The following is a 55,800-nucleotide window of genomic DNA, read 5'->3' as shown; positions in this document are numbered from 1 at the left end:
CCGTTAACAAAGATCTGATGTGGCACGTTAAGTTAATAGAGTGTATATGGTACCCAACTTGTTAGAATGGATGCGTGATGAATGAATAATATGGCAAAAATTAAATGAACTTAATTTGCAACTCTCTTTTTTCAATATGTTCGAGATTTTGCTAGAGAAATTGAATTCATTCAATTTTTGCCACGTCATTCATTCATCACACATCCATTCTGACAAGTTAGGTGACACGTAGATACACATTTTATTAAACAATTAATGAGATAACAAAAATATTATTTATATATTAAAATTAATTATTATATATTTTTATATAAATATATGTATATTTTAATTTATTTTTAATAATTAATTTTACTATTAATCTAGCATAATTGATGACACAAAATATGACTTTCATTGCAACTAGCATAATTTTACTATAATTTTATTATTAATGTAGCGTGGACTTGCATAGTTTTCATATGTGTATAGCTCAATACTAGCTGCTATATAAAGTCAGCGTTTGAATAATCTATACCATAGATATAATGAACATTGAATTGGGGGAAAATTGATATACAACATTTTTTTTTAAAAAAAATATCTTTTATTATACATTTAAATATCTTTAATTAATTAATTAATAATTATATATTATTTAAATAAAGGAATATTTTGTTAATTTAAATAATTAAACTCATAAACTTTTATGATAATATAACATCATTACTATTTTATCTAATCCTAAAATTGTTATTCTTATTCATATTTATAAAAAAAAAGTTGAAGTAATAAGTATATTAGTGCATATTAACACACTAATAATATATAAAGCGTAATGTAATGTACAAGATCATTCTTATTATTGTTTTTGTACTTTTATTTTTAGCATTAAAAATAGTTGATAAAGAGTGAAAAAAATAAAAATTAATTTTTATATCATAAAAATATAAAAAAAATACAAATATTGTTTCTCATGAATAAAATGCAGTAATATTTTAATTTTGTCTTGTTGGAGTGTAGAAAGAAACTATATTTGACTTCATCTTCATAAATTGTGGGACAGGTCTACTCGTGGCATTTGACATCAACTATACCAAAAAAAAATATTATTAAATTAATTATTTATATAAAATATATATTAAAAATTAGTCAAATAGTATATATATTTATACACGAATATATAATAATTAATTTTGTGTGTACATACATAACATTTTATTTGTCAATTTGGATTGGTGTTTGCTTCTAAAGTTAAGTTTATAATCTTTTATTATTATAAAAAAAAGTATATGTATATAAAAAATAATAATTAAATTAATAATTATATATTTATATATAATATATTATTTTATATCTTTTAAATATTTAGTTTATACTTTAATATATATTATATGCAAATAATTAGTTGAATAGTTAAGAGCAGTATAAATTAACTTTAAAATTTGTCTTGTATTTAAAATTCAATAAAATCTCAAATTTTAAACTATTTAAGACGTGATATTGATGGTTTTATTGATGGTTTGATGAATTAAAAGATAGAGAAGTAGAATAAAGGTTGAGAAAGAAAGAAAGTGGGCTCTTTTCATTTTTTGAATATTTTTAAGGTTTTTTTTTTGGTGACCGAATATTTTTAAGGTTTAATTACTCTGTTAGTCTCTCTAATTTCGCGAAATTTTTAATTAGGTCTCTATACTTTTTTTTTTAATTGGGTCCCTACACTAATTTTTTTTTTTAATTAGGTCCCTATTAACAGTAATTGTTTTAATTATATAGGAATCCAATTAAAAAAAATTGGTACAGGGACCAAAATAAAAGGAAAAAAAGTATAAGGACCCAATTAAAAATAAAATTTGGTGCAAGAACTCAATTAAAAGGAAAAAAAGTATAAGGACCTAATTAAAAATTTCGCAAAACTATAAGGACCAACAGAGTAATTAAACCTATCTTTAAAATAAAAACCTAAAAAAGTATTTGTTAGGTGATTAACCTTATGTACTCTTATTACAAAATTAATTATAACTATATATTAAATAACTAACAAACAAAATTCATTTATAAGATATGCTAAATTGACTAATTAATTACAATTGAGTTTATATGTTTATTAATAAAAAATAATCTAAATAACAGAAAATTAAAAAAAAATATTTGTTAAATGGTTAACCTCATGCATGTACGCTTTATAAAATCTATTTAGAAAACTTAAATTGTTTTTTTTAACAAAATTCTATATGAAATTATTTGTGGAAACGTTCATATGTTTTTCTATCACGTAGGAAAGTTGGCAAAGATTCGGCGGTCACCCCTAGGGGGTCACTCCTAGGGGTGTCCATGGATCGGATCGTATCCGCAAATTCGCAGTAAATATCCGCATCCGATCCGAAAATTGTGGATACAATCCGATCCGCAAATTGATCGGATCGGATCGCGGGCATCTGCTCTACATCCGCGTATCCGATTCGCGGATCCGCAGATCCGCACTATAATAATTAAAATATATATATATATATATGTTTGGTATTATATTTACTTGCTTGTATGTTTTAGTTAGTAATTATTATTCATATATTGTATTATTTTATTTTTGTTATTTAGAGAGAGTTTGATTAAAAATATTTTAGGAATAAATAAATTTAAAAGTATGAAAGAAATATTTTTATCGAATTCTTTTACATAGAAATATGATTAAAAAGAGAAGGTTTAATTATGCGGATATACTCGATATCCGATCCGATCCGCACATTTGCGGATCGGATCGGATCGGATCGGATCCGGCACTAAAAAGTGCGGATATCATATCCGATCCGATCCGATGAAAATTGTGCGGATCGGATCAAATTTTCGGCCATATCCGATCCTATCCGATCCGCGGACACCCCTAGCGGTCACATAACTTTTGGACTATTAAATGGTCCTAATAATGAAATATATTTTTAAAATTTTTTAATAATTATCAAATAGTCTTTACAAATTAATTTGTCAAATAGTCTTCATTATTCCTCTATCATGTTCATCAACAATTTAAAATAAAAGCAATAATGAAATAAATCTTCCATTAATCATGACCTCCATAAATATTTTGGCAATGCCAATCAATAAATTTTTTATTCCTTATCTGTTACATCCATAAAAGTTAAGAAAATCATATTTTGTTGGTAATTCAAACGATTGGAACAATCAATCGAGTGAATTTCGCACGGCAATATGAGTTTTTTTCAAAATTCAATCTATTGGAAGTGTTACACAATTGATTGAATTACGCAATACAATGAATTTTTTTATCAATGGATTGAATTTTGCACGCTAATATGAATTTTTTTCAAAATTCAATCGATTGAATTTGGCAGTGTTACACAATTGATTGAATTTTACACTACGCTGTATGTTACGCCATTATAAATTTACTAGCATCCAGCAAAAGAAAATCATAGTTTTTTATCTATACTGAATATAAAAGAAAATTATTTTTACACAAACAAAATGCGGAGAAATTCATTCATAAAACATAAAATAATTCGTTAGAAAAAAATCAATTGCAATTTTTTTTATTAAGTAACCAAAATATTTTTCAAAAATTTAATTTGTATATCTCTTAATATTGATCATTTTAAGGTTGGTAAAAATTATACTCAACCAAAATGCTCTTTCTATATAATCAAATTTTTTGTCCCTTCTATATAACTAAATTTTTTTGCTCATTTTAACTGACATTTATTCCAGTGCTATAGAGTACTCAGTACACACCTTAGCATTCAATCACTTTGGTGCATTAATTTCTGCAATTTGAAGTCATGGCTGGTGTCTGGTAATTAGATTGACACAGTTCAACAGTAAAAAAAATCTTTTCTTTAGAGCTTGCACTTCTTGTTCACACATTTTGCTATTTTTAAATCAAAAGGAAAAGAGAAAAATCCACCAAATAGTACAAATGAATCTAACTATAAAGCAATAAAACATATGTGAGATCAAATAAAAATGAAAATAAAAATTCATCTATAGAACTAGTTATTACTGATTCGGTCTAGTCTACTAAAAAGTCGGGTCCGGTTACGATCTACTGACCTGATGGGTCCGCCGACCCAATACAGGGTAACTCGCACATCACCTCCCATTCCACAAGAAATCTGGACAATTAGCAGAAACTTCTAGAAGGATAGACCTGATCACTAGGGGCCCACCCGGGTATATATTATAGATGGGGAGGGACCTACCCCTCCCAAAGGTACATCACCTTTCTAACCTTAATTAGCCACCTCTCTGTATAGACCCTGACTTTAGTGCCGGAGTGTCTTTACAAGTGGCCACACCCGCCGACACGCCGACGCCTCGGCCGAATGCACCACTCCAACAATTCACCCCCAGGTCCAGATCTCTTCATTCCATTGCTCCGTCTTCTGCCTTGTAGATCTACCAAGCATCCGAGCAATCGAACCATTACTTATGAGCTTATCATACCTATGAGTTTTCTATAGTAATGTTTTGCTCATCCTTAAACCCAGAGTTATCAGAAAAATAATTAGGATAGTGTGTTTGAATAGTAATTGCATAAACCTGTTTCATTAAGTTAAAGGACTGAAAAACACTTAATCCAAATTATCAAAAGACTCATCTATGAAAATTCTTAATAAAAGAATTGGAAAAATAAAATAAAAAACCATAACCAAAACTACTTGAAACATTTTTATATTGTATAGCGCAATTGAATTGATTGTGTAACACTTTCAATCGATTGTGTTACACTTCTAATCAATTGAATTTTGGAAAAATTTATATTGTGGTGCGAAATTCACTCGATTGGTTGTACTTCCAATCATTTGAATTATCAGCAAACACGATTTTTATAATTTTTATGGATATAACGGATCAGATATAAAAAAAATCATTGATTTGTATTGCCAAAATATTTATGAAGGTCATGATTAATGGAATATTTATTTCATTGTTGTTTTTATTTCTAATTGTTAATGAATATGATAAATTAATAATAAAATAATAATTTATAAACTAGAGAGTAAATTTTATAATTAAATAATATATAAAAGATTTATTTATAATTAAAATTAAATAAAGACTATTTGGCAATTATTAAAAAACTTAAAAAATATGTTTAGTTATTAAAACTATTTAATAGTCCAAATGTTATGGGAGCGTCGAATCTTTTGCCAGAAAAGTTATCCTACTTTAATGCTGCATATAACAATTTGCTTAATGCAAATGCTTATAATAAACATGGAGATTCTCCATGTGAATTAGTATGCAAATGCTATGGTAAACCCTATCTTAGACTACATGTTGAAGTATTTTGAAAATTCAGTTGGAGATCCAACTAAACCCGTATAAAGATGTTTGTCCTTCCGAGTTTTTAAGATTTAGGCCAAACATAAAGGGCCGTGTTTTAAACATTAGCAAGACACTAATGGAAGAGTTGGAAAATTTTTTGCCAAATTTTTTTAAAAGACTTCGTGAATGATTATTTTTCATTTTATTTTTCTCCATCCATAAAAAAATTAGCGTAAAATCTAATAGAGGTTACTGTCACACTTTTTTGACACTCCATGCTTCACAAAACACATATCCTAAATAAGACATAATGATTTTTTGGAGAACTTCATAAGGCTTAGACCAAATAACATGATTGAGATTATTTCTAACTCCGTAAATAGCCATCCATCCGTAGTTTTATTTGCTTCTCTACATATCCAATCAAATCACATACCAGGGTCTTGATAACAACTCCTAAATCTTGTTAACTAAATTAACAACTTCAGATTTACACTCACCAAGAGAATCATGCAAAAGATGAAGAATGTCCAGAAAATCTATTTCACACACTATGTCTCTCAATCCACAATTTCAAGCTAAAATAAGGCCTCTCCAAACTGCAAAAAGCTCATATCGGATGATGGAGCAAGGAGGAGAGCTACCATAACAACCCACAATCCAACCCCCATTAGAATTTCTAATAAGACAACCAAATCCAGCCAAGCTCAAATTAGTAAACAAACTAGTATCACAATTAACTTTAAAACTATTACTTACATGAGATTCTCAGGATAAACGGTTCCTGAAGGTACTAAAAGAAGTACACATGTTCATATATAACCTTAGATCCATGATCATGCTTCTGATGAGAGCAACCACCTTGTGATCTGTCCAATGATTTTTAGTATTGAAAATGTCATTGCACATATACCTCCACAACTACCATATTCCGGCCCCTAAAAGAGCTTTCTTACCAGATATGACCTTCTGAAACTAGGCTTTCATAGAGAAGCCTTCAACCGAATCAATAATCTGAGGATCTAGCATCTGCCAAATAACTCTGGAATATACATAATCTCTAAGGCAATGTTCTATTGTCTCTGGAGCCGCATTGCATCTCTGGTACATAACTGAACTACCTGGATGCCGCCTGAAGTGGAAAACCTCCGTTAGGAGAGCGTTATGAACCCCAAACCACACAGTTAATTTGATCTTTTCTAGAAGATTCAAGTGCCAAAGCCAGTTTTAGTTACTATTTTCATTCCAATTCAATTTATTCTTTTACAACCAATGATAATCCCCTTTTATACTATACCCTTTTATCCTTGTAGGCCACTAACTCCACCCCGGTTCTATGTCAGCCAAAGTCAAATAGTGCAGACAATGAATGAAATACTTGACTTCAAGAGGAATTGTCGATGCAAGTCTCTCCACCTCCTAAAATCTATCATGTCATAAATCTGCCACTACAAAATCAAACTCAGATATGTGAACATAGGAAACAAGATCATAAAGCCTTCCAAAAAGAGTCCACTCTTCATGCCATACAGATTGTTGTACATCCCAACATTCATCTGATCCATCCTTGAGAGCATGAAATGCTTTGAGAATATTTTTCCAAATGGCTGAAGCGTTTTGATTGTTGTTGTTGCCAAAAAAAGTTGAATTCTGGAAATATCTATGCATCATAAACTGAACCCATAACTTGTCTCTATTATTGAAGCAATTCCAAACTAATTTGTCAAGAAGTGCCATGTTAGTTGAGTAGGTATTCCTAACACCCAAACCACCCGTCTTTTTAGGAGTTATTGCAACATCCCGTTTAACCAATGACAATCCTTTTTCATTAGTTTGGCCTCTCTATAAAAACTGTCTCATAAAAGAATCTATCTTTTTACAAGCATACTTCGAAAGAAGAACAATCTGCATGTTGTAAACTAGAATAGAAGTCATTACCAATTTAACCAAATAAAGTCTTCCTACCTTATTCAACAAATACCCCTTCCAACTAATAAGCTTCTTCTGAATCTTTTCAATAACATCTTGAGTCGTCTTTTTAGAAGATCTTCATACCCAATATTCACCCCTAGATATCATCCCAAGTCCTGACAAAAGCGAATAGTAGAAACTCCTGAGAGCACGTCTTTCCTTCTCTCATAAATATTCTTTGAGCATTGAGCCTTAGATTTATTAAGGTTCACCTTCAATCATGCTGCTTTAGAAAATAACTTCATAGTCAGCATAACCTCCCCTATCTGAACTTTTGTAGCTTTACAAAAAAATAGGAGATCGTTAGCAAACATCAAATGAGAGATTTTAGGGCCATGCCCGGAGACCAACACAGGTATCCACAACCCTTTAGAAATCCGATGAGTAATAAAACAAGCAAGAGTCCCCATACAAAGCACATAAAGATATGGGGACATGAGATCCCCTTAACTCAAATCCCTCTTCGGGTTAAAATTCTGAAGTCTCTCACTATTCCACAAGATAGCCAAAAAAGATGACATCACATAGGCCATAATAAGATTAAATAGTAGCTCTCGAAAAACCAAATCTGACCAACGAAGCTTTAAGGAATCTTCAATCCACTCTGTCATAAGTTTTCTCTAAATTGATCTTGAAAGCCGTAGTCCCCTTTCTAGACTTAGTGTGTAACACCCTACCACACTGAGCTTTACGCTTAAGCCGTAAAATAAAGGTGGTGTGGTATTACAACCTATACAATATAATGTATACATATAATAGCAGAAAGATTATAACATTCTAGGAGCCTTGAAGAATAGATGAAATAAAAATCGCGAAATAAAAGCGCAACGCTCGAAAAACGAATTAACTTGCGTACTAAGAAAACTATAACTATCAAACATAAGTTAATAAAAGTAGGAATAGAGTGCCAAAGATACAAAATAACAAGCTCCTAATTCAGCCCGTGAAGTCAAGGCTGGCCGAAGAATATTTACACACACACACACACACACACACACACACACATATATATATATATACATATCCAAAATTCAAATGTACGTAAACAAAATCCTGTCTCTCCATAAGCCTCTAAGAGGATCAAAAGGAACAAGTTATGCGGAGAGAAAGCTAAGTACATATATATACATCACTATACAACAAAATAACCCGATACCCACTTCGCTTCAGAAGTCCAAATGCCTAACGAGGTGCCTCTCGACCTGCATCTGAAAAGCGACAACATAGTATGGGGTGAGAACTAGAGGTTCTCAATATGGTAAAGGTGCCACACACATAAGATATAAGGTCCTGAGAATACCAGAGGCAATCCTAGAACGCCGACACTCAGATTATAGAGCTTAAAGTATTAAACAGAAGCCGTAAAAGGTAGTTTTCTGAGAGTATCTAAGCCTAATTTAACTTAATCTTAAATCTAAGTCCTATACTGTCATCCCTCCATACCTCCATCTCTGTCAGCGTTTCATAGACAAATAAACAGATAAAGGCAAGCACAAGAATGTTACAAATACTGCAGGTAACAAATATACATTTAACATGGCAAGTACACTTAGGCACACCCAGTTAATGCACAAACAAGTAATTCAAGTAGTATGCACATGATGCATGCCTGTCCTATGGCTGATGAGTCTCATCTGTCAGTTATCAAGCCAACCTGACAAGTTCGGTTTGCTAAACCATTGGACTGTCCCCCGATGTGCATCCCATGAGTCTATGCATAGCTTTTACTCATATATATATATCAAATCACTCAATGGGGTACCATTCCCAGGAATTTATAAGTGCTCGGTTATCCTTACGTCGTAGGGTCAACAGAGTATCAAGTTTTTAACCTGGTACACGTGGTGGCAAGTCACGGTACTTTACCCAGGGAATCTCGTATCATTCAAGCTAAGTTTCATACATGATCATTCATTTAATTATCAATCCAAGTATCATACATGATCATTCGTAACATTTCACAATCAATTCATCATTTTTCAATTTTACTTCACCTCCAAGTTATCCCCATTTCATAGCTTCATCTGATTATTAGGTTTAATACTACTATTTATGACTAAAGGAATGTAAATAAAGGTTTGGAAGTTTGAAATAGAGTTTAAAACTCAAAAAATCATGTTTGCTAGAACAGAGGGCCACGCGTACGCGTGGACGTACACTCTTTTAAAAAAAATAGATTCAGTAGCAAAGCTGCAGAATTGTAAAAAAAGATAGTTTTTAGGTACAATCTTCCAACAACCATAACTTCTTCGATTTAAAATATTTTTCTCCCGTTCTTCGAATGGCATAAACTTCACGAACCCAATTTTTACTTTAAAATAAGTTGGGAGCAAATTGAGGGTCCGAAAGCTAAGTTATGCCTCACCGAAGTTTGGCCAAAAACCAACTTTTGTAAACTTACAAAACTTTTTTCTTATTCAAAACAATTCCCATGTTACCAACACAATAACCTGCACATGCTAGAACAAAAATGTCCTTCTTCCTAAACACAACAACCACCATGAAAATCACACTTCACACCAACAATAATTACATATACACATGCCAAATCCACCAACAATAATTACATATGCACATGCCAAATCCCACAACCAAACCATAGCTCATAAATTACATACTTGTATCCTCAAATCAATGATTAACAATTTACTAATTCTTTAACTAATCAGTACCATATCAATCCATATTTAACAATAAGATACTAAACCACAATATACACATACGTTCTAACTTATCCTATGGTCATCTAGTCTAAGTTTTCACAAAAAATTATATATTAAATGCAAGAAACCTAAATCATACATTGGTCATTTTCCTCGTAGCGATCAAGGCAGCCTATTAATACAAGCACAGCCCCAAAAACCTCAATAAAACACTAGTATTTAGCTTCCTCCAAGTTCCAATATCCACAATTTCAAGCTCTAATTATTTATTCACAACCTAATACACATTCATAACACATATATACCCAATTTAAAACTTAAAACATAAATTTAGTAAAATTAAAATGGAATTATAGTATCCTCACCTTACCCAAGTTTCACATAAGCAAGAGTAAACGTTTTTCTTAAGTTAATTTGATCCTAAAACATCAAAGAGTAAAGAAATTCAATATCTCTATCCAATTTTTGAAAATTTGGGGGAAGAGAAGGCTGAGAGTGAATAAGCAAGTTACCAATGAAATTGTTTCAGTAGAAATGTAAAGCTCGACGCGGTGGTCGCGTGGGCGCAAACGGTGTGACGATCGGAGCTCGGATGGAGGAGTTACGGCGTTTTGAAATCACCGTAAGGGTTGGAAGTGTTTTTTCATTCTTCCCCCTTCCTCTGCTTGCTGCTACGTGAATAATGGAAGAAAGGGAAAAAGTTTGGGTTCACTTAATGTCCTTTTGGGCTGGTTTGGGTCCACGGATCCGGTTCGACCGGTTTGGCCCGTTCAGTCCAATCTTGAGCCGAATTCTTTAAAATTAGTGTCCAAATTCTCGTTTCGATGAGATCTATCATAATTTGATATAATATTCACATTTCTAATTTTTTTATTAAAAATTAATTTACTAATTTAACAGGATTTACATAGTGTTCCTCATGACATGCATAATTTCCTGTGCAACAATGATGTTCTCCGTAGTTTCTCTTCTCGGGATAAAACTACCCTGGAGTGGGCCGATGATCTCCAAAGGAAACGGTTTGACTCTGTTTACTAGCACTTTTGAAGGTTGTGGTAGGCTTAGAGAAGGGAGGTTGAATCTATGCATTCCTTTTAGTTGCTGTTGTTACCCTTTTAAAACAGATTTGCAATTCTAATTCTGTTATAACTTAGCAGCGGAAATTTATGAGACAATTTATTTTTGTCTCATGAAAATCAGAAAACAGAACACAGCAGAGAAGAGAAAAGCTAACACCAGCATGTATCCTGGTTCGGTTGCCTTGTGCTATGCAACCTACATAAAGTCTCCTCCACAACAATGGAAGAATTTTACTATAGTTAACAGTATTACATACACCAATAACACAGGATTGACCCAATCCTTTCACACTCAAGTTCTATCCTAACTTGACATTGGCTATGCTAATACCTAACTATTCACTCTTAGTGCTAACCCAACTAAGAAAGGGATACCTCACAGCTACAAGATACAAGACATAAACATACCTAAAGAAATCTGAAAATAACTCTAGGCTTTTCTCTCAAGTGTTTCACTCAGCCTTTTTTCACTCATGGCTTTTACTTGAGCTCTCTCAATATGCCTTTTCTCACAAGAAATTACAGAAAGATAAACATAGAAAAGTACATTACAATCTGTAAAACATGAAGGAGATTGACTTCATCAGCAGCCTCTTTGCTATGTGCAAAACCAGATTCGCAAACCTCAGATGCAGTTCTTCAGTATTGGCCAAATGCTTCTTTGAAAGAAAGCATTATCCAAGTAGAGGAATTTCCTAACAGAACACTGTTCTCACACTCTGGTTTTCTCTCCTTACTTTCTGAGTGAACATCAAGCTTCTTTTATCTCCTTGCATGTGGCTGAGTTCTTCTTCCAAGGTCAACACCTTGAGCCTTGAGCTTCACTAACCCACAGATTTACTTTTTCACCTTAATCCTCAGAGAAGAAACTTTCCCTCTGACTTCCTCATTTTGACCGAAAGCCACAAAACAGTAACCATGAAAATCTTCTCATGGTCAACCAAATCTGAACTATAGAAATGCAACTTGGTCCCCAAGAATCTCTTGTGACCGTGGATTTGTAGCAGTGAAGAACAGAGATCAACTTTCCCTTGAATGCCATTTTCGGATAGTGCAGAGAGTTGGGAAGAAGGGATGAAGATCTGATGCATGCAAGATGAGATGGATTACCTTTAACCTAAGCTTGATTTGGATTAGATTTTCTGCTTTAGCTTCTGCGCTTCAAGCTTAAATTTTCTCTTTCTTGCTTCTTTGGTTACTGGCTTATGGAGGAAGCTTTTCTTCTCTTTCTTACTTTTTGTGAAGTTGATTTGACTTGGTCAGAAAGTAGAAGAACGTTGCACTTCAAGAGGGAGAAGACTTCAATCTTACAAAAGAAGTCTTGCGAGTTGGATACGGGTTTGGATTGAATTTCCATAAAGCAACCCGATTGGCCCATCAGATCCTTTGGCTTTGTTTCTTTTGGGCTGAGCTTGATTATTTTCCCATCAGCCTTGCTATAATTTTATTATACCATTTGGGCTGCTTAAAAATGAATTTGGCCTGCAACTCAAAATAAATAATTAGCAATATATACTTATTAATTTAAACAACTCTAATTATTTATTTTGCCAAAAATAATGTTTGTCATCACTAATTAATTTAGTTAATTTCTTAACTCAACAATCTCCCCCTTGATGACAAACATGATTTAAGCAATAATCAAAAAGGAAGTAAATAAGTTTGAGTAAGGTTTAGAAACTCCCTTTGAATGATGTTGCTTGCTAATGTGTTGCTCCCCCTTTCCTTTTCAACAATAGCTCCCCCTGAATCTATGCTCTTTCCTTTTTGTTCCTATTTATATTAAGCTTAAAAAGGAGCTATTCAAGATGTAACTTGACTAAGGGATTCTATATAACCAGCAACACATATTCAGCCCATTATTTCTTATCATGACAACAGCCAAAGCATATTGTAAAACAAAAACAATTTGCAAAAACAAAGTTCAGTTCTAATCCGAAACAAAGTTCAGAAAAGAATTAGCAGCATCAATAAATTATCAGCATCAATCAACTGACTAATCAAAAAATCAGCAGCATCATTCAACTGAATCAATCAACTGAATCAAAATGCAAAAACAACTTTTAATAGCTATTACTCCCCCTTTTGTCATCAAGGGGCGGATAACATGCAAGATCAACAAAAACAGCACTATAAACCCTGCAAGAAAGATTAGTGCACAGCCAAGATAACTAACGAAAGAACCAAAAGTGTATCAGTGTTCAAAGTTATTGCATTTATCCAAGACAACAAGAGTATACCAAACAGTAGCAAAATAAAACAGAGTTTATGAGACAAAAAAATGAGCAGCATCAACATATTTTATGAGACAAATCCTAGGCATCAGAACCATTCCCCTCCGAGGCAGCTTCCTCTTCAGCATCAGTGGTAATGTCTTCATCATTTTGAAGGTTATCAATGAAGGTAATGAGCACAGCCACTCTATCTCTTGATTTCTTCAGGAAGTTCTCATGTTTGCTCGCCAGCTTCCTTCGCTCTTTGCTCAATTCAATCAAGTGATTCGATTGGGAGACAAACTCTTGAGCAACATCCTTGACCACATTCAGCAAAGTGGATTTCTTCCCAGTGGAAATGGAAGTACCCTCGGTAGAAGGAGCAGGAGAATCCTCAGGGACAAAGTCCTCATCTTCATCATCTAGGACGACTCTTTCAGATCTAGTGGGTCCTTTGTTCTGTTTCACTGAACCACCCCCCTTTAGGTATGAATGTCTATTTTCATATTTCTCATTGGTCAAGTCAACACCAAAATGTTCAAATATGCAAGTTAGAAACATGCCATAAGGGAGTGCTTTGTCCTTTTCACTCCTAACAGAGTCAAACATATATCTAACCATCAAGTATGCAAATAAAATTTCAGTTTTGGTAAGAAGGGTATATAAAACAAGAGTATCAGTGTAGGAAACCCTTTGATATGAGCCGCTTTGAGGCAGAATAACATGATTGACCATTCGGTGCAATTGAGCACGCTCATATCCTAGGGCTTTGTGAGTGGGTGTAATACCATCAATTAGAGAAACATGTTCACAGATGTGAGCCAATGCATCATGATAGGAATTCCAACACCTTCATCCCACTTAACCGAAGTGTAGGCACAAGGCCCAACATCAGTATACTTCAAGGCATCATTGATAGTTTCATTATTTAGAAATATGTCTCAGCCCTTAACATACGAATGCACACTTCCTTCATGGTAAGTCATGTTTGCATAAAATTCTTTGACCAACTGAGGATATACAGGTTTTTTGATTTTGAAAAGGTGATTCTAGTCTAAAAATTCCAAATTTTCAACAAAAGAAAAACCTTTCTTTTTCAAATCAGGTAAATCAGCCAGAAAAGATGGACATAGAGTACGATACTGAATGACTCCCTCATAGAAATTGTGGTTCATGGCAGATTTGAAACGATGGGGGTTAAAGTCTGAGTGAGATGTCATATAGTGTGATTTGTGAGCAAAAGGATCAATGTCTGGTTCTCTAACAGATGTGAGAGGAACTCGAGTTTTACCTCTTTGAGAACGTGATGGAACAGACCTAGACTTTGGTTGTGTGGACTCGGGTGGAGGTTCTGGTGCTGCAGGACGCTTCCCTTTGGATGAACTCGGTTTCGATGAACCTGGTTTGGATGGTGTGACTTTCGGTGGTGGCGTTGGCTTGGCAGAGGCAGGGAACCTTGGAGTGTTCTTGGTCCAAGCCATGGGGTCACAGCGAGGAGGAGAGGTAGGAGGAGAAGGAGAAGGGGTAAAGGTCCGGTCTTGAGAACGAGTGGAAGGCTTTGTGGGTAGCTTGTAAATCTTTTCACAAGGAGGCCTTTTAGGAATGGTTTTCTTCCTCATTTGGTTAGTTTCAGTCTTTTGAGGGAAGAGAAGCAGTAAAGTGAGTGGGAAGAAACCAAAGAGTGTGTGGAGAAGTTATGGAGGGAAGAGAGGGAGTGTTGGTAACCGTACCCAAAAAGTGGATTTCCAAAACCATGCAACTGCATCACCATTTGAAAAGACTTGAAAAGACATAACCTCATTCAAGAAAGATTTTATTTGATTTTTTAAAAAAATAAAAGGGAAGTTAATTTTAAAATTTGAGAAAAATAACAAAATTAACCTGAAACACCTTTTTTGGGCCAAAATTAAATCCTCTTGAAAACCTTTTGGGCCACAAAACATTTATTGAAAACCTTTTATGAAACACACAAGTCATCAAAAATAACAAACAAGATTGTAACATTCATGTTAGGGCCTAGAAGTGATATGAGATTAATGAAACACATTTGGACTACTCTTGATCTGAATATTAAGGTTGGCCCAGATTGAGGTTCATTTGAAATAAGCCCAGAACACGCTGACTTGATGGAAACGTTCATCACCTTCCCAGAATTGTCTCATGCCTGTTTATGAGACAAAAAGCTCCAGCAAATACATCAGCATTTTTCAAACAAAGAATCATAACTCAAGATTCCTAGACAAGTCCTAAGCATGCAGAATCTATCCTCAGCTAATGGTTTTGTAAAAATATCTGCTAATTGCTCCTCTGATTTAACAAATTGAATACTAATATCCCCCTTTTGGACATGTTCTCTTATTGAGTGAAATTTCACTTCAATATGTTTAGTCCTAGAGTGCAAAACTGGATTTTTAGAAATATTAATAGCACTCATATTATCACACAGTATGAAAATATTTTCAGCATTTAATTTGTAATCAACAAACTGCGTTTTTAACCATAAAAGCTGAGAACAACAAGAGGAAGCAGCTATATACTCAGCCTCTGCAGTGGAAAGGGCCACTGTTGGTTGCTTCTTACTTGACCATACATTTAAGGACTTCCCAAGGAAGCAACATAAACCAGAAGTGCTCCTTCTATCAACTCTATCACCAGCAAAATCTGCATCACAATAACCAACTGCAGAAAAATCATCAATCTTAGGATACCAAAGACCAAAATTGGATGTGCCATGAACATATCTAATGATCCTTTTAACTGCAGAAAGATGTGACTCTTTTGGTTTGGATTGGAACCTAGAACACAATCTAACACTTTGCACAATATCGGGTCTAGAGGAAGTTAAGTACATAAGAGAGCCAATCATTCCTCTATACCTAGTCTCATCAACATCTTTCTCAGTTTCTCCCTTATCTAATTTAGAATTAGGATACATGGGAGTTCCCATGGGTTTGACATTTTCCATACCAAATTTCTTAACTAATTCCTTGGCATACTTCTCTTGATGAATGAAAATACCTTTTTCAGTTTGTTTAATTTGCAGCCCAAGGAAGAAATTAAGTTCACCCATCATACTCATGTCAAATTCACTTGTCATGAGTTTTTCAAATTCAGAACAAAGGAATTCATTTGCTGATCCAAAAATAATGTCATCAACATATATTTGGACTAGAATAAAAGAATCATTAGAGTTCTTGATGAATAGAGTTGTGTTAGTGGTGCCTCTTTGAAAACCATTTTTCAAAAGAAAAGAGCTAAGTCTCCCATACCAAGCTCTAGGAGCTTGTCTTAAACCATAGAGAGCTTTAGATAGTTTGAAAACATGATCAAAATGCTCTTTATTTTCAAAATCAGGAGGCTGCTCCACATACACTTCTCTATCTATCACTCCATTCAAAAATGCACATTTCACATCCATTTGGTATAATTTAAAACCACAAAATGCAGCATAAGCTAAGAGAAGTCATATGGCTTCCATTCGGGCAACAGGGACAAAGGATTCATCAAAGTCTATTCCTTCTTCTTGGTCATATCCTTGAGCCACTAGCCTTGCCTTGTTTCTTGCAATGCTACCATCTTCTCCCAACTTGTTCCGAAAAATCCACTTGGTGCCGGTCACTTTCTTTCCACTTGGCCTTGGAACCAAAGTCCATACTTAATTCTTTTCAAACTCAAGAAGCTCATCTTCCATAGCTTTAACCCAAGAAGGGTCACTAAGTGCTTCCTTGACGTTTTGAGGCTCTATTTGTGAAAGAAGGACAATGTTTGATCCTTCATTTGCCTTTCTAGTGGAAGACCTTGTTTGCACTCCATGAAAGACGTCCCCAATGACAAATTCCTCAGGATAATTCTTCAAGAATCTCCATTCACGAGGTCTGGTGGACTTGGAGGCAGATTCATTCACCAAGGGATTCTGAACGCTGCTGACTGCAGGATTTCCTTCAGATTCATGAGACAAAATGGAATTGTCTCTTGAATTCTCAGCATTAGCAGTTTCTGGTTCAGCTTGTCCAGAACTCTCTTTTTCTTGATTTTGAGCAGCTTCACCTTCCTTTTGAACTTGATTTCCTGCATCACATTCTTCCAAAAAGCTTTGTACCAAGTTAGTATCACAAAATGTAATATGTATGGACTCCTCAATAATCCTAGCATCTTGATGATAAACCCTATATGCTTTACTAGTTGTGGAATATCCTACAAACAAACACTCATAAGCCTTTGGATCAAATTTTCCCAAATTTTCTTTGTTATTTAAAACAAAACATTTGCATCCAAAGATGTGCAAGTAATCTAAGTTTGGTGGGTAGCCTTTCCAAAGTTCATAAGGGGTTTTCTTCAAAAATTTCCTTATGATTGTTCTATTTAAAATATGGCAAGCTGTGTTAACCGCTTCAGCCCAAAGGAATTTTGGAACATTACTCTCACAAAGCATGGCTCTTGACATCTCTTGTAGGCTTCTATTTCTTCTTTTCACAACACCATTTTGTTGTGGTGTTCTTGGACAAGAGAAGTTGTGAGATATTCCAAATTCCTCACAAAAGGATTCAAACAAATTATTTTCAAATTCAGTTCCATGATCGCTTCTTATAGAAGAGATTTTCAAATCCTTTTCATTTTGAATTTTCTTGCAAAAAGGTTCAAAGGCCGAAAAGGCTTCATTTTTTTGTGCAAGAAATAAACCCAACCAAACCTAGTATAGTCATCCACAATTACTAAACCATAATGTTTACCACCTAGGCTTTGAGTTCTTGTTGGACCAAATAAATCAATGTGTAGCAACTCAAGTGGTCTTTTAGTAGAGATGTCTTCCTTTGGTTTAAAAGAACTTTTTGTTTGTTTTCCCATTTGGCAAGCATCACAAGTGATGTCTTTGTCAAACTTTATCAAAGGAAGACCTCTTACTAATTCTTTCTTTACAAGTTTGTTTATTTGAAACATACTTGCATGGCCCAATCTCTTGTGCCATAACCACTTTTCAGATTCTTTAGAGTGAAGACAAGCTATATTTTGATTCTTTAGTTCATCAAGAGTAAGTCCATACATATTATTGAATCGCTTGGCAACAAACATCACTTCATTTGTTTTTTCATTAACAACACAGCATTCAAGCTTTTTGAAAACAACTAAATATCCTAAATCGCACAGCTGACTTATACTCAAGAGATTGTGCTTTAAACCACAAACCAAAAGCACATCATCAATGAAAGTAGATTGCTCATTACCTACTTTTCCAACAACAATGATTTTACCCTTACCATCATCTCCAAAGGTCACAAAACCTCCATCATACTTATTTAGTTTGATGAAGTAGGTTGACCTTCCAGTCATGTGCCTTGAACATCCACTATCCATGTACCACATATCCTTTTTGTTCTTGGATGCTAGGCAAATCTGCATGATGAGTTTCAAGTAGCCTTAAGTATCCAAATTAATTTGGATCCTTTGAAGTTAATCCATCTTGGTTGCCCAAGTGCATTGAAATCACAAACAACATTGTAGACTTTGTTTCCTACAACTCTCTTTTCAATGAAGCATTGTGCATATGAGTGACCAAATTTCTTGCAATTAACACAATGATTTTTTCGTGTGTGTTGCTGAAACTGATGTGAGTTATATTGCTTGAAATGATTAAAGTTTTGAAATTTTCTGGTTTTTGGAGGAGATACATTTCTTTTAACAAACTGATTTTTATTAAAGTTATTCCTCTTTGCAAAAGTATTTTCACAAGAATTTTTTTGAACATTTTTACCTTTCGAATATGAGGTTTTGTTGTAAAATGGTGGTTTCTTGAAAACAGCCTCATTTTTTGAAATATAACCCAAACCTGGCCGGTTTGAACTCGGTTCAGTTCTTGGTGAAGGCTCAGTTTCACTTGTGTATACTTCATCAAATTTTTCTTCAAGTGTTGAAGCATTTTCAATACCAGATTTGTTTGGTATGGTTTTGGTATTTGATGAAGAAGCAACAAACTTTATAGAGGAAATATTAGAAAATGCATCTTCCTTGGCTATGTAGCCTAAACCAGATTTTTCAAACAATGGTCTTTGACTTGCAAGTAATTTGTCCAAGTTACTAGAACCTTGAGCAAATTTTGCTAAGTCACCATTCAGCCTTTTAATCATATCATTTAATCTTTTATTTTCAGCAATTAACTCATGTGACGGATCCACAATGTGCTTTCCTTTTAATTTTTCAAGTTCAGATTTTAGAAATCTATTTTCTTCAATGATGTCCAAAGCACATTCAGATTCCTTCACTTTTTCTTTTAAAAATTCATTTTCAGCTCTTAACACATCTCTTTCAGATCTGCATTCATTGTATTTGTCAAGCAGTTTTGAGGTGTTTAAAGTGAGATCATCAATAATAACATGCAAGTCCTCAATGGTCAAATCATAATAATTTACCTCATCAAGATTGTTGTTTCCAGCCATGAAACAGTCTTTGTCATCTCCTTCAGATTCTTCTTCTTCATTTGAGTCATTCTCAAGATCTTCCCAGGCTGCCATGAGTACTCTCTTCCTTTCCTTCTTTCCTTTGTCCTCCTTTTTGAGCTTTGGACAGTTTGACTTGAAGTGTCCAGCCTCCTTGCAATGATGGCACGTCACTTTGCTCAAGTCTATCTTGTGCTCCTTTGAACTTGAACCCTTGTATTTGTCCTTGTTCTTCATCATCCTTCTAAATCTCCTAGCAAAAAACAAAAGTTTGTCATTTGAAATACCATCACTAGACTCACTCTCTTTCGGTTCTATTTGTGACTTGAGGGCTATTCCCTTTTTCTTTGAGTCTGTGTTTGTGTGTGTGGCTTCATAGGCAAGGAGTTTTCCTCTCAGCTCATCATAGGTTATGGGACTTATGTTGTTACTCTCGGTTAGGACAGTGCCAGTATTTTCCCACTCTTTTGTGAGGCTTCTAAGGAGTTTTCTCACCAAGGTTTGTTCTGCATAGTTTGTACCCATAGCATCAAGGTTGTTGATTATGATTGAGAATCTCTCAAATGCTTCATCAATGCTTTCTCCATCCTTCATGCTAAACATCTCGTACTCTTTTCGCAGCATATCAATCCTCGTTTCTTTGACTTGTTTAGTGCCTTCATGTGTAACCTGGAGTTTTTCCCAGATTTCTTTGGCTGTCTTGCATCTAGACACCTTCCGGTACTCGTCAAAGCTGATAGCACAGTGAAGAAGGTTGATTGCTTTAGCGTTCAGCTCTATCTTCTTCTTGTCATCTTCATTCCATTCAGCTTCTTCTTTCGGAGTCACCACTCCATCAGCACTTGTTTTTGTTGGGATCTTGGGACCACTCACAACTATCTTCCATAAGTTGTAGTCAATGGATTGGATGAAGATCCTTATCCTTTCTTTCCAGTAGGAATAGTTCTTTCCGTTAAAGAAAGGTGGCCGGTTGTTTGACTGGCCTTCAGTGAGGGTGTAGGCAATTGTGGTTGTGCCCAGATTGTTCGCCATTGGATCTTTGCTCCAAGCTGTTGAGCTTGATTCTTGAGACCTTAGCTCCTGATACCAATTGAAGGTTGTGGTAGGCTTAGAGAAGGGGGGTTGAATCTATGCCTTCCTTTTAGTTGCTGTTGTTACCCTTTTAAAACAGATTTGCAATTCTAATTCTGTTATAACTTAGCAGCGGAAATTTATGAGACAATTTATTTTTGTCTCATGAAAATCAGAAAACAGAACACAGCAGAGAAGAGAAAAGCTAACACCAGCATGTATCCTGGTTCGGTTGCCTTGTGCTATGCAACCTACATCCAGTCTCCTCCACAACAATGGAAGAATTTCACTATAGTTAACAGTATTACATACACCAATAACACAGGATTGACCCAATCCTTTCACACTCAAGTTCTATCCTAACTTGACATTGGCTATGCTAATACCTAACTATTCACTCTTAGTGCTAACCCAACTAAGAAAGGGATACCTCACAGGTACAAGATACAAGACATAAACACACCTAAAGAAATATGAAAATAACTCTAGGCTTTTCTCTCAAGTGTTTCACTCAGCCTTTTTTCACTCATGGCTTTTACTTGAGCTCTCTCAATATGCCTTTTCTCACAAGAAATTACAGAAAGATAAACATAGAAAAGTACATTACAATCTGTAAAACATGAAGGAGATTGACTTCATCAGCAGCCTCTTTGCTATGTGCAAAACCAGATTCACAAACCTCAGATACAGTTCTTCAGTATTGGCCGAATGCTTCTTTGAAAGAAAGCATTATCCAAGTAGAGGAATTTCCTAACAGAACACTGTTCTCACACTCTGGTTTTCTCTCCTTACTTTCTGAGTGAACATCAAGCTTCTTTTATCTCCTTGCATGTGGCTGAGTTCTTCTTCCAAGGTCAACACCTTGAGCCTTGAGCTTCACCAACCCACAGATTTACTTTTTTACCTTAATCCTCAGAGAAGAAACTTTCCCTCTAACTTTCTCATTTTGACCGAAAGCCACAAAACAGTAACCATGAAAATCTTCTCATGGTCAACCAAATCTGAACTATAAAAATGCAACTTGGTCCCCAAGAATCTCTTGTGACCGTGGATTTGTAGCAGTGAAGAACAGAGATCAACTTTTCCTTGAATGCCATTTTCGGATAGTGCATAGAGTTGGGAAGAAGGGATGAAGATCTGATGCATGCAAGATGAGATGGATTACCTTTAACCTAAGCTTGATTTGGATTAGATTTTCTGCTTTAGCTTCTGTGCTTCAAGCTTAAATTTTCTCTTTCTTGCTTCTTTGGTTACTGGCTTATGGAGGAAGCTTTTCTTCTCTTTCTTACTTTTTGTGAAGTTGATTTGACTTGGTCAGAAAGTAGAAGAACGTTGCACTTCAAGAGGGAGAAGACTTCAATCTTACAAAAGAAGCCTTGCGAGTTGGATACGGGTTTGGATTGAATTTCCATAAAGCAACCCGGTTGGCCCATCAGATCCTTTGGCTTTGTTTCTTTTGGGCTGAGCTTGATTATTTTCCCATCAGCCTTGCTATAATTTTATTATACCATTTGGGCTGCTTAAAAATGAATTTGGCCTGCAACTCAAAATAAATAATTAGCAATATATACTTATTAATTTAAACAACTCTAATTATTTATTTTACCAAAAATAATATTTGTCATCACTAATTAATTTAGTTAATTTCTTAACTCAACAACTTTTGTAATAATTTTATAAAGAACATTACATAAACTAATGGGATGAAAATCTCTTAACGAAGAAGGAGCTTCCACTTTAGGAGTCAGAACAATGAAGGTCTCAAAATTAGTGGAATTTAAAATCTTGCCCTCAAATGCTCTCTTGACTAACCCCCACACATCATAACTAAAAGAGTTCCAAAATTTTTTATAAAACAGAGCTTGAAAATCATCTAGTCCCGAAACTTTGAAAGAATTTATGGTCATTACAACTATGTTCACCTCTTCTAACGTTACCAGTTCAACAAATTATTAACAGACCTCATTGCTAAGAGAGGGGCAGGAGAAATCTCCCATAGCATTCAGGTCAACATTCTCCCTTGTAGAAAATAGTTTTTGAAAGAAAGAATTTGTTTCCTGCTCAAGCACGTGCGTCTTAGTGGCCCAGGTTCCATCATCTAACAACAACTCATGGATCTTATTCCTCTTTCGCCTAATAACCGTCTGCAGGTGAAAAATCTTAGTATTTCTGTCACCATATCAAACTCACTGCTCTCTAGATTTTTGATACCACATAAGTTCTTCCTAAAGAAGAATATAATTTAATTCCTCTTGAATACCTTGCTCTTTCACCCTCAACTTCGGATCTTCTTCACTCTCGAGAGAAATTTAAACATCATTCAGCTGTCTCTCCAACTCCCTCTTTTTAACGAATTTGGATCCTTTAAATTTTAGATTTTTACTTTAGAGGATAAAGTGAGATCTCTCACTATTGAATACTTTCTCTCTCATGTTTTCTTTTGGTCCCACTTATGAAATAAATTGTGATAGATCATACTTTATTTTCTAAAGTAAAATTCAAAATTTAGAGAATCCAAATCCCTTTTTAACAAAAAGATGTCCAAAAATTTCTTTATTAAAAGTAAGCGTATCCCTCTAAACCTCTAGCAAACTCCTAACAACATGAGGGACTCCTTTATTCCAAGTTGTATGAACAACATTTCAAAAAATCGGATGAGTCATTTAGATAGCTTGAAATCTAAAGAAAAGGGAATCCTTCTTAGTTATTCCAACTTTTGTATATCTGGTGAGAAAGGAACAGTGATAAGAGTGAAGACGTGCCAAAACCTCATTATAAGTCTCAAAAACAATAAACAACGCTCCTGATTAATTAATAACAGTTCCATTCAATTTTTTTGCAACTTATAACCCCCTCTGACCTTCCTGTTATGATGATTTAGTAGTTTTGTATTAAATACTAAACAAACAAAATATTTAAAAAAGCATCTTATTGGAGTCTGCATTCTTTTCATGTGTATGAAAACTTTGTGATTTCAATTCACTTGTTAGAATTCTTTTTTATAGTTTGGTGGTAAAAAGTTATATAAATTTTAATTCCAATGAGAATTTAAAAATAAAAATGTTACCTAAATCGTTTTTTATTAGCAATAAATATATATTTAATTATAGTTAGTTAGTTACTTTGATGTATATCCATTAAAATAGAAATTAATTTAACTTACTAGTTATTTAATGTATGGCTATAATTAATTTTGTTGTGAGAATATATAAGAAATACACAACGTTAACTACTTAACAAATATTTTCTATTAGGTAGTTAACCCTATGTACTTCTTATGAAATCCATTAAAAAAAACTTAACTTGTTTCTTTCTTTTCTTGAACAAAAATCTATTAGAATTATTTATGAAAACACCTATATATTTTCTATCACATGTAAAAGTTCTTATTTTAATGCTGTATATAACTGTTTGCTTAACGTAGAAAATAAACATAAAAGATTCTTCTTGTGAATTGGCACGCAAATGCGACGGTAAATTCCCCTATCTGAAAATTCAGTTCGAAGTCCAACTAAATCCAGGTATAAGGATGCTCGCCGTCGTGAGTTTTTATGATTTGGGTGAAATTGTTGCGGTTATATTGCTGATGTTAATTAATAAAAAATGAGAAAGTATAGAGAATTAATGGAATATTTGTACAATGTGTACAATGAAGATTTAGGGATGTCCGATTCAGTATTAGAGATATAATTATTAGTGTTACCTTTTCTTATCAGCTTAAACTTTTGGGATGAGTGGTTTCATGACATGGTATTAGAACTCTAAATCCAAAAGGTTAAGAGTTCGATCATTAGTGAACCCTAAAATCAGTCCGGATGGTTATTCCCTAGCGGGATTCATAAAAAATAACCAAACATAAAGAGTGTTGTTTTAGACATTAACAAGACATTAGTTAAAGAATTAAAAAAATTTTTTGCCAGATTTTCTTTTTTTAGAGAACTTCGTAAACAATTGTTTTTTTTTTTCTATTTTTCTCCATTTATAGAAAAATTAAGGGTTAAGTATGGTTTTAGTCCCAAAAGTTTTGCACCAGAATCGAAACCGTCCCTCATCTAATTTTTGATTTAGAATCGTCCTTAACGTTTTTTTCGTATTAAAATCGTCTTTTTTATTTTTTTTTTGACAAAAATGCCCTCCCCCCACTCCTACCCCGTCTCCCCTTCCCCCGACCCCCACCACCACCCTGCGTCCCCTTCCCCCCACCCCGACCCCGCGTTCCCTCCCCTCCCCTTTTCCCACCACCACCACCCCGCGTCTCCTTCCCCTCTCCCCACATACGTGTTGTTTTTTTTTATTTTATAATTTTTTTAAAGCAAGGGTAGTTTAGGAATAAAATTAAAAATTTAAATAAAAATGACGATTTTAATACGAAAAAAACGTTAAGGACAATTCTAAATCGAAAATTAGATGAGGGACGGTTTCGATTCTGGCGCAAAACTTTTGGGACCAAAACCATACTTAACCCGAAAGATTAGCATTGCATCTATGCTTGACAATTTTTTTATACTGTTATGATGGTTTAGTAATTTTGTATTAAATACTAAGCAAACAAAATATCTAAAAAACAATTCATTAGAATTAGAATTCTCTTTATGTGTATGAAAATATTGTAATATCAATTCATTTAGAATTTTTTTTCTTATTTTGGTTATAAAAAGTGCATAAAATTAACTATCTAATAAATATTTTTATTAGGTGGTTAATTTTATGTATTTTTGTGTATTTCTATTATAAAATTAATTAAAATTATATATTAAATAATTAATAAATTAAATAATTGTTAAAATGACTAACTAATTTTAATTAAATTTATATATATTGTTAGTAGAAAAATAAATCTAAATAACAGTAACCATAAAAATAATAAATCATGATGATTATATATTACAGTGTGAAAAAAGATACCTTCTTAAAAGTCAGAGTATTCATTTTTAGATAATTTATTTAGTATCATCAAAATCTTTATTTTTATACCATTATGTCCACTACCTATTGACCAGGATTCCAAGAGTGGAAATATATATATATATATATATATATATATATATATATATATATATATATATATATATTTTTTTTTCTATATGTAAATATTTCGTGGCTCATGAATTATCTTCTATCAAAAGATATAAACATGATTAATAATATATATTTTAAATAAACATGTTTATAGAAGGTCAAAATTCAAAACCCAATTAATAAGCTTTTAATTTGTAATAATGATAATGAATGCGTACACGCCGCAGAAGATTACATACCAATACTAGTCGATGAGAGACAAGTTGGTGAAAAAAAAAAGTTGAAGTGATAATACTTTTTTTTCATATTTAAATTAATTTTAGTCAATTTTTTTTATCTTTTTTTTTCATTAAGTGACTCCTAATAAAAACCTATGAAAGCTGATTTTTTTTTTTATATCAACGCGCCAAAAATTAAAAATCAAGTAAATTAGTAAACTACTCTTATAAAATAAAAATATAATAAAAATATCGATAAGGTCATTTTGCCCACGTATGTAATTACATAAAAAAATGAATTAAATGATAATATCTAACCTCACTTTATTTAATATATTTAAACAATAAAATTTTAGATTCAAGTCTTTTAACCAAGTCCAAGTCCAATTAAGTTGTTATAATCTAATTGAACTCCACGTGTCATTACCTCTAACAATCTTTTGCCTTAATGCGCGATAATATATAACTGCCTTTTCTATGCAGATTTCGTATCTTTGTTTAAATTTTCTCAGCGGTTTCTGCGTTTTCTACATTCTCTTTTTTCTTTGCGTTCTTTTTCTTTTTCTTCATCCCTGTCGCGCACGTTCTCTTCCTCCTCCTTCTTCGTGATCTTTCTCTTTTATTATCATTATCACCACCACCGGCCACCACCTCCTCATCATTCTCTTCCTCCTCCTCTTTCACCATCATCGTCGTCGTTATTATCGTTATCGTTATTGTTATCGCGTGTTTTCTCCTCATCGTAGTTCTTTTATTGCTACAATTTTTTCTTTTCTTCCTCCTCCTCTTCCTAATAATTTTGCAGCATTATATGTTTCTTCTTCTTCTTTATTTGATTTTTTTTTGCTTTTATTCTTGTTAAAAAGAATCATGAGAAGATAAAATAAGAAGGAGAAAAAGAACAAGAAGAAAAAGGAAGAGGATGAGGAATTTGCTTGTGTGTCATCATTATTAAGTAATTTCAATGCATTTTTTATTTAAATAAGGTGCACTTGGTTTGTGCTTGTTTTGAATTGAGTTTGTTTGTTTGTCGTCATCATTAAGTAATTTTGTACATTTTGGATTTAAATAAGGTACACTTGGTTTGTGCTTGTTTTGAACTGAATTTGTTTGTGTATTTGGATTTAATTTCGGTGCATTATGAGTTTAATTTCGATGAATTCTAGTCTGAACTTGTTTTAAACTGAGTTTGTTTGTATGTCGTCATCATTAAGAAATTTCAGTGCATTCTAAATTTAAATATGATACACACAATTCAAAACTCTTCTCCTCCTCCTTCTCATCTTCTGCTTCGTCTCTTCTTATTTTTTATCTTTTTCTTCATCTTCTCCTTCTTATTTTATTTTCTCATAATTATTCTTGTTTTACTTTCTCCAGAGGAATAAAACCAAGAAAAAAAAAGATGAATAACTTTCGGTCTATTTCTGCTAAGAATTCAATCGAATAAGTGTGAACTTATATTTATTCAATTAAATAAGATTGTAATACAGTATAAATATATTCATTTAAGTTTAATCTATCTCTCTGGTCAAGTGGCTCTGCAACATGACATCTCAGGCAGGCTATCACTTCTTTCGGATGCAAGATGAGATGGCAGTTTGGTTACTAAAAGAAGAAGTAAGAGCAACAGAAAAAAGAAAGGGAGAAAGAAAGAAGAACAAAAAGAAGAAAAAAATGCATCATTAAAGAATATATTAGTCTTTTTGTAGCAAAATTTTGGTGCAAAAACTAAAACATTTATGTGTTATTGTTAGAAAATTTCGATGTTATTTTTCTGATAAATTTTACACATTTCAAAACTCTTCTTCCTTCTCATCCTCATCTTCTGCTTCGTTTTTTTCTTCTTTTTCATCTTTTTTTTTCTACATGTACTCCTTCTTATTTCATTTTTTCATAATTCTTCTTGTTTTACTCTTTTAAGAGAAGTAAAAAAAAAGAGAAGAAAAAAACCAAAAAGAAAGAATAAGTGACTGCAATAACATGGAAAAGAGGACGAGAAGAAGAAACAAAAACAAAACGCAGCAACGTAGTAGCAACATCAGTAGAAGAAAGAGGAGGAGACACATGAAGATAGGAACCGTTTTTCATGATTGTTTGAGCGCGGCACACAAAATGTCTGTAAAGCGGACGTTTTGTTTCCGTTATTGAAGCACGTGTATGTACACTATGCATGTAATGAAAATGATTTTTATTGGGTTTAGGCCAACTTGATTGGATTTAGTTACCAAAAAGACTTGAATATATAACAGGAATGATATTAAATAGGTAGGTACTGATAAGTCTCATATATACTCTTGTCAATTTAAAATTCGTCACATTATTTTATACATTTTGTTTTATCCAATTTTTTGTTTTATTTTTAACAGAAAGTGTAGATATCTCAATGTCTCAAATGTGGTATCAATAGAAATTAAAAAAAAAAAATTAAAAGATAAAAAAATACAAGATAACAAAGACAAAATTAAATTACAGAAATTTAAAAAAAAATAAAAAAGGATGAAGAAGGAAATATAAGCATAAAGAAAAAGAATTTATAAAAGCAAAAAAATATATTAAGAAAAACTGAAAGAAAAAGTATATGGAAATAATGTTTTTTTCTGAACAACCTAAATAATAGGTTAAAAAAAGAAAGTTAACTTTAATTTTAAAAATCAAATTTTGAATTAATTAGTTTTAATCATAATTTTGAATCATTTTTTTCCAAACGACGTCACCTTCCGTCTCTTTGCACTGTCCTCCCGTTTTTTCCAACCGCCAGGCGTTCAAACCTCCGCCGCTAGGCATCCATAGTGCGCCACCAATCCTTCTGCTGTCGCCGAAAGGAGAGCCGTTGCGAGGTGCCCGTCCGTCCGTGAGGTGTGTGTCCGGTCCCGAGTGTCGTTGTATCGCGTTAAATGTGCATCCGCCGCAACCACTCTCTCACAATCCTGTGCTACTGCCGCCACTGTTGTATTGGGACCTCGGTGCTCCCCGCAACTGCTGTCTTATTTTTTCATATCGACTAAGTCGGATGTTCATTTTACTGTGTATGTGGATGGTTCTTTTCTTTCTAAAGTGAATGTTTATTTGGGTATACCATTGGTATTTTACTTGATTTGCTTGATTCTGCATGCACATGTTCCGCAGGTTTCTTTTGTTATATGGTTTGGATTATATTTAGTTTAATTTTGCTTGAATTTAAGTTGGGTTTGAGTTATTCCATTTAAACATGGTGCACGGGTGATATTTTGGTCAACTTGTTAATTGTTTCTTATCAACTAAGGCGGATGTTCATTTTATTATGTATGCGAATGGTTCTTTTCACTAAGATATGTGTAACACCCTCATCACCAGAATGTTATAGTTCCAGATACGTCACTCTGATAACGAGGATATTACTGTGACATATCCATATATAACTATAATAAGTAGGAGCCTTTACCTGAAATCATTAGAGAATGTAACACTCTCACTATCAAAGTGGCGTATCCGGAAGCGTGAGATTTTGGTAGTGAGGATGTTACAATGTGGATGTTTATTTAGGTCATACTATTTGGGTAAACGAAACAAAGTGGCACGCGATGAAACTGGCGAAGACATGACATAGCGGCGTGGAAACAAGGACAGAGGTGCAACGTTGGAGCAGCGACAGAACAAGGTCTCTGGCTCGGCAACGGTGCGACGTCACTTCATGGGCTTCAAAATGGGCAGAGTAGTAGTGCGCAAAGTATGGGGTTAAAACGCAACTGCGTGGTGATGACATAGCGGTAGAGGTGCAGCATCCGAGAAACGAGAGAACTGCAATTCTCCTCGGCGGGTTAGCGACAGCGGGAGAGGGCGGCACTGGAAAGCTTCGTTTCCGGCGATAGGGAAGGCGACGGTGAGGTAATGTAGTGTAAAAACAAGGTTGACGTTAGGGGTAGGTAAAAAGAGGGTTTAAGTTAGGAAAGAAGGTAAAATGGGAAAGTGAAATTGGAAATGCGGTGGGATAATTACATTAGATGTTATTTTTATGTTTAGTGATCCTGGGATGTAGTCTATTGCTTACGTTGTTCACAATTTCCATTGTCTAGCTAGCAGAATTGAAACTGAAAAAAGTAAATTACAAGTGTTTGACTTCGGAGAAATTATTTAAAATTACTAATTTCTACTATGTGGTACTAAAGGGGTCGAGAGTGTTTTGAATTTCTAAGTGTTTTTAAAACAACTGAATTCCCTACAATGTTTGTCTAGAACCTTATTTATAGATTCGACTATACTATATTTACAATAAAATCAGCCACCAAAATCAGCTTCAGTATAAAATATATATTAAAATATAAATAAATATTAAAAATAAATTAAATTACACATATATTTAGACACAAATATATTGGTAACTGATTTTAGTGGCTAATCGGAATATACGAATATCTTTTTTGTTATACATTATCCCAGGTCAATTGACAATTATTTCTTGATACGCTACTTTTAGTAAATTCAAATTGTATTTACAATTGTTTTTATTGTCAATCGGAAATTTAAAAAACAATTGGACTGTCAAATAATTTAAACTACCTTTAATTAAAATAAATAACATAACATAAATATACAATAACATTATCCTATAATTATTTGTTCAATAACCCGTTTTTTATTTTAATTAATAATATTTTGTGCCTAATACATTCACCAATAGTCGTGCGTGATACCAGTTGTATTTTTCTCCTCGTGAAAGTTCTGTTTTATTGAAATTGAAATTTTTAAAAACCATTAATTTTAAAACATTTTTTGTTATCTAATCATTTGTCTTTATTGTAGCTAGGGCTGGAAGTGAGTCAAGTCAACTCATGAGCTAATTCGAATTCGACTCGTTAATAACTCGATAAGTTGAGCTCGTGAGCTGATGAGCCGAGCTTGAATTTGGATAAACTCAATTCATTAGCTCGTGAGTTGGTTCGATTACATACATACATACATACATACATACATACATACATACATACATACATACATACATACATACATACATACATACATACATACATATATATATATATATATATATATATATATATGATCTTTACAGGCCTCTTGAATATTCTATTTACTTCATTTTTTCTTTGATTTTTTTGTAGAATGCGACTTATATACACTTAGTTTATACTTTTAATATTATATATATACATATATAATAATAAGATATAATTTTTTATATATTAATATTTTTATTTAAAATTTTATAATTATTTTTTATATGATCTTGATGTAGGACAGAAATAAAAAATTCATAATTAATTAATGAGAGACAATCCAATCTAGAAATATTCTAATTGATATTAGCAATATTCTAGATTGATACTGTTAGTGATTTACTAGGATAGAATTGCTATTTATATATATATAGAAATATCTGTACAGTTGATTTTAGGAGATTGTTGCTGTAATTTAGGCATGGTAGCTGTTTTGTATAGCCTGCATATATATTTGGATATCTGTGATCAATAAAACCAGATTTGGCCATACAATTTTAGTATGGTATCAGAGCATTAGGTTCTGATAGACGTCAAAGTGCAGGCAAACCTCCGCTGCAGAAAATGGCAGATGTAAGTAAGGACGGGAAGAACCAGGGAGATGTCACCAAGAAGGGTGCTTCGCCTTATGATCTGAATGCAAATGACAATCCGGAGAATGTGATCACGCAAGTGCAATTGTGCAGCGAGAACTATGATGAGTGGGCACGAACTGTGAAAATCTCGTTGCGTGCTCGACGAAAAATGGGTGTTCCTCGATGGAACCCACAAAAAGCCAAAAGAGGGTGCAGCAGATATGGAAGATTGGTGGACTGTTCAATCCATGCTTGTTTCTTGAATATTGAACACTGTTGAACCAAGCCTGCGTTCCACCATTATGTATGCGGAAAACGCAAAGGATCTTTGGGACGACATCGAAGAGCGGTTCTCTATGGTGAACGGACCGCGAAGTCAGCAGCTGAAAGCCGAGTTAGCTGAGTGCAAACAGCATGGGATAGCCATGGGCTCGTATTATGGAAAGTTGAAAACCATCTGGGATGAGTTGGCCAACTACGAGAAGATTCCAAATTGCACCTGTGGAGGATGTAAGTGCAACATTGGAGTGCTGCTGGAGAAAAGAAAACAAGAAGAAAGAGTCCATCAATTCCTTATGGGCTTGGACGATGTGAGTTATGGGATAGTGCGCTCCAACATTTTGGCCACGGACCCCTTTCCTTCCCTCAATTGAGTGTACGCGACTTTGGTACAAGAAGAAAGAGTGAAAATGATCACCAAAATAGAGGAAGGCAGAAGTGCAACGATGGGATTGTTGGTGCAAACAGGATACAGGAATAAAGGAAGAGCAGAGATCAAACAAGTGTGCCCACATTGTGGAAGATCTGGACATGAAATTAAGGAGTGCTTCCAACTAGTTAGTTACCCAGAATGGTGGGGTGAACGTGGGAAAGGTGGGGTTGTGCGAGCAAATACTACACATGTCGCAACTGAAACAGAAAAAGAAGACAGCTCTAGGGCAGTGACGGGACTCATCAATGAGCAGTGGAAATTGTTGGTTGAAATGCTTAACGTCAAGGGAAATGAAGCAGAAAAGATGACAGGTAATAAGAGTTATTTCATGGATTATAGATAGTGGAGAAACTAACCACATGACAGGAAACTCAAAGAATTTAAGGGAACAAAGGGCAGTAAAAGCTTGTGCGGTAGGGCTGCCGAATGGGAAAGAAGTTATGGCAAATAAAGAGGGAACTGTGACCCTTGACGGAGGCCTCAAACTGAAGAATGTGTTGTGTGTACCGGAGTTGAAATGCAATTTGATCTCGGTGTCGCAAATGACTGATGATGTGAATTGTTTAGTGTTGTTCACTAAAATGTTTTGTATGATGAAGGACCTCACTTCGAGGATGCTGATTGAAGCGGGTGAGCGAAAAGATGGGCTTTATTTCTTTCATGGGATTCAAAGAGCAGCAGCGTGTCAGATTAGTGTGGGGAATCAAGTTGAATTGTGGCATAAGCGTATGGGGCATCCTTCCTATAGAGTCGTTCAAATGCTGCCTGCCATAAGTAGTGATTGTAACCTTGAAAGTTTAAGTAAGGACTGTGAAGTGTGTGAAATGTCAAAACAAACACAAAACAAATTTCCTTTAAGTGATTATCGTGCAACAACTATTTTTTATTTAATACATTGTGATTTGTGGGGGCCTTATAGAATACCCTCCTCTTGTGGAGCTTCTTATTTTTTGACAATAGTGGATGACTATTCTAGAGCAGTGTGGATATACTTGTTGTGTGAAAAGAAAGAGGTCTCTAAGGTTCTAATTAATTTCTTTGCTCTCGTTGAACGACAGTACAACAAATGTGTGAAAGGGGTCAGAAGTGATAATGGAACAGAGTTTATGTGCTTAAGTCCATATTTCTTGCAATATGGAATTGTTTACCAAACATCTTGCGTTATCACACCACAACAAAATGGAAGAGTAGAGAGAAAACACAGACACATTCTTAATGTGGCTCGGGCATTGCGATTTCAAGGAGGACTACCCATTTGCTTTTGGGGTGAGTGTGTACTAACTGCTGGACACTTGATCAATTTAACACCTTCATCGATTCTTCAAGGAAAGACACCGTATGAAATGGTGCATGAAAAGCCACCAAGCTATGATCATTTGCGGGTTTTTGGATCTCTCTGTTATGCACACAACCAACTCACCAAAGGTGACGAATTTGATAGTAGAAGTCGTAAGTGTATTTTTGTTGGATATCCTCTTGAAAAAAAGGGATGGAGATTGTATGATTTAGAAAGAAATGTTTTCTTCATGTCTCGCGATGTAAAATTCATGGAAGATACATTCCCCTTTGCTTCCCTATGTAATTCAGAAACATCCAGTGGTCCTGTCCAGAGTATTGAGCCCAATGCATGTGATGACCCACTACTTGGGCCTAACTTGCACGATGACTCCACTTTTGAAGAGAGGGGGGGTTCCTCCTTGAACCAAGATGAACAAGACGCACGCAGTCCTGCTATAGCCGACGATGACCGCACTGTTGTTGCCTTGCCCTTGCGCGACACGACGCACAACCCTCCTTCCTCCTCTAATGGCAACGCATCCTCCTCCACGGTCAATCCAGAACCTTCTGAAGTTTTATTGGGCAGAGGGCATTGAGTGAGACAACCCTCTATATGTCTTCGCGAGTATATCACCAACACCGTCTGTGTTGCTAGCCCATCGATTTGCTACCCTCCCCAATCGTATCTCTCAGGTACGTCCTATCCACTCAGTAATTATGTATCGTGTGCACATTTTTCTGCTACCCACCGTGCTTTCCTTGTGGCATTGGGCGATGAACAGGAGCCCAGGCACTTTAATGAGGTAGTTCGCATGTTCGTTGGAGATGAGCCATGGCTGATGAAATGAAAGCTCTTCAAGAGAATGGCACCTGGGATATCACCACCCTGCCTCCTGGTAAGAAAGCCCTTGGGTGCAAGTGGATTTACCGTATTAAATATAACTCGGATGGGAGTGTTGAACGGTTCAAAGCATGTTTGGTCATCTTGAAAAATCATCAAGTTGAAGGGATGGACTTCAATGAGACTTTTGCACCAGTGGTGAAAATGGTTACTATTCGCACTGTACTCGCTGTCGCTGCTGCTAAAGATTGGGAACTTCACCAGATAGATGTCCACAATGCTTTTTTACATGGTGACCTTGAGGAGGAGGTTTACATGAAGTTACCGCCTAGATTTCTTGTACAAAACAACGATATAGTGTGCAAGCTCCATAAATCTCTCTACGGATTACGCCAAGCTCCCCGTTGTTGGTTTGCCAAAATCTCCACTACCCTTCTCCAATACGGTTTTCAGCAGTCCTCTGTAGATCATTCACTGTTTGTTCTTCAACAGGCTCAGGCTCAGGCTCAACTTGTGGTGCTCGTATATGTTGATGATCTCATCATAGCTGGTAATAATTCTTCAGTTATTCATCAGTTCAAAAAGTACCTTAATCATTGCTTTCACATGAAAGATCTGGAAAAGCTCAAATATTTTCTTGGAGTGGAAGTTGCTCGATCTCCTACGGGAATCTTCCTTAACCAACGGAAATATGCTTTAGATATTATTATGGAAACTGGGTTGCTTGGTTCACGACCGTCCTCCACTCCTCTAGAAGAAAATCATCGTCTTGCTTTGGCGGATGGGCCGCTGCTTCTTGATCCTGGTCGCTATCGCCGCTTAATTGGGCGCCTCATTTATTTGTGTTTCACTCACCTCGAGCTGTCTTACAATGTACATGTTTTGTCCCAGTTCATGCAGCAGCCCAAAGAAGAGCATTGGCAAGCAGCGCCTGCACGTGGTTCATTATCTCAAAGGACAACCCGGTCAAGGAATTCTCTTACGACGAGGTAGCAATCTTACCTTAACAGGCTTGTGCGACTCTGATTGGGCAAGCTGCCCCCTTACTCAACGGTCACTTACAGGATGGTTTATCCTCCTTAGCAACTCTCCAGTGTCCTGAAAAATGAAGAAACAACAAACAGTGTCACGGTCATTTGCCGAGGCAAAGTACCATTTCATGGCCAACATTACGTGTGAACTCAAATGGTTGAAGCAACTCCTTTCTGATTTTCAAATCTCACATGGTCAGCCCATTCGTCTCTTTTGTGATAGTCAAGTTGCACTCCATATTGCCAAGAATCCTGTCTTTCATAAACAAACCAAGCATATTGAAGTTGACTGCCACCTAGTTTGGGACGCCGTTGCTCAGAAGATCATCCTTCCCTCCTATGTTCCCACTCGCATTCAGTTGGCAGACATATTTACCAAAGTCCTTGGATTGAAACAGTTTACTTTCCTTCTTGACAAGTTGGGCATTCAAAACTTGCATGCTCCAACTTGAGGGGGGGTAATGAGAGACAATCCAATCTAAAAATATTCTAATTGATATTAGCAATATGTTAGATTGATACTGTTAGTGATTTACTAAGATAGAATTGTTATTTATATATATAGAAATATCTGTACTACTGATTTTAGGAGATTGTTACTGTAATTTAGGCATGGTAGCTATTTTGTATAGCCTGCATATATATATTTGGACTTCTGGGATCAATAAAACCAGATTTGGCCATACAATTTTAGCATTAATAGAAACACAATATATAAATTAATATTTTTCAATACATATAAGTTATAATTTATTGATATAGAATTATAGGTTACGTTTTTGTTATTTAAGCCAGCTCATGAGTTTTTAGTGAGCCAAACTTGAGTTTAAGAAATAGACTCGATTGTTAATGAGTTGAGACGTGAGTCAAATTCAATTTTCGTGAGTCAAATTTGAGTTTAATTTAACTCGACTTTCTTTCGGTCTTAATTGTAGCAAGTATTTGATCTTCTTTAATCGGTTGTCAAATGTTAAAAAAATATTTTAAAATTTTGAATTAACTATCTCACCCATAATATAAATTAAAAAAATGAAATTTAATGTAATTGACAATAATATTGCAAAAAATTTGCAAAATATTCTCATAGCGCAATTTAATGGCTGAGATTGTAACTACATGAAGAAAAATTTCTTCCAGAAATATGATATTAAAATGCGGTAGAATATATAGAATAAAGGCTGAAAAATTTTAACGTTGTATATGCTAAAAAATATCTTCATATATAGGGTGATTAATACATAAATGAAAATATGCAATTTGTAAGTAGAGTTAGAAATGAGTCAAGTGTTAACCAAGTTGGGTTGGTCTAGTGGTTAGCTCACTAGTCCGCTTAAGTAAGTGTCGGGGGTTCGAATCCCGCCTTGTGCATGCAGCAACCCATTGGCCAGCGGCAAACCCTTAAATGGAGCTCAGTACCGCGACGGATTAGTCTTTGACCTGTCGGGTTGGGGGATACCGTGGGAAACCAAAAAAAAAAGAAATGAGTCAAGTGTCAGTGAATTGAGCTTATAAATTTGTGAGCCAAATTGAGAGAAAAAGAAATTATAATTATGAAAATATAAGATTTTATATACGTATACAATTTTATACGCATATATAATTATGAAGAATATTAGAGGGAAGTAATTTTGGTATTTTGTAACCATTAATTGGTCATCAATAATGTTTTTAATGGTGTGAGATTACATCTAATAGTGGGAGATCGCTTACTTTTATTTTGATGGTTAAGTGGTGGCCAGAAAGCAGAAAATACAAAAGTTGCTGTCCCCCTAGACTTTTCCTATAATTATAATAGAGAATATAAATTATAAGGTGAATGTTATCCTACCCTCTTTAAAGTAACATGTAAGTTACCATCTCTGATGTGTCACATTTTAATTGGATGTTTATTTTAACCTGAGTTACCTTCTCCACTCTTTCGTCGTCGTTGCGTCTCTCAAGCATCACCGTCTTATTGGTGTTTCGTTTTCTCTTCCCAAATCATTTTTTTTTTTTGAAACAAAATAAGCTCAACACAGAATAGTGGAGCAATGGACTCTAATAACAAGTGCTACATAGAAATATACAACTCCTGTCAACTACCGAAATGATCACTATCAGTCCATTCTTCATAGCTCAGAAATGTCCGCTTTATTACTATGTCAACACCTGCTTCTTTATTATTGAAGATCCTCGCATTACGTTCCACCCAGACATTCCAGATCACTGTGAAAAACCCAATAAGCCACCTTTTCTGCTCCTGTTTTTGCTTATGCCTACCAGTCCAACTCTCAAACAGTTCCCTAATGGTACCAGGAATAGCCCAATCCTCCCCAAATCTCCTCAGCCAACTGCACCACACCTGCCATGTAATGTCACATAGAAGAAACAAATGTTTGACCGATTCTACCTCCTTCTTACAAAGAACACAGATATTATCATTGGGCATAATAACGCCTAGCCTACTTAATCTCTCTTTGGTATTCACTCGACCAACAAGCACGAACCATCCAAAAAGCTCAATTCTCGAAGGCACCACTCCTCGCCAGACTGAACTTGTAAAGCTGTAGCTCGTTATCTCATCTGACAGAATCTCTTCCCAAATCATTCTTTTAGAAAAGGTACTCCAACTATCTCTAATTGTGTTTACTCATCTCTACTCCTTCGTCGTCCTCATTACGCCTCCAAAACATCACCGTCTCATTGGGTGTTTTATTTTCTCTTTTCAAATCATTCTTCTAGAAAAGGTACTCCAACTTTCTCTAATTGCGTTTACTCCTCCCATTGTACTCCTTCATCGTTGTTATTACGCCTCCCAAGCATCACCGTCTCATTGGGTGTCTTGTTTTCTCTTCCCTAATCATTCTTCCAGAAAAGGTACTCCAACTCTCTCTAATTGCATTTACTCTTCTCCACTCCTTTGTCGTCATCGTTGTGCCTCTTAAGTATCACCGTTTTATTGGGTGTTCCATTTTCTTCTTCTGTCAGGCCGTCTTCCAAGATATTATTAACTCTCATGACATTAAAATAAACACCCAATTAAAATATGACACATTAAAAAGGGTAACTTATATGTTATTTTAGAGAGAATAGAGTAGCATTCATCAAATTATAATTGATAAAGATATAAGATTTTATTTATATAAAATTATAAATTATATTCTTGTAAATTGAGTTAATTTATAAGTTTTTGGTAAATTGAGTTTGAGTTTGAGTTGTATAAATAGATTCGATTGTAAATAATAAGTTGAGTCATAAACTGAGTTCAATTTTTGAGTCGAATTTGAATTTGACATGATTCAGCTTAGCTCACCTCTAACATTATTTGTGGGTAAGAAGCTCTTTTTGATTGAAATTTTATTCTGGTAGCATAAAAATACAATTCAACAGTAATACAGTTAATAATTTTTTGTTTTCAGTATTTTTTTTTTTGCTTCTAACAAATTTTGACTATTTATTTTTGTTCCATTTAAAATATAAAAAGTGTAAAATGAAAGGTAAAACTAGAAAAAGGGAGAGAAATGGACCCAAAGAAAGCAACACCAATTGATAAATGATAATGATATCCACAAATGACAAATATTTCACCATCTCGCAATTGCTTAACAACCAATAATACCTCCCATTTCCAACACCCAAATAATTAACAAAAGCCATGGATTTTTCCCTCTAAATTGTTCACACAGAATATTAAGATAATCTGAGTCAACAGAGCATACACACATCATAAACCTAGCTATATCAATAACACATGACCGAACCAATCAACAATATTTCTTAAAAAACAAAAAGTATGTATTACAATTTTTTATTTTTTTAATATGACCCCATTCCGAAGTCATTTTTGTATGTCATTTTCCCCAATATGTTTCTGCCACCTAAGGAACCAAAGATTTTGTTATCCCTTGCCGCCACACCCCCTCCACCTCCCACGACGGCTCGTTTACTTTTACTATATATGAAATATTTATTTAAATATGTTTTCGATTTTTATATTATAGTAGTAAAAATAGAAGTTTCCATAAGGCATGAATATGAATACGCCAGAAATTAAATTAAATAGTGTAAGACAAGGGTGAAGGTGCAAATGGAATATAATGAGTGAGAGATATTCGAATCATTCAAATGCATGCCGACAGGAACATATTCTTTGCTCGCAAGAAACCAACACATTGCATGTGCTGCAATTACTTGTTACCTCTTCTATGTATATATATACAATTTATTCCTCTACAAGTGAACCTACGTACAAGTTACAAACCAGCATCTATTGCATATTGCTGCATGTATATATAGTGGAAAATGAACAAAGAGGGCAAAATTATGCTAAACTTTTTATTCACTTCTTTTGTTTTTTTAAATTAAAGTTTATTAAAAGTTTTTAGATGTCGCTTGAATCACCAATCTTGGCGAGGTTAACAACTCCACGGTTGGCTAAGCCAATGATGCACCTCTTACTCTCAAGAGCTAAAAAAATAAGCACACAGCTTATTTCATATTCGAATCAATTTCAACTCTATTTCATAAATAAAAGGTGCATGAGTTATTTATACTAGTAGGAGAATGAAAAGCCTTCATAATTTGAACGATGCGGGACTAATACATAACACAAAGTTTACTATCCTAAACAATATGAGACTTGTATTCTCTTGTTACAATTAACTAATATAATTAATATACTAATTCTATTTGTTTTCGCATCAATTAATCATCAAAATAGCTTTCAATATAAAATACATATTAAAATATAAAATATATACTAAAAATAAATTAAATTATATATGTATTTATACACAAATATATGGTGATTGATTTTAGTAATTTATTTTAATATACAAATATTGTTTTTGTTTATCAACTGTTATAAGGATGGATATTAATGACACATGTTAAGATGATCAATTTTTTTATAAAAATATATAAAATTTAAAATTTTAATATATTTATTATGTATTAATTTAAAATTAAAAAAATTTTAAAACTTTTATACAAATAATCTTAACATATATCCTTGGCTTGTCGTAGGAGTTTTTAATCAACGAGAAAAATAAATAATATAGCATGACTTATAACTACTATGAGAAAGAGCTTCAAAATCAAATGCATGGTGTCACAGATAAAAAAAAAGCTGTCCTATATTAAGATTGGGAACAGGAGGAGACGTTAGATTGAAGTAAATTTGAATGTGGTGGGAAAACATCGAAAACAAACATATGTATGAAGTAACAAAGAGGCAAATTAAAAGTGAAACAACCGAGAAGCAAAGAAAGGGACAAGGTTTTGAAGGGTAGTCAGAAAAAAAAAGGAAGTTAAGATATCCTGCCAAAACCTTGTCTATCTTTACTTAATTTTCTACTATCAAATTAAAGTAGTAGTTCATGATATTAACCACGAACTCGAATAGAAAAATTATTATATATATATATATATATGTGTGTGTGTATCAAATTAAAGTAGTAGTTCATGATATTAACCACGAACTCGAATAGAAAAATTATATATATATATATATATATATATATATATATATATGTGTGTGTGTGTGTGCGCGCGCGCGCAGTCGACTTCACGTGAAGTTGATACTTGAGAGCCGTTAGATGAAAATTTAGTTAAATTAGTCAAACCATTTAACGGCTCTCAACTATCAACTTTGCGTGAAATCGACTGTACTTGAGTTTCTCCAGTTTTATCGCAGATATATGAGAACTAACTCATCTAAAAGGATAAAAGATTCAGATTATTTTGATTATTAAATTTGTTTAAAGACTATAGTATCCAACTAGTAGAAGTTTTTTAGAAAATAATTTAGGGTATTATTTATTTATTTATTTATTTCAGCTTTGGGCTCATAACTTTTTTTTTTGGGTTTAGGTTTTGTGGGCATCTCTATGCCCCACGTTTTTTTTGGGTAGGAACTAAGAACAGGTTGGGATGTATACAATTTTCTGTATGACCCTAGAGTAGTTTTGGGCTGCGACCCTCACCCGTATAAGTCGTTTATTGGACTATTTCATTGTTAAATAGGGCTGTCAAGCGTTTACCGTCCAAAAACATATTAAGCATTTTTTTTTAATTTTCTTAATTCAGATTTCAGATAATAATCTTTTTAATTTATTTTCTAATGCTAAGACTAATATTTTAATAAAAAATAAATTGGTTAGTAACTTAGTATTAATTCAAATAAAAAATAAATATAAAAAATATTAGCGTTACGAAAATTTTTACAGAACAACAACATTGAATATGCTTGTAAATTTTTCCCTTTTTCTTAACATATAAGTGCAAACTTTGTTTTCTGAATGAAATTATAGGTAGATACAAAATCCAATAAAAAAAAAAATACCGAACGAAATTTAGAATAGGATAAAAATTAAAGAAAGGGACTTCTCTATTTTAATTTAATTTTTTAATACAATAGTTAAGAGAATTATTCTTTTTTTCTCCTACACACATTTAAGTTTCTCAAAAAAAATTAAAAAAAAATTTCATTCATCAAAATTTAAATAAAAAAGAATAACAAAGAATCTTTAAATAAGTTTCTAACAAATTAACCAAAAAATAAGTCAAATCTTTTTAGATATCTAATTTGATTTTAAATTTCTAAAGATAATTTAATTAATTTATATTAAATGAAATTAGATTTGATTTAAATTTAAACTTTTAAAAATATTACTAAATAAATCAAAACAAAATTAAATTTTTTAATAAATTTTAACAACAAAAAAATTATATATAAAATAAAAAATCCTTCTAAATACGTATAAATTAGACATAAGTGGGATTCGGTGGTCAGTCACCATTCACCAATGATCAAAAGCCGAAACAAGCAGTCACAAAAAAAAAAAAAAAGAAAGCCGAAACAAGCATTGAGAATGTTCACCAATCACTAATAAGATGTTCACCAATAAAAAATAAAAAAATATTATAATTTAAATTAGCAGAAAAAAGAAATAGAGAAGAGAAAGGTGTGAATCCAAAATAGTGGTCCACACCAGTCCAGCAGTGAAGAAAAAGAATCCCTTGATCTGATTTTGCCACTTTCCCAGTGGCACCTGGAACCATCCAGATTCACCAGTACACAGTACTATGCGCACGCGCTCCCACTTTACCACAACTCCCCATGGTCACGCCTTTCAGTTTTTTTCACTTCACATAACAATGCAAAAAAAACAAAAATACAAAATAATTAATTCCTATTTTTTTTTATTTTTTTATTTTTTTACCAAAGATAGGAGACTCAAACCCACAACCTCTTAATTGAGTATTTGGAGACTATGTCATTTGAGCTATTTATTCTTTTTTAATTAACTCTAAAAGAAATAATAGTAATACATACGTACATAAGGAGAGATGATTATTACTTAGACGATGAAGATATTTTTATATAAAAATTAAAAATTATTAAATAAACTAATATATTTAATTAAATCATGTTGGAATGTATCAAATATCAACAGTTGTTATTTTTACACGAAAATATAATAATCATAATGGGAAATAACGTTTTTTTAAACAACTTAAATAATAAATTAAAAAAAATTAATTTAAATTAATTAGATATAATTTTTATTTTGAATGGCTAATAATCCTGAAATATAGCGTGTTGTTCATGTTGTTGGTATTTCCCATTCTTTATCTATCGAGGTTATAAATAAAAATAAAATTGGAATTTAGCGGAGTAGTCAGCGGTGTGTAGTTTCAAAAACGTGATGAGTTTGACTGATGAGGGAAGGAGTTACTCTGTGATATGACCCGTTTCTCCGAGAAGCTCCGTTTGAGTTGGCTGCTCCAGAAACCGACCCGCTTTCTCGCTCTACTTTCTCTCTCCACCTTCAGACTCTGCAAGTCCATCGCACGCTATCTCCTCTCCCAAACCCTACCCCATCTCTCCATGGACAACCTCTTCGCCGACCACTCCGACTACTTCTCCGATGACTTCGATTCCAACTCCTACCGCTCCCGCCCCAACCGCCGCTACCTCCACCCTCACGACGCCCGCGATTTCCCCGACGAGAGGGTTTACTTGCTCCCCTACAGGTCTCACTTATTTCCATCTTCTACTTCGTTTTTTTCCTGTTTCTCTAAGCGATTGGAATCTAGGACTGCTTGCATTTTCATGGAGTTTGATTTTTTGTGCTGCGTGAAGGTGGTGGATTGAGGCGGAAGGTGACGGAGATCGTGTGGAGGGTGTTCTGTACACAGTGACGTCGAATTCTGACTCCGACTCTGAGATTTTGCTCCATTTGAGGAAGGAAGAGGACCCTGAGAAGATTAGCAGTTTGGAAGTAGGGTTTTCAGGTCGTCAGTATGCGTTGGTTCCTGAAGGGATTTGGTTGCGTGCTCTCAAACGGTGAGTGGTGGTTTGCACTTTGTTTTATTTCTCTTTCCCCTTTCAGGACGCGGCGGTTTTGGCTATAGTTTAGGGGTTTAAGTTGTGTTGAATTAGAGTAGTTGTCCTCCTTATGCCTTTCAACTGTTATTCGCTGTTTTGGCAAGAAGTTGAGGTAGTGCATGAGAGTTAATGGAGTAGCTAAGCCCACTTGTTGTGCGTGCCCTTCTTTAATGCCATTTGGTTCAATGCACGATCCAATGAAGAGCTAACTTGTAAATTCAATCCTTGACTTAAGCTGCACAGGTTGTTTTCCACTTGTTGTGCTCTCTCGCTACTAGTAACTTGTTATTACTAAACCTGTTATCACTATTACTGGGTAGAAGGTTGTGTGCTGGATTTGTTTTCATTTACGGTTAAAGCTTCTGCAGGCAGAGGTTGAAATTGATTCATTTTACTCTTCTTGTAGGTATAATGATTTTAATAACGCTATGAAAGATTTTGGGAGCCTCTTCTTTGCGGAGGACTGTTTGCATGACTTATTCCCCTTGCAAATTAGAATATATGTTTCATGGGAAACAAATTCACTGGTAGCAAAGATATGCCAAAAGGTGCTATTAATGATTTGCTTGTTTTCTTTTCTGAATGTTATTTGGCCAATGTTAAGACTTAAGAGTGTTGCTTGGAATAAGTTTGCCTTGTGCTTTTTTCCCCTTAATCTCAAAGTGGCGTTTTGCATAATCTGTGGGTGATAATATATTGACATGATTTCAGGAAAATGTGGCCAAATTCTACAAGAAAGCCTGTGACATATTCGACTCTGAGCATAGTCCAGTGAGTTATCTAACTATTAATTGATTTTGTGCATGGGCTTCAATGTTACCTTGGTTATGTATAATTTGCTGGTGTTCATTGTGCAGATGCATATTTGGGACTTTTCAGGGCAAACAACCCAGTTATTCATCAATGACAAAGTGACAAATGATTCTCTTTCTCAACTTGGAAAGGAGGTAGATGTTGATTTGTCTTTATCCTTTTTATGTTCCTTCTATGCAGTTTTGTTGCTGATGAAATTTTAAGTTGGTGGTCCAAGAAGCTGGTAAGAAACCTGTTGTTAGTAGATAGTTAGATATTCAAGTGAATGTGTGTTCCTGATTGTTCTGAATATTATACATATGGTTCAAGATCTATTCATAGTTTTTATGTTTGAAATACAAATGCAATTATTCGGTCTGCTTATAGTGCTATTGTTTGTCCATGTTTATGCAGGTTCTATTGGAGTTGCACGTTCACGGGCTTCCGGAGTTAATGCATGGTAATGGAAGTAATGATATGATTGTGGATAGGTCTGATATGGAATGTTCTTCCCACAGTGGCTGTGTTATTATGAATGGAAGCACTGATTGTGTGATCCCCAATGTAATATCAACAAACTCTATACAAAGCAGTAGCTATCAAGCAGTTCAAACTTTGGGTTTGACAGGATTGCAGAATCTTGGGAATACTTGTTTTATGAATAGTGCTATTCAGTGCTTGGCTCATACGTCAAAGCTTGTTGATTTTTTTCTTGGAGATTATCGTAAAGAGATCAATTATGAAAATCCCCTGGGAATGAATGTATACTATTTTTTCCTATTTTATGTTTACTTCGTGAATTCTAGTCATGTTATTTTGTTGCATTACTAATGTTTTTTCCTTTTACTTTGAGGTTGTTTTAGGGAGAACTTGCTTTAGCTTTTGGAGATTTACTTAGAATGCTATGGGTTCCCGGAGCAAGGCCTGTGGTACCAGAAATGTTCAAGACAAAACTGGCTAATTTTGCCCCTCAGTTTAGTGGTTATAGCCAGCACGATTCTCAAGTTAGTGTTATTGTTGTTTTCGTTTTCTTTTTCTTTTGTAGTTTTTTAATTTAAATGTAAATACAAATTAAAACAGTTGTAGTTTCCCTACGGCCTTGGCATCTGACCACTGACGATTTGTAGTAGTGACTTGGATTGAAATTATTTCATGGCTTAGATAAGCTTTTCATATGTAGGAACTTCTTGCTTTTTTGTTGGATGGACTACATGAAGACCTTAATCGTGTAAAACGCAAGCCATATCATGAAGTCAAGGATGCAGATGGCCGTCCAGATGAAGAAGTGGCTGAAGAGTACTGGCGAAATCACCTTGCTCGCAACGATTCCATTGTTGTTGATTTATGCCAAGTAAGTCTTATAAATTCCTTTTGTATGCAATATTTACAAGTATTGAGGGAAATAATCAAATGCCTTCCATTATTTACCCTAAGCAGAAATTTTAAGTTGTATGTCTGATTACTATTACTATTAGAGAACAAAAGCGTATTAGGTGTTATTATAGCTATTTTGGACTGGTTATTGCAATTAGGGCTCACATTTTGTTGACTAGTTGGTGACACTGACAACCTCTTCGCGAAGTGTTCTCCATATTTCTCTGACTAAACAATTTCCGCATAAATTGAATTTTATCGTTCCTTGATCTTAGGGTCAGTTTCGATCGACATTGGTATGCCCTGTTTGCAAGAAGGTCTCTATCACATTTGACCCATTTATGTATTTATCTCTTCCATTACCTTCTACAACAACACGGACTATGACTCTGACTGTGATAAGCACTGATGGGATAACACTGCCTTCTACATTAACAGTAACACTGCCAGAAAGTGGAACAATCAAGAATCTTATTGGAGCTTTGAGTGCTTCTTGTTCTCTAAGAGATGATGAAACCCTCTTAGTGGCTGAGGTATCATGCTAAAGTTTTGCACTTAGGAGAATTTGTTGCATGAGATGCTTAAGTAAATGCAATTATGTTGGATGTTTTAGCATTGACTTATTATCCTAATACAGAATTTTACATGTCAATAATCTCATTCAAGATCCCCGCCTTTTTTTGGGTGTAATACAGATATACAAGAATCAAATTTTTCGTGTATTTGAGGATCTGTCTGATTCGTTATCTGAAATTAGAGATCAAGACAAACTTGTTGCTTATCGATTACAAAAATATGAAGAAGATGCTCCCTTGGTTGTTTTCTCACATGAGCGTTTGCTGGAAAAGTAAGCCTTTCTTTTTCTTTAATTCCTTTCCTTTTTCAAACTGGATTAATTTTTTTTTTTTTGTTCCTATAACATGCTTCTTTGTGCATTGTTCACAAATATGTGTATCTCTGATTGAGGAGCTGTACTCCTAAATTGGAGATATTGCTTTAATAGAATTATTTTGGTAGATGGTGTGACCTCAACTGTTGGGAGTACATATGGCCATATTGGAAGAGAATCTAAGAATTTTCCATTTGGTCCCATCTCAAGATTTATTTCTGAAAAGAACTCTAGTTTACTATTCGCTTGGGATGTCATAATTTTACAAGTTAACATGTGGTCGTTGTCAGATACTCAACCTCTGTGTTCAATACCAGTTGAGTGTACATGCCCTGTATAAATAGGCACAGATGAATGCTTTAGCCTTCTGTTGTCATTTCTGAACTTCATTTGTAAGCAAATTTTGGTGTTAAACTTCAGGTGTGCACAATATGTTGGTCATTTTCCTGAAATATTCTTGTTGTTTATTACTTTACTGGATGATCTTTGTAATAATTATTTACTCTATATATTAATTTTATTGTATTGGGTACTGCAGTTCTGGGAAGGACACGTTTGAAAATCAGCTGTTTGGTATTCCACTTGTTACAAGGTTGTCCAGTATTTCTTGTGGAAATGATGTTCGTAGGGAGTTTCTGAAGTTAATCAATCCTTTTCTTAAGGTCCCTGAAGATGGATTAGATGAGTTTGATACTGCTGAAGATGTCAATAAAAAACTTGGTGAAGATGATGAATTGGGCGACACTACTAGCTCCCCAGCAATAGGAAGTGATGCAGACTCCACCAGTGGAGCAGAGGGCAACACCCAGTTGTGGGCTGACTTTGAATTCTGCTTACCTGGTGGCCTAGGAGTAGAGAATTTAAGGACAAAATTGAATGAACCATTACCAATTACAACGTTATCCATGAAGCTGCAGGTGGTTGTTTTATGGCCAGATAGGATGCTTAAAAATTATGTTCCTTACCTGAGCCAAACATTGCCTGAGGTTTTCAAGCCCCAGTTGTTCACCAAGAGAACACAAGAATCAATTTCTATATACAAGTGCCTTGAAGCATTTTTGAAAGAGGAACCTTTAGGACCAGAAGACATGTGGTTAGTACTTAGTAGATATATAGAATTCAATCATGTCTGTTATTGTATTCTGCAACTTCAATCTTCATGAAACGTTATATCCTTAATCCGAGTTATCATCATATTTTATATGTAAACCAAGATTAGTATTCCCATTCCTATTGATATCGTTTGATGTTTGATATTCTATTTGTTGTACTTACAGGTACTGCCCTACCTGCAAAAAGCCTCAACAAGCAAGTAAAAAACTAGATCTTTGGAGATTGCCTGAAATCCTCGTTATTCATTTGAAGAGGTTCTCATACAGCAGATACTCCAAGAACAAGCTGGAAACATTTGTGGACTTTCCAATTAATGATCTGGATGTCTCAACATATGTTGCCCACCGAAATAGTCAGGCTTCGAACCACTATATGTTGTATGCAATTAGTTGTCACTATGGAGGATTAGGAGGAGGTCACTATACAGCATTTGTCCGTGTAAGTACCACTCATCTGTAGATTACTCTTAATCCATTATAACATTAGAATTAATTATTTTTCCCTGATTTTGTATTTTTCATTGGCTTTTTAATTCCTTTGTTTAAGGAAATATTTCATTGACATATTATTAAGAATATTAATTGCTATGGCAGAGTAGCAAACAATGTGGGCTGTGAAGACACTTGACTATTGCCCCCATAATTTATTATTATCACCCACTACTTTATCTTGATTGTTGTGATATTTTGACAATGCTCTTTGCTTTCAGTTTGGCTTTTTATATAACTTATTCTTTTTCAAAAAAGCGCACATTGAAGAAACTATTTTGTCATTTGCATATATCCCTTTTAACTACTTACATGCTACATGTGGTTATTCCGTTGCAGTATAGCCATGATAAATGGTATGAGTTTGATGATAGCAGGGTTGCCCCTGCCAGTGAAGACACGATAAAGACTTCTGCTGCTTATCTGCTTTTCTACAGAAAAATTTAGATCAATACTTTAGATGCAATTGATTGTGTAATTAGTCAGAGCAACAGCGAATGAGGAAAGCTTGAGGCATTTTGGACAAGTTGCCGGAACAGTTGTCTGACTTGTTGAGATTTGCAGCCATCTTAAGCGGTAACCCTTGCGCTTTACCAAAGACTAGTTGAGTGAACAAAAAGCATAAGATAGAATTATGTTGTAGTTGTACAGCTTTTTGAAGCCAAGGGAAAAGAGGGTAGTAACCCAGAGGATAGATTATTACACCTGTTCTTCTGCTACATGTATATATGCATCTTCAAAATATTAACCAATTCTTTTAGCTGATTTAAGTTATATTCTAGTCGTGATAATAGTTTGATAACTGCACATTTCTTTTTCTCTTGATTCGCCTCAATTGTATTTTTTTTTTCTTGGATTCAAAACCTCATTCTTTAATGTTTTATGATTTGAACTTGAACTAATTATACACAACAAAAGTTGTACTTCTGACTGACTCGTTGAATATGTCCGTTAATTTCTTTTTTCTAGGATTATTTTTGTTTCAGAATTATTCATAATAGGGTTGTTAGGAAGGCCGAACGGCATGCTCTTTGTGTTGGTTCTAAAGACATGAAGGAGAATTTCTGAACTCGGTGGATGTTGGTCTCCAAGAGTTTGTTTACCGAATATCTCTAATTATGTAGAACTGTAGAAGAATAATGTATAATCTTTGATCAAATAAACAAATAAATAAAAATAGTTTACACCGTGAAATTTTGATCATTTGAGTGGAGAAGCAAATTTATCACTGCTCGTTGAATAAATTTCTACTTCTAATACTCTATTTTTTTTATAAGCAATAAAAGATAATCACCATTATAGTACTCAGTGGGCAAGGGTAAAGCCCTGGGATGGTATCATTAGGCTGACTCGTGTCATTTTATTTTTTTAGTTGCCTATAGTATTTTCCTAAAAATTTATCTGTTGCGAATATGAGTTTTATTTAAAAATTTGTCATTGATCAATAAATTGTTGTATGCACAAGATGAGATTTAAATATCCAACGCTTGTTTAAGCGAATGAGTTTAACCAAGTTAGTTAATGTCATTTTATTTTCCTGAGCGCTTCAACTTGGATGTAGGGCTGTCAAAATGGGCCAAATCCATCGGGGCAGTCCGTTTACCCATTTAAATAGGCAGACTTTACCTTTAAAATTAAGTCCGTTTAATTTTGGGCTAAACGGATTGGCCTCGATTAACCTGAAAAAATGACGGGCTAAACGGGTGGCCCGTTTAAATTTTTTTTAATATTTTTTTCAAAAAAAGTAGTACCTTTAGGCGATATTTCTCTCGATCCGATCCGAAAATCCGACCAATCAACTAAAAAATATTGTTTGTTTAAGGTTTTTGATTTAAAAGTGATATTTGTTATCAAAATATTATTCAGAAAATTAAATAAAAGGATAAACGGGCTGACCTGTTTAACTTATCGGCCTGACCATAAACAGTTCAGGCTGAAAAATTATGGTTCACGAATAAAGCGGGTTTAAACGTCTAGCTCATTTAACCTACTGATTTAATGGGTCGAATCTAAATGGGCTGGGTTAGCCCGTTTCACGGCCCTAGTTGGATGGGCTTAGGCGTAGGTGTTTGATACAATCAGAGTCCTAGCCCTACTTTTTTTTCTTCCGATCTGACTGAAAGAAGGTACTGCATACTTGTTCGAAAGAAGCCCATTGTTTTCAGCAAAGATGGATGCCGATGCGTTGATAACCGGAGACAAACTCATACTGAGGGGATGCACATTTCATGGTTTTCACGGCGCATTAGCCGAAGAAAGGGTGCTGGGTCAGAAATTCTTGGTAAACATAGATGCTTGGATGGATCTTAGGGCATCAGGCATATCTGATCACTTGTCAGATACAGTTAGTTACGCCGAAATCTATGGGTCAGTTATTACCTCTTTGTCACTTGCCAATGAATTCAGCATTCTTCATTCTTAGCAACTTTAATCTAAGTAATCAATATATGAACGAATTTTGATGAGCCAGTATTGCTAAGGAAATTATTGAAGGGAAGGCTCACATTCTTCTGGAGTCAGTGGCCCAAAAGATTGCAATAACTACTCTGACACAATTCCCACAGATTTCTGCCATCCGCGTGAAGGTTGGAAAGCCTCAAGTTGCGGTTCGGGGTCCAGTTGATTACTTGGGCGTCCAGATTCTTCGACGAAGAAGCGATTTACTCAACTAGAAATTAATGTTTACATCTGTGTTAGGTTTTGTGTGTCTTTCAAGTCACATTTGCTGAGGAAATGCTTTAAGACTAAGATATCAAATGTCTTTTTTATCCCCAAATCTCAAGTCTAAAACTATAATGATACTGTGCTGAGCTAAAAATTCAAGTTAATTAATTCAAGTGCAATTAACTTTTTTATGAGAGCAGTTAGATAATTTAATTAATTTGACTAAATTATTCTCAATTTAATTGATATAAAGTTGACTCTACTTTTTTTTTTTTGAAATGAGAGTTCAACAAAATAAGTGAAGTAAGAACAACAACAAGTAAATAAAAAAGTTAAAAAAAATATAAAAAAATTCATCAACCATTTTTTGTGCTCTTCCTTTTTATAGTGTACTTCTAATTTTGTATTCATTAACCACTCCAATCTTACTAAAATTCTGTCATTTCAATTCTAATTAAAACTCTGTTAATTTTTCTCCTCTCCACCTGCACAGTTTCGTTGAAGTCTCCCTAAAGGCTGGTATAATTCTGCAATATAACTCAATTTTTCTTCCACAACAAATTTCTCTTCTTTTGTATGAACTCCGTACACCACAGAAAACATAATTGAAATTATTTTTAGTAAGACCCCTTCAACACAACCAAAACTCTCCTTTATGACAACGACTCATTTTAAACATTATTTCATCCAAAATTAACAGTAAACTACTTGAAGCACCCACCGACTCAACATATTCTCATCCCGCAGCACCACTCTTCCGAATTCTTATTACATCAAACTTCGTCATTATCCGCCACATAATCTCAAACAAGCCCAACGTATTCAACTTATATTTTTCTTGAGTTTTTTGACCATGCTCAATTTTCCATCACCCATTAACCCATAACATTCCAAGAACAAATTATTTTAATAAATTATTACAAACTTTTTTTTGGGCCTGCAGCGTCTTGCTTTCTCTTTCTATTTTGCCAATATTCTTTTCTGAGCAATTTCTTCATTCTGTGCTTGGAGAATAGCCATAATATCATCTTCTTCATAGTATAAAATTGCACCTGATTCCAACGCAAGATCCCAAGTTTTTCTATTTTCAAGTATCTGCTCCTCCAAAATATTATTTCTGTTTCCCTTACTTCCTTCATTCTTGTCCGAGCCACCATCATCAACCACCCTCTTCCCAACTACTTCTTCATTGTGTTCCGATAGCTCCCCCGTCTCTTTGTCAAAGTTGTTCCCTTTGTGCCGAAACCCATGCCACTATTATTCACAATGTCATCCCTATCACGCGTTCCTTCATCAATGTCTTCTGCATCATCATCATCAACATACACATCCAATCCACCAGTCCCTCCATTCAATATCACCGCCGGGAGAGTAGCGTTTTGGTTCTCTGCTACCAACTCTTCCTCGATCTCACGACCCAACATAGGTGGTGTCAGGGTTGTGCATTTTCCTTGCCACGTTGAACCTCTTTTGCCATGGTCAGTCTTTAGCTTTTCTCCTTCAACACCGATTCGGTCTCCCTCAATCTTCTCCACACCGGTTTTCAGCGCAAGTTTTGCAAATACAACTTTCTGCACACTTGTCATAGACCCTTCTCTAGCGTGTCCATCCCTATTGTAAATCAAATTTGACTCCGATTCTAGACCCAATCCAACATCACCAAAGCAGTTGATTGAGGAAGTCAAATCTAAAGATCCTTCTCTATCTTGTGATAAATGTTTTTTATTTATATATATAGATAAATTTTATAATATTTTTTATTATAGTATTTAAATTGTCTAACTTGCTTTTAAAAATAAAAAATAAAATATTTAAAATTTATTAAATATTATCTATTTATTTTTAGTATATTAAGTACAATATCAAAAGTGAAGGTTGTGGTAGGCTTAGAGAAGGGGGTTGAATCTATGCCTTCCTTTTCGTTGGTGTTGTTTCCCTTTTAAAACAGATTTGCAATTCTGATTCTGTTTTAACTTAGCAGCGGAAATTTATGAGACAATATATTTTTGTCTCATGAATATCAGAAAACAGAACACAGCAGAGAAGAGAAAAACTAACACCAGCATGTATCCTGGTTCGGTTGCCTTGTGCTATGCAACCTACATCCAGTCTCCTCCACAACTATGGAAGAATTTCACTATAGTTAACAGTATTACATACACCAATAACACAGGATTGACCCAATCCTTTCACACTCAAGTTCTAATCTAACTTGACATTGGCTATGCTAATACCTAACTATTCACTCTTAGTGCTAACCCAACTAAGAAAGGGATACCTCACAGGTACAAGATACAAGACACTTAATCAACCTAAAGAAATCTGAAATAAACTCTAGACTTCTCTCTCAAGTGTTTCTCTCAGCCTTTTTCACTCATGGCTTTTTCATAATCTTTCTCACACTGCCTTTTCTCTCAAGAAATTACAGGAAGATAAACTTAGAAAAGTACATTACAATCAGTAAAACATGAAGGAGATTGACTTCATCAACAGCCTCTGTGCTATGCGAAAAACCAGATTAGCAAGCCTCTGATTCAGTTCTTCATACTGGCGGAATGCACCTTTGATTAGGTTACACTGTCCAGTTAGTTGAACTTCTTCAAAGAGCTCTCTCAGAACAAAACCTCTATTCACTGGTTTTCTCTCCTTGCTTTCTGAATGAACAGCAAGCTTCTTTTATCTCCTTGCATGTGGCTGAGTTCTTCTTCCAAGATCAACACCTTGAGCCTTGAGCTTCACCAACCCATAAGCTCACTTTTTCACCTTAATCCTTAGAGAAGAAACTTTCCCTCTGACTTCCTTACCTTGACCGAAAGGCACAAAGCAGTAACAATAGAAATCTTCTTATGGTCAACTTGATCTTAGCCATTGAAAAACTACTTGGTCCCCAAGTATCACTTGTGACCGTAGATGTGAAGCAGAATAGGGCAGAGAACAACTTTTCTTTGAATGCCATTTTCGGATAGTGCGGAGAGTTGGGGAAGAAGGGATGAAGATCTGATGCATGCAAGATGAGATGGATTACCTTTAACCTAAGTTTGATTTGGATTAGATTTTCTGCTTTAACTTCTGTGCTTCAAGCTTAGATTTTCTCTTTCTTGCTTCTTTGGTTAGTGGCTTATGGAGGAAGCTTTTCTTCTCTTTCTCTTTCTTACTTTTCTGAAGTCTTAATGTGACTTGATTAGAGAGGAGAGGAACGTTGCTTTGGTTGGAGCAAGATGGTGAAAAATTGAAAAACAATTTCAGGCTTGAATCGGGTTCTTCTCTACTTCAGCCCGTTGGTGCTTTGCTATGCTTCTTTGATGAATTTTGTTTGAAATGAATGACTTGGGCTTGTCTTTATTCACACTTACCATTCAGCCCATTTGCCTTGTTTTATTTTCCATTCAAGTTGGGCTGTAAATCAGATTTTGACCTGCAACATATAATAAATAATTAGCAACATATACTTATTAATTAAACAAATCTAATTATTTATTTTGCCAAAAATAATGTTTGTCATCACTAATTAATTTACTTAATTTCTTAATTCAACAAAAAGCACTATAGTATTTACCATGGACAGATGCTTTGACTATTGATATTGTGGTAAATTTCTTTTAGTTGGGTACAGCTCTTTTAGCCACCCATGTCAAAATAGTTAGCAGTCTTATAAAATATATATAAGAGAATTTTTATTTTGACGAAAAATAAAATTATAATTATTTTTTAAAAAAATGCATTCACATGAGGTTATTATTTTTTTAGAATAATGTTATATAATTAATAAAATTTATTATTTTTAATTAATAGTTAATTCTAATATTAAAAACTAAATTTTAAATTTTAATATTAATAGTATAAAAATAAATTGTTAATTTAAGGTATTTATTTTTCGACATTTTATATTTATATATAAATAATTAATTTAATATTTTTTTATGATACACGGATATTGATACTGATATAGAAATGATACGATATGAAACACATTGACACACAAAATTTATAAAGATACAAGAACACATATATATATAAAATATAAAGTATTTTTTAGATAACTCGTAATGATATTTTGATAATTTATTGATATTAAAAAATATATTTATTTTTTATTATTTTAATGTCTTCTTTTAATCATATAAAGTATTTAAAATAAATTTATTTGAATAAATAATAATATATATTATTTATAAATTTATTTCAAGAATATAAATTAAAAATAAGACTCAATATACTGACACGTGATGGTATTTAGGTGTATTTAAAATTTTTTTTATTTCTTATTAAGATACAGTTAAATAAATCAGATACGCGCGTCGAACGAGTATAAAATTATAAATAAATGTCATATCTAAAATGTATTTAATATAAAGACAGAATAATTTAGCAAAATATCCGTATTTTATGGATATTTTTTCATAGACCTTCCATAAACACATCCTATGTTTAGAATATCAGTGACCGAGTCCACTCAAATTACAAACAAGATAGTAACAACTAGTAAGTAGTAACTATTAACTAAAAGTTTAAAACTGTTAACAGCCAAACCTAACCTAACAAAACCTGGTCCTTTATTCTCTTTTGCGTCAAGTCGGTGTCCATATAGATATGTATAAAAACTCCAGTATATTCTGTAAATTGAAAAGTAAATTCTTTTCTGTAATATAGTATTGTTGAAAGATGTAATTATACAAATACTTAACACTTGAAATAAATTCTTGCAGGAAAAAATCTTCGAAAAGTGGGAAGAATTATAAAATGTAAAATAAGAG

At 34.1% G+C, this 55,800-nt stretch overlaps 3 protein-coding genes across 3 annotated transcripts; all 3 read left to right on the top strand.

Annotated features, from left to right (window-relative positions):
- The first annotated feature begins 31,795 nt into the window (after positions 1-31,795).
- LOC140183267 (uncharacterized) lies at positions 31,796-32,146 on the top strand. Its single transcript, XM_072231299.1, has one exon. The coding sequence runs from the start codon at positions 31,796-31,798 to the stop codon at positions 32,144-32,146; it is 351 nt and encodes a 116-aa protein (XP_072087400.1).
- Positions 32,147-43,081: 10,935 nt separating this feature from the next.
- LOC112782907 (ubiquitin carboxyl-terminal hydrolase 8) lies at positions 43,082-49,309 on the top strand. Its single transcript, XM_025825578.3, has 13 exons — positions 43,082-43,371; positions 43,481-43,684; positions 44,133-44,274; positions 44,438-44,497; positions 44,584-44,673; positions 44,933-45,280; positions 45,382-45,522; positions 45,699-45,869; positions 46,168-46,425; positions 46,588-46,739; positions 47,320-47,874; positions 48,059-48,332; positions 48,722-49,309. Exons 1-13 carry the CDS (start codon positions 43,082-43,084, stop codon positions 48,827-48,829), a joined length of 2,793 nt encoding a protein of 930 aa, XP_025681363.1. The 3' UTR covers positions 48,830-49,309.
- Positions 49,310-50,502: 1,193 nt separating this feature from the next.
- LOC112782908 (dihydroneopterin aldolase 1) lies at positions 50,503-51,158 on the top strand. The gene is made up of 2 exons (XM_025825579.3): positions 50,503-50,749; positions 50,853-51,158. Exons 1-2 carry the CDS (start codon positions 50,553-50,555, stop codon positions 51,052-51,054), a joined length of 399 nt encoding a protein of 132 aa, XP_025681364.1. The 5' UTR covers positions 50,503-50,552; the 3' UTR covers positions 51,055-51,158.
- Positions 51,159-55,800: the final 4,642 nt, after the last annotated feature.

The sequence above is a fragment of the Arachis hypogaea genome, chromosome 20 (genome assembly GCF_003086295.3).
Source record: "Arachis hypogaea cultivar Tifrunner chromosome 20, arahy.Tifrunner.gnm2.J5K5, whole genome shotgun sequence".
NCBI classification, from domain to species: Eukaryota; Viridiplantae; Streptophyta; class Magnoliopsida; order Fabales; family Fabaceae; genus Arachis; species Arachis hypogaea.
The sequence above is the reverse complement of the archived record's forward strand: the minus strand, read 5'-3'. Positions and strand labels throughout refer to the sequence as shown.

Excerpts from the sequence above, each read along its gene's own strand:
- LOC112782908 (XM_025825579.3), top strand. The coding sequence starts at position 50,553 with ATGGATGCCGATGCGTTGATAACCGGAGACAAACTCATACTGAGGGGA. Across the intron at positions 50,750-50,852 it reads AGTTACGCCGAAATCTATGG|TATTGCTAAGGAAATTATTG; the intron begins GTCAGTTATTAC and ends TTGATGAGCCAG.
- LOC140183267 (XM_072231299.1), top strand. The coding sequence starts at position 31,796 with ATGTATGCGGAAAACGCAAAGGATCTTTGGGACGACATCGAAGAGCGG.
- LOC112782907 (XM_025825578.3), top strand. The coding sequence starts at position 43,082 with ATGACCCGTTTCTCCGAGAAGCTCCGTTTGAGTTGGCTGCTCCAGAAA. Across the intron at positions 44,674-44,932 it reads TTTCTCAACTTGGAAAGGAG|GTTCTATTGGAGTTGCACGT; the intron begins GTAGATGTTGAT and ends ATGTTTATGCAG. Across the intron at positions 45,870-46,167 it reads TTGTTGTTGATTTATGCCAA|GGTCAGTTTCGATCGACATT; the intron begins GTAAGTCTTATA and ends CCTTGATCTTAG.